At 43.1% G+C, this 60,948-nt stretch overlaps 1 protein-coding gene across 1 annotated transcript; it reads left to right on the top strand.

Moving 5' to 3' along the window:
• Positions 1 to 646: 646 nt before the first annotated feature.
• PLCXD2 (phosphatidylinositol specific phospholipase C X domain containing 2) lies at positions 647 to 43,190 on the top strand. The gene is made up of 4 exons (XM_065876918.1): positions 647 to 806; positions 29,846 to 30,306; positions 35,600 to 35,841; positions 43,031 to 43,190. Exons 1-4 carry the CDS (start codon positions 647 to 649, stop codon positions 43,188 to 43,190), a joined length of 1,023 nt encoding a protein of 340 aa, XP_065732990.1.
• The last annotated feature ends 17,758 nt before the right edge of the window (positions 43,191 to 60,948 follow it).

Below are 60,948 nucleotides of genomic sequence, written 5' to 3'. Positions count from 1 at the left end.
AGCGGCCAATCACGAGCCGCGTCTCCCGGCAAATCTGCCCGGCAGTGTGGGGCGGGGCCGCCGGGAGTCCGGGCGCCGCAGGTTACACTTCTGAGCGCCTTCTGCGTTACACTTCTGAGCGCCTTCTGGAAGCCACAGGGCAGCGGAACCTGTGCGAGGAGCCGGTGGAGGGAGAGCAGGCAGGCCCAGCTTATGTGCCAGCCCAGTGACAGACATAAAAGCGTAAATCAGGCTGAAGATGGTGCGTCCGGGCGCTCACGTGTATGTAGACCCACCGGCGTGTCTTTCTGCCGTGTGGGTACCTGTAGTGTGAGTGGCTCTGGGCGTGGCTGCTCGTAGGACGTTCAGTTTCTGTAAGATTTATCTCAAGGGGCCTACCTTTCCCTGGCTCCAGAGGGGGAACGTAAGAAGTTTAACGGAGCCGAGTCTAAGCAGATTAAGGGAACAGCGGCTGGGCCGGAGAGGGTGCGGACTGCAGGTGCTGGGGGCTAGGGAGCCACGTCTTTGCCCCGTCTACCCCGGCAGAAAGGCCTTTTGGCAAGACTGGTGTGACAAAGGTGGCCCTGAAGTGTTAGAGAGCCCGGGCAATTATGATCGCTGAGTGAGTGGCACTGGGCTGAGCCTGACAGTTGACTGATAGAAAGGGATGCTAGCAGTTAGGAAGGTAAGGAGGAAACTCAGGATGGGGACCATCTGCTCCCCCAGTCCCAGCGGGACAAAGACATTGGAGGTCTGCAATGCTGACTGGATGGCCTCGCTCCCTCCTCTCCTCCACAACGTCCCCCTTTCCAATCTGGCAATCCCAGGTATTCTTCTATTCTTACTTGTTCCCACTGTGTTTGCTTCTGCCATTTTAGTGTTTTTAATGGGTTGGGCTGCTTTTCTATTGTGCTGAGAAAATAATTGTCAGTGACCTTAACTAAACCTCTTTCTTATTTCTAACTAAAAACTTAACACTGAAGCAGCTGCTGTAAAGAGATTTAAGTGCGCTGCATCATTGGCAAAAGGGACTCGAGAATGGAAGTGCCATTTTTTGTTTGTTTGGGTCTTTTTGTTTTGTTTTTACTTAATAGACTGACTCTAAGAACATTACCTTCTTAATGTTGGGGCCAGGGTATGTGAGGGGTGCGTTTCTTGAATCACTCAAAATTAAAAGGAGAGATCAAGGGTAATGAGTAAAAAGTCATTAACAGTTGTAGATCTGGATCAACATTAACACTGTAAAGTATTTCCTTTCTCATTTATTTGACTTTTCATAGCAGAGAAACAAGAAACAGATTAGCATTTAAGAAGAGGTTCAGAACTAGGACTGAGTATAAAGACACATATTATTGTTGTTGGAAAAGACAGAAATTGAGAATGCAGGTGCTCATCACAAGCAGGCATTAGGTGTGATGGGGTGGCGGTGTTTGAAGCTTTGTCTATATATATATATACAGGTGTCTGCCTGGCTGATCTAGAACCAAAGCCTTGAAAAGCACTTCTGCACCAGCCACTCCCTCTCTCCTGGGGCTTTTGTACTGTGACATCACTCTCATTAGATTTGTTAAGTGTGTCCTCTTCCTTCCATTCAAAAGCTGGTTAAAGCTTGGTTTCTAGGGAAGGAGGTTTGGACTACAGTGAACTTGGTCTCATGTGCTGGGCAAAGTCCTAGATTCTGATGCTTGGCGAGCACTCCCAGGAGCAGGGGAATGGACCACTGCCAGTCCTTTCTCTCACCTGTAGCCATAACAATTGACTTCACCCCTAGACTACCAGAAAAACTCCCAGCCATCCCTGGGATCTGTCTGCTTTTTGGTGGCAGACAAGACGACCTCACGCAACCCCGGGTCTTTGCTTTCTATGCATGAGGAAGAGCCATGCTGGCTTCAGATGCAGCCTTTCCTTAGTCGCCTCTTCTTTTGGAGGTTCCAGGTTCATTGTCCTCATGGGCTCTTGTTGCTTTTGAGCAAGGAGAGGGTTGCTAAATCTCTTTATAGGCATGATCCCTTGTGTTTTATCAGCCATTGACTACAGCTCCTTGGGAAATGCCATATGGTCATGCTTCAGAACAGGTCTTTTCCATGTTTAATTGACGCCTGTGGAGTCATCGCTGAAATGTTGCACAGGCATCTTTTAACATGAGTCATATGTCTTTCTGATGGAATTGTTTCGTCAGGTGCTACAGCAAATAGTATGTGTTTGCAAACAGAATGGCATCTTAGGCAGGCACTAAATGGCTCTATCACTGGGGCACGTCTGGGTAGGCTGGGGCTTCCTCCTTCCTGTTGTACTTTGGACAGTTCAAACCACAGCAGCAGCTCTGCCCATGGTGTGGCTGTGCACTCTGACCCCATGACTCCAGAAAGGAGCTGGGCGTTTGTTCTGCAATATATAGGGTATCTCCCGGTTACTAGAATTGCCAGAGTTTGTCGATAGTGGGGCCTGCTGGAAATTCTGTGGTTAGCCACCGTGGGAACACAGGAATTTGTTCACCCTGCTTTGTGAAGTCCAGTCCTTCTCAGCAAAAAAAAAAAAGTCCTTGACTCCTCAAAAGATATGGCACTCATTGCTATGAATGCCTTATTCCCAGCAGTGGAAAGAACATGAGTGTATGTGTGTATATATATATAAAAATATATATATATAGCTCAAGACAGGAAAATCACATATTAAGTGCCAGCCATGCCCCCTCCTCCCCCACCCCTGCACCCCTGCCTCACCACTGGCTCTCCCTTCCCTACTTCAAGCTGAATATTCCCCGGCTAAGGACTGGCAGTCGAGTTCTGCCAAGACTTACTGAGAGGTTCTGAAATACAGACAGCATTCAGGAAGTGGAGGCCACCATGTTGCTCCCTCTTCCTCTCTTCCTCTTCCCCGTCATCATCACCTTCATCATAATAGCTATTATTTCCTGAGCAGTCCCATGCAGCACCCACTGGCATACATTACCTCAAATCCTTACACCTCCAAGATGGGTAGGAACACCCTCATTTTAGAAATAAGAAAATTATTGTCCAGAGAGGTTAAGTAATTTTCTCAAGATCACACAAGTAGTAAACAGCAGAACTAATATTTAAGCCCCTATGTAGCTGGCTCCAAAACCCACTCACTGTCCCTGTGCCCCTAAGGAGGCCTTGGGAAGTGCAGAGCAGCTGGGGGGAGGAGGGAGAATTCTCTAACTGAAAACCAGTTTTCACAGTCTATCCTCTGCAGCAAATGAAAGAATTTTTAAAACAAGGTGGTTTTTGCCTGAGCAATTATAAATCACTATCTAGCTAGATACACACACAGATGTGTGTACATATTATATATCTGTAATATAAATATATAATTTTCATATATGTATATATATATCCATATATATATATATATATACTGGAACCCAGTAAGTTATTCCTATTTGGAATTGGAATCCAGTTAAGTTTTCAATTCAAATTTAGAGCTTAGACCTATTCTGTATGTGCATGTGTGCTTGCGTGTGCCGCCCCAGGGCGTCTGTAATATTGGGTCAGCTCTGTCAGGGTGGGAGTAGGGTAGGAGTGATGCGGGAAAGAGCAGAAAAAAGGCAGGGGTTCTGACATTAATAGCAGAACCGGGATGGAGTAAACTATGTCAGATCTGAGTGCATCTGCTGCATTTGCCTAAGTCATGATGGGAGAGAGCAAGTGTGAACTTGCACCTCTCAACAAAGCCTTGATGTATTATTTCACTTCCACAACTGTTAAGAACACCTGTTAATGACCACTGTCACCCAAACATATTGGCATATCTTGGAGAAGAACCTCAGAACAATTCTCCCTGCCAACTGTGTAGAATAATTGGAGACCTTAAGGGTAAAAACATCTGGAAACTGCAAAAGTCAGATTTTTAAAGTAAAGCTTTGAACTCTACGAACAATTTTGCTGATGTTAGTGAAAGCATGGTTTTCTTTATGGACAAAGGGACTGATAGGAAAAATTTTTTCAATAATGTATACAGCTTTTCCATGAATTCCTCTCTGTATATTTTAGTGCTATTTCTCTCTCTTTTTTTAATCATGCTTTTCCCTTCCTTTTAACAAAGGTAAACAATTTGGTTTATTGGAAAGAACCTTGAACGTAAGGGTCTCGAAATTTGATATTGTTGATTCTGGCTGTGTGACACTGTAGAAGTATCCAAATTTCTCAGGACTTAGTTTCCTCATTTGTAATTAAGATGTTGGATTAAATGAAATGTAGAGTCCTTTCCAAATTAAAAATTCTTTGATTAGTTTGAAGGGTTTTTTTTTTGTTTTTTGCCTATTCACCTCTAAACATAGAAGAATGACTGGGTCATTTTTGTCTGAAGGTCATTTCTCCTGTACCTCTTCAGAACAAGAAATTATTTTTGGCATGTGCAATCAAAGAATCACAATTGCCAGAAGGAAGCGAGGTCTTCTCACTTTAGCATCCTAAAATCGACTGTAGAGTGGTTCAAATCGAACAGACTCTGAGTACGTTTTAAGAAACCTCCATGCTCGGGCCTGTGGCAGACCCAAAGGTGGATCAAGCTATCAAATGAGCTTACATCCTGGTGATAGAGAGGTTTACACACACACACACATATATGTGTATACATATCTTCACCATACATGATTTTAAAAAACTAATTGGGGTGAATATTATAACAGAGATGTAAATAAAGTGTTACAGAAACACAGAATGGAAAGATTAATTTCAGCTTTTAAGAATAGGAACGACTTTGTTGAAAAAATGGCATTTGACGTGGGATTTGAAAAATGGTCAAAAATTTCAAGGAATGTGGCCTGGGGGTCAGGATTGGGAAGGGGGCTTTCCACTTGAAATAAGCCAATTAAGCTAAGGGATGGAGATATATTGGGGAAATGGCTGGAGGACTCCCTCTGCTGCCTCTCAGCAACGCTTTGTTAATATCTTTATCATTGCACTTCTCCACACATTGTTATTTCTAGGTATCTGTCTTCTACATCATCTGTGAACAACTTGTACACAGAGAACATGGCTTATTTCCCCTTACAATCCTAAGTCCTAGTACAGGGTAGCAGCTCTGTCACTGGTAACTGCTGAGTGGATCTTTTAGTGCATGGAACAGGAAAGTAAGGATGCTGGAAAAGTGGCTTGCAGACACCATCATTTTCAATTGTGATCAGAGCTAAACTGAACAGATAGGTTAGGTTCTCCTTCTGGGAATGCCGTATGAGACACTCGGAATATTTTCCAATCCATTTCTTGTTATCTTTTGCATAGTTTTCCAGTAGCTCTAGATAAGACTCATCACTGAGCCCCATTAGAAATGGAAATTCTCAGGCAGAGTAAGATGGTCAGAAGGGTCAGAAGCAGACCTCTGTGTCACTTCTGCCCTAGGAACAGTTCTTTCACCCCGCATCCCTTCTGCCTTCCTTCTTCCCTTGTCAAATGTAAGCGTCTCATGTTTCCTGTCTGGCTGCAGCCTCAGCCTGCTCTCATTTCTTGTTCCCCTTCCTTCCACTGACCTGGCCTGTATCCCAACCTCTCCCGTTCCAGTGTCAGCCCTTGCTCAGACCTCCTCACTGCTCTCCAATTCCCGGAGCGTTCTCTGCTCTCATCTTGCTGATGACATTCCCTTCTCTCCTTTTTCACCTTTCTGGAATCCTATCCTTTTCCTATGCAGTCCTGCCTTTGACCACTTGGCAATTTCTATAGCTCTTCTCCTGTGGTCCCTCACTCACTCCCCACATGTGTGACAGGGAGACAAAATCATTATGGGGGCAGGACGTAGGGAATCATTACTCAAATCCTGCTTCTGGAAGTTGGATCAGGTGCATCTCACAGAGATGGGGACCCAAAAGGGTGCAAGATACATTCTGGAACAAGAAGTTTAGGTGGGCTCCCTTTGGGGATATCATGAGCCATGAGTTGGCCCTAGAAGAGACTCATTGTCCTACAGAATCTGAGGCTGTGGAAAACCAAGGACCAAGCTAAATCTACCAGGGCTGACCCAATCAAGAAAAAAATCACACGGAACCAAAATGGCCTCCTAAGTGGGAATAGGTTTTTGTTGTTGTTATTCTTTTTTTTTTTTTCCTCTGGGTGATCATGGTGAGGAATAAAAAGAGGCTATGATTTAGTGTTTGCATTAGTAGGTTTCTCTTCTAAGAAGGTTCATCACTTCCTGAGATCGTTTCCCTGCCCCAATCACACAAAAGCCACAAGGAACTCAGGAATCACCCATGTCTGTAAGAAGCAGAATCATGGATTGGTTTAGAGTATTAATGCTAAAGCCACACACACTGTCTGGTTTTGAATCCCAACTCTGCACCTCATGACTCTGTGACCTTGGGCAAATTACTTAACCTCTCTGTGCCTCAGTGTTCTCTGTAAAACAGAGATAGTAATGGCACTACCTCATTTGGTTAGTGTGAGAATTAAATTAATTCATGTTGCACGCTAAGAACAGTGTCTGTCACAAAATAATGTGTCTTTAAAAAAAATTAATCATGATAGTCATTTATTGAAAGCCTGTGTCTGAAATGGACAACAAAAACAGAGGTGTAAAATGCAGTCTATACCCTCAGGTAATTTGCAATCTAGTTAAGGAGCTGACCTTCCAATTAAGCCCTGTGGCTCAATGTTCTCTGTCTGATCAGATCAGGATAACTTGAATGGTCATCCCCTCAAGGGGACTTCGAGTTAAGGGAAGGCTACATGGAGGGTTGCCCAGGATGTGAGCACCAAATGAGTCTTAAATGCAATCTGAGGGCAGCTGATCAAGAGAGCCAGAAAATCCTCTTTAGCTGCTTTGTCCTCCCATCCCTAGTTCAGCTGTCAAACTTTGTCATCTCCAGCCATCCAAAACCTTTGGGAAAAATTTAAGTCTCTGTGACAGGACCATATTGCTAACTTTGCTTCTGCTCTCCTCCTGGCCCCATCACTTACCCTCTTAACCTAGTCATTTTGTTCCCAGATGAAGAGAAGGAATATTACAAAATACTTTCCTTTAAACAAATCTTTTTACATATATAACTCCTTCCCCAGCCGCAGAATAGCTTCATTGTCCCTCCAGATATATGCATCACCCACACATACACACAAACACACACATACTACCCATCACCCAACACACACACACACACACACACACACACAATGCGCACACACTGAGCCATGACCTTAGCCTCACCCTCAAGAGATCCCCAATTCTACTGCCTGCTATTGTTTCGCCTTTATAAAGATCCTGCAAGACATGCCCACTGACATTTCAGATCCTAGGAGCCTGTCGCTGTCACCTGCATTGCTGTTGTTTCAGACGAGCTTCTGAGGCTGAGGATTTGGTTTCTGACACGTGCTCTGACCTGACCTCTACCTTGTGTGACGGGCTGGCTCCACACCTCTTCCCAGCCTCTAAGAGCTTATAACTGCAGGCACACTAGAGGGAATGGTGGTGAAATGCTTCAGCTCCTGTAACTTTGCCTTTGGGAAAAGCACAAACCACTTTGTAAATGCTGACTAACCCTAATTAGAGTTTCAAACCAGGCCTGTAGAGAAGGGATTTTTTATGGACATTGTAATAGGTGGGCGTATTTGTGTGTGTGAAAAGAATTTGAACACATGTCAAGAACCAAACTTAGGTGGAGGAGAACTGTGACTAAATCTGTCTATTTACACGCACGTGGGTAAGTAGGAGTCCTTCCACTTTCTCACATCTATAGGAATGTGGGTTATATTGCTGAATGCCCATGAGGCTCAAACAATACCTGGGAGGATGGCATTACGAGATCTCTAGGTGGCTCCCAGATCACATGGGTTTGGCCACAGAGGCCTGCACTGCTCTCAGGGGGGTGTCTAGCTTGTATTATCTATGAAAGATCGGCATTCTTTTTTGGATTCATTGTCTACTAAGCAGTTGACATTTTCTAAGAGAAAAACAGGGTTTTAAAAATTAATTTCCAATTATTCTAGAACTGTTGGCTGGAAGGTATTATGTCTTCTCTGGGGATAGTCTGTCAGTATTTTTTTTCTCTGTACGGACCTAATGAAATCTAAATAAAGAAAAAAATAGGCAGCAGTTGTACCTCGTAATGCAAATGTCTTGGAGTGTGAAGGCATCTGCATTAATGATGGGACTGAGAAATCTTAGACTCTGGCAGACTGAGAGGAATATTTTATGAACATGTACGCTTTGAAAGCTTATATGCTGAAAACAATATTCTGAAAGTGCAGTTGAAGCCAGATGAAAAAAACATGCTGAACAGATAAAGGTGAAGACAGTGTCCCTCTCTCCCTCCCTCCCTGGGTTTGAGTTTAAGTGATCGTCCTGGCAGGAGGTGTCCATATAGATCCTCCTAAGAATTATATGTGCACGTCGTGTCAGATTGGCTAAAAAAAAATTACTGGTGCTTGTTTGCTCCTTTTGCTTCTTTTGGTTCTCATTGCCTGTACTTTAAAAATGTATTCATTTAAAGGGAAAGTATTTATTCAAAGGATATTTATCAAGTGCCCTTTTGTGTAAGGTGCTGTGTTAAATTAGGTGAATATGGAGATAAATAGGATTCTTCTCCCTGCTCTTCATGAAGTTCTGATCTTAGAGGAAAGCCAAAATTCAAACACCATGGAGAAAAATGCATAGGATACAATAACACTTAGAAAACCTGTACCTATTCCATTACTGTTAGGAGGAGGAAAGCTTGGTAGATTGGGCTTCCTAGAGGAGATGACCCTTGGGTTGAATCATAAAAGAGCCATTAGTAAGTATCCAGGTGCTACAGGTAGAGAGAAGAGTGACACAATGCAGAGGTACCAAGGACTGAGAGATAGGGTTTCCTTGAGGAAACCCAAGCATCGATTTCATTTAAAGAAAGTAATGGAGATAAAGCTGGGAAAGTAGGCTAATGAGCCTTACGTATCATGCCAAGATTAAACATTGAATGTTATCCCGAAGGCAAAAAGCAGCCACTGAAAGACTTGGTCAGGAATAGATTAAAAGCCCTAAAACAATGGCATAAGGGTGAGGAGAAACAAAATGACCCATCAGTTATTAGGGATGCTGAGGGGTAATATGAGAAATTCATTATTTCTTTCATTCTGTTGAATATATATATGTTGATTACCTTCCATATGCCAGGCTCTCTCCTGGGCACTGGTGATTCAGTGATGATCAATACAGACATGTTTCCTGTCTTCAGAAGCTTACAGTCTAGTTGGAAAAATGGACATTTAATCAAACAGTCATAATACAATATGCTATGTAAGATGAGAGGTAGAGATTACTGGTGGAAGAAGCCTATAGCAAGGATATCTTAAGAAGACTTGCGAGTCTAGGGAGGCCCCCAGGAGGAAGTGATGAATATACTGCAGTCTGAAGTAGACACAGGAACTAGCCCCCAGGATTAGAGCAGCAAGGCTAGGAGTGTCCTAGGAGAGGAAACAATCTGGGTGAAGACCTTGAAGAGAGAAAATGGCCCACTTAACAAACCCAAATGGTTCATTGTAGTTTATTTACTGTAAGCAAGGAAGAGGGGGCAAGGAGTAAAGTGGCAGATACTGAGAGGTCTCCTAAGCCATGTTAAAGTGATTTAGCTTTACCTTAACAGGTGAGGGAAGGGTGTTAGACAGATGAATGACAGAGCAGCTTTGTGTTTTGGAAATATCACTCTGGCTGCAGTCCACAAAAGGTATTCGAGTTGAGAAGTACTGTAACCAAGGAGACCACTTAGGCTGCTGCTGAGGTCATCCAGGTGGGAGATGATACTGACCTGAGGAAGACAGTGACAGTGTAGATGAAGGAAAAGGGACAGGCACAGGAGATATATAGGAGGAAGTATCAGCAGGACTTGGCGACTCATTGGAGGGTAAAAGAGAAAGTATAACTGTCTTGGGTAGCTGGGAGGAGGGGGATGGCATTCCCAGAAATAGGGATACAGGAGAGGGAGCAGTTTTAAGGGTGATGGAAGGAAACAGGCATGCTTAGGTTGGAGCATGCTGAGTTTGAGGTACCCGTGGGACATTACAGAATTGGGAGAAAGCGTAGTAGCATCCAGTGGGAATGATTTCAGAGCTAAATCTTACAATTTGCCCAACCCCCTACCCTCCCTCACAGCTACTGTCATATTCAATATAAGGTGATCTGAGTTTGAATTTAGTGTCTTCATTTTTTTATATATATATTTTTTGGATTTCAACTAAAATTTTACTTCTTTCAGGAAATCTGTCTTCAACTTCTGGTCCCAGATAAATGACCCTCCCAAGCTCATTTAGTGTTCTGCTTAATCGGCATGAATTCTGTCATTTGTTTCACTCTTTCCCCTACCGTATTGGCAGCTTGGGGTTGGGGCGGGGGAGGGGTTAGCTCTGTGCAGTACACCACAAACCAGCTGTGAAATGGAAGCTTTTAGTTACATTACCACATTATCAAATACGATTTATTTTACACATGGACATTCAGGGTTACACCAAGAGGCTTAGTAAAAGCAGGAGAATTTTGTAATAGAATGTTTAGTGTTAACTTTTTCTTCTACCCTAAACATTTTCCTGTTTTCCCTAAACCTTCGTATTGTTCTTTCTTTTGTGTTAAAAGGAAAGGTTGTTAAAATATGATTATCCCAGAACTGAGAAGGCTCATCAGAGGATGACCAAGTGCCCTTTGTGAGGTGTTATTTTACCAAAGATGATGCCATCTGTTCAGAGACAGAGCAGGGTGATAATTAGCAAACTAGAGGAGGAATTTCTTATTAATGAATTACCTATACAGTGTCTTATTTGGGTATTAGCATCTATTGGACATTTAAGGAAGAGAAAGTCTTTCAAAGAAAAATAGATCCCCAACTATATAAAATGCCTCCCATACATGGGATTGAAAACCCTTTGACTCACATAAATCATAGGCTGTTGGGGCTGGTTTGGAGACTGTCTAGAGCAATGAATTACCTTGATGCCCTGCAGAGTTCTTGGGAGGCTTGACTCCCCCTTGAGCCCCGCAAGGACACCTCTAGGCCAGAAGTGGGACTGTCTGGACAGGCCTTTAACCAGAGAAGCTCTACTTGCACTTGTTTTTATATATAAATACTTCATTTGACAACATTCCAGGTCTGAAAGCACCCTGAGAACCTCTGATTTACTTCAGTTTTCTCTAGCTCATCTAGCCAGTTGGGCCAGACCAGGACCAGCTCTCCGGATTCCCAGGCTGATGTCTGTCCTCAGACAGTGGGATGCCTCTTGGCTTCTCAGAACATGAAAAATATGTTGATCAACATCCTCTGCTTCCAAATGTTCTGCCTTGCTTCAAAACACAGTTGCTTTGCTGTACTGTGAATAATTATGAGTTAAATAGGCAACTGATTAAAAATTATATTGGCCACATGGCCCTCTCAGATTTTGCTGACAGTATAATGGCTATAATTCATACTGTCCCACATGCCCCATGGAAAATAATCAAGTATGATGGGTCAAGTTTATCCCGTTGGCTTGGCAAGCTTTAAAGATATTATTCTTTGGTTTGGAAAACTGCTAAGCTGTCCCCTGATCTTGAACCTTGGATCCATGTTGGCCATATTTTGTATATCCTAAAGATGCCTCAGCCTTTCCGCACTTGTCCATGTGGAGTCAAGTTCTCTACAAATGCTGATTTTTCCCAAGGACCTAATTTAGGTGCGTGAGATGGGAAGCCCCAAGGAGATGTTATTAAAAGATAATTTACATGGGCTTCAGTTGGAGGAAATCTACTCTCTAGGACTTTTCCTTTTAATTTGTTCAATGCAGTATTTTATTCTAGCTGCTCCTTTAGTCAGTCTTTCTGGTTTATATTTGTCCTCTGTGTTTTCCAACACATCCCTCTTCATCGACCCAGATAACTCAAGCTAGAAGGACAAATAGAGATGAATGAAACTGGGGATGTACAGGTGCTGGGGGAGAGAAGTTGCAGAGAGTGAACTCTGCCTATTTAAAGAAGATGAATGGACCAAAGAGAAGTTTGGGAAAGGATCAGGAGACCTAGGCTCATCTGCCCTAAGCAACTCTCTAAACAGCTGTACGTTTAAGTAAGCATGCTTGCACTTATTCTATATACATGTATTCAGTGCATACTGTATGCCAGAAACTTACTAAATATGGAGATATGGGCATGAATTAGATATGATCCCACCCTCAAAATCTCAGAGTCAGCTGTCAGGGACAGACATGGAGATAATTACCACCAGTGTTCCAAGCAGCACAGGGCAAAGAGCAGTTAAATCTGCTTGAGTCACGTGAGCTCACAGACAAATGATTATGACCTGAGTCACATACAAGTAATTAAAATGGAAAGGCAAGGGACAATGAGATTGTTCCCAAGGACTCTAAGGGTTTTTTGTGGGTTTTTTAAACAAATCTTTTGCTATATTCAATAACCATAAGGCCCAATTCTCATACATATTTTTACAAATAAGTGTCTTCTTAGCTCAGGCCATAGAGATATTTTAATATGCACAATTGCAATCTGTTGAGATCAAATTTATTGCAATATTCATAGAGATTAAATACCTGAGTCATAATATGATATGCTTTTCTACAAAAGCTGCCCTAAACATCTTCAGCCTTTAAGGACATGTTTGTTTTTATGCCTATTCTTAATATTTTTTTATCTTATATCTATCTTTAATTTTTATTCACATTGGAGGCAGTATAAAGAAGTAGTTCCGGGCTTCCCCGGTGGCGCAGTGGTTGAGAGTCCGCTTGCCAATGCAGGGGACACGGGTTCGTGCCCCGGTCTGGGAAGATCCCACATGCTGCGGAGCGGCTGGGCCCGTGAGCCATGGCCGCTGAGCCTGTGCGTCCGGAGCCTGTGGTCCGCAGCGGGAGAGGCTACAAACAGTGAGAGGCCCGCGTACCACACACACACACACACACACACACACACACACACACACACACAAAAAGAAGTAATTCCGAATATGGGCTCTGTTTTAGTGGCCCTAGGATCAAATCCTAGCTACTAGTTATGTAACCTCAAATAAAAAGTTTAACCCTCTGTCATACAGTTTTCTCATCTGTAAAATGGACATAATTATAGTACTTATTTCACAAGTGCAAAGTAAGAGGAAGCACAGTCCACGAGACCACCCTCACTCTGACACCAGTTGCAAGTTTGGGGGTCCTCAAGGTGACTCTTATGTTTGATAATTTGCTAGAAGGACCGACAGAACTCACTGAAAGCTGCTATACTCAATTGCTATTTATTACAGCTACAATCAGCCACATGAAGTGTCCAGGGAAATCCCAAATGTGGAGCTTCCAGTTGCCCTCTACCCTGGAGTTGTGGACAGTGCTGCTGTCCTGGTGTTGATGTGTGATGATATGCACAAAGTATTGCTAATCCGGGAAGCTAGCCCGACCCTTGGTGTCCAGAGTCTTTATTGACGGTCCAAATGGCTGATCTCAGCATCCAGCCCCCCAGAGGTCAAGCCTGTTCTCTCATGACTCGAAACCCTCACCATAAATCTCATCCTTAGACTTTTTGATGTGGTCCCAAAGCTCTCAGGTAAACGAAGATACTCTTATCAGGTAGGATATTCCAAGGGTTTAAGAGATTACCTCCCAGAGGCCAAGGACAAAGACCAGACCCCTCTTTGGGCAAGGTTAAATTTTTTACTACACAACCGATGTGTTGAATTAAGTAAGATGATGGTTACAATGGGCTTAGAATTTTGCCTAGTACAAAACAAGCATAAATTTTGGATATATATCTATTATTATTAACAATCCTTTTTGATCCTACAGCATCATACTAGATACTCTAGGAAATCTTAAAAAAAATTAACAAGGTGGAGTTTATAATCTTGGAGGAGAGATACTAAGTTTCAAGTAAAACCAACAAAAGCAGAATGAGGTTGAGTATCACAGTAAAGGAACAAGCAAACTGCTAGGGACCAGTAGAAGGGAGAGGTTACTTCCAGGCAGGGGTTAGGGGACAGCTGCTCTGGGAGGGCACCTGAGCGGCACTGAGGGATGGGGGTTCCGAAAAGGGGGGAGGGCATCCCAGACAGAGGGAGCCACATGAATAAAATCAGAGATGGGAAAGCAAGGGCACCTTCGGGGAACAGAGAAGGGCTGCCATGGCCTACTGTAGAAGCAACAGGAGGAAGAAATGGGAAAGCACTGGACAGACAGACTGAGAGAGCTTTTCAATGTGCTGTTGAGCACTTGATGCCTTATCTCATAGACTCTGGGGAACCAGTGGCAATCAATACAAGGCCTAAAGAACACCCTGAAAGAGAATATGCTGTCTCTTTCCATATCTCCAGTCTTTGAAACATGCTCCTTCCTCAGCCGTATCACTCTCCCTCCCAATACTGCCCACTTCACTTGGCCAATTACAATTCATCCTGCAAGAAACAGCTCAAGAACTACTTCTGTGCACACCTCCATAGCGAAACACGTTATATGCCATCAGGACCTGTTTTCCGCCATACACAACTGTATTTTGTCATCTCTGTATACTCAGTGTCTGTATACTTGTAGAGTGGTTCAAAGGAAAAAAGGGAGAGAGCGAGAGAGGAGAGAGACATGAAATCTTGAAATATCTACAAAGAATTTAAAGAGCAGATATTTCTAGTTAATTTAAAGAGAAACTAGGACATACAGAGAGAGTGAGTAATAGTGCCTAGAGTAAGACAGAATCTTATAACTGCATGGCAGAGTCTTCTCAAGGTATCCCAAGGCTTTAGCAGCAATAGTAATAATAATAATAATGATAATAGGCAGAAGACGAGCTTACTTATACAACACTTATAAAGCACTTGCTAGGCGCCGGATATGCTCTACTTGATTTATGTGAACCCAGTTAATCTCTGCAACTCAGTGATGTAAGTACTAACATTATCTCCATTTTACAAATGAAGAAATTGAGGGACACAGTAGATAAGCAAATTGCAACAGAAATCCTGATAACAATCCTAGGATTGTAAAAACTTCGTCTTGCCAAATTCATTTAATTGCATCTGAATAAAAGACATTCGTAGAGTTGGAGACTGACCTAGTGTTGAGCTGTAACTTCAGTTCCTTGTGTTGGTTGGAATAAAGAGCAGTGTTCTTTTCATCCGAGGCATATGTTTCCACGCCAGGCCCCTAATGCCTGAGCGCCCATGAGGATGGTTGTGTTCGAAGGACTGCCTGCTAACCTGTTCCAGCTGAACAAGCCACTTTTATTTTTCAAGACCAAACGTCTAGGAGGCTTTTTATTGACTGAGAACAAAAGCAGCCCAGTGGTTTAAGTGGACTGTGTAGTAATGGCCCAGCAAGGCTCCAGCAGGGAAGACGTCTTTCTGCCTCTCGGAGGTGGAAAGACCAGCAGAGGCTTTTAGCAGGCATGTGCTTGTCAGAACACTCCACTTCTGGGGTGGGTGTGTTTGCCTTCTCCTTCCCCTGCTGTGTGTAATGTACAAATTTCCTTTAAACCCATCATTTGGTGTAATTTACATTGCTCCTTGTTGGATTTTCCCTGTTCCTTTTCCCTTTCCCCTGTCAGAGCTCCTGGCCTAGTCCTCCATTACCAGGAAAGAGAAAAACCCTTCTTGTTTTGAGGGGAATCTAGCTGAGGAGCTTCCCTGGATCTCAGCCATTCAGCAGTTTGTCAAATGAATCTTAAAGTAACCCTTCTCTGTGAAAACTTTCAACCCAAGCTATGTGATTAGGAAGGTGTTTTTTTCCCAAAGTCCCCACAATAAATTCCATAGAAATGTCCCACAAAGCAATGAAATGCCAGTCATTCTGGAGTGAAGGGAACTGTCACCTAAATGCTAGACGAGAAATGAGCTACTGGCCGGTGTGTTCAGTCAGCGCAGTGCAGATTCATCACTGGCCAACCTGAGTCGGTGTGATGGGAGAGAAGTTCTCCAGCAATTTGACAAAATTCTCAGATGAGCCAAAAGTAAATAAATACCACTGTCAGGCTTGAGAATGATTTGCTTTTTGCAAATATGGTAAGTTAAATCTATAAGCACATATTCGTCTTAAGTGTAGCAAGTATGAAAGGAACGTATCTTACTTCTTTGCAGTGATTAATAATCCTTGTTAAAATAGGGTCATATATTCCTTTAATTCGCTGTTAATGAGTTAGAATCCTTGGATTCTTTAGATGGAAGAGACCCTAAAGCTCACTTCACCCCCCTTCCTAAATTTGCAAAGGGAGAAGTTGAGCTACAGTCTGAACCTAAAAGCTGAAGTTCATACAAGTGATCAGAGCAGAACCAGCCCTGGGATTCAAGGCTCAGAGCTGTGTCAACCACACACACACACAAAAAAACTGTGTCCTCAACTGAAAGAAGGTTAGAGTGCCCTCTTGTGTCCCTACATGGAAATTCTTTATGTCTTTACAAAATTTTAAATCACTTTAATCTCTCCGTCAATTTTACTGCATTGGGGTGAAAGGTCAGACATGCAGCTCTGAAGACAAATCCTGTGATCATTATGTTATCGGAAGTAGAGGCACAATGCATTTGACCTACTTCATCAGTAAAGACAATAACATCATCCCTAGAGTAGTTTTGTGTGGATTCGGGTCTGGCTGACCTAGGTTTCTGTCCCCGGGCAGCCACTGGCAATCTTAGTACCCCTTGGTAACAGTTGCAAAACCAGCCTGAACCTCTGTCCCCTCATCTGTAAAATACAGATAATCACTGCCCTGCAGGACTGGCAGAGATCAAATGCAATCATGTAAGTCAGCCCAGCCTGACATTTGGTAAACAATAAACAATAAATTGAAATTATTAGTTATTTTCGGACGTGAGGTCTCACCAGCAAGTTCACAATGAAGGAACTGAAGTGAGAATGCTGTGGAGTGAACAGAATGTCCTTGGGATGCTTTTAGCTCTTGGGTGAAGAGGTTTCCATGAGCTCTGGGGGCAGAGGAAGTACATTTTTAAAGGAATAACATGCTAAATATGTGATTCTTCCAAAATAAATTCTTCCTTTAGATGGGGAAGTTTAAACAGAGCTAGGCCTAATGGATTTCCCACAGATGGAATCTCTTTCAGAGGTAACACCTGGTCTTTGGCACTAAGGGCCCAGCAGTCAAAAAAAAAATCTCTGCTCTGAAAGATAAAGTTTGAAAACCGGATCTTGTTTAGGGCATTGGTCCAGTTCTTTAAGAAGTCTTTATTTATTGAGAGGGTAACCATATTAAAATAAGTAAAGAACAGAGGTGAAAAACAATAGCTGGATGAATTCACTCTTTGATTTTCATTTTCCTTAAACTTCTTATTTTATGAAACAAGCTACCTCAGCTTAAGTGTTCCGGCAAAATGGCACTAAATCGAGTCCTTTTGCCCCAGTGAACTTTCAAAGGTTCCCTCCTCCCTCCAGTAATTCTCACAGCCGTCCTTTTCACACATGTGGGAGGGAGATATCATTACGTACAATACAAGGAGACTTGACCTTTAAATGTTAGTGGAAGTGTGGAGTCTGGTGGTTGTATCTTTCTTCCACTAGCTCATTGGAGAGTTGAGGAAGACAGTTCAATAGTGTGTAAGCGGGAAGCGGGTAGGGGCGAAAGGAACCCCTCACCTGTGCCCCTCTCTTTGTTTTCACCCAACCAGGGAAAAGGAAAGGAAAGCTTGGATTGGACACTGTCATCCACATACTTACCACAATCGCTGGGAGGTTTATCGCACCGCAAGAGCAGATTAAAAAAAGGCTGGTCAGTTTGCTCGCCTCGCTCATCCTTTTGGGGAATCTGTTACTTCACATAAGACAAATATAGCACGTGAGGCCGGGGAATTTATTATTGATGGAAAGTTCATCCTCGGGCCCTCGCGTGGTTGCGGAGGAGCAGAGCTGGAACCTCTTGGCGCCGGCAGCGTGCCCCAAGTTCGGCGGCGCATGAGCACGCGGCAGTGCCATAGCCATAGACCGCCGCTGGCCGCGCTGTGCTCCCTTTGTGGACATCAATCATCGGTCAAAGAGTGAAAAGATATCCCCTGACTCATACTTGAAAGTCTCCTATTCATGTGGATTAACTGAACAATACATTTTGTAGCTGCTGTAGTTACCTCGATAGTATTTGTGAAACAGTTTCTGATGTTCAACTCGTTTTCTACTTTACGCTTTTGTCTTTTTACGCATGGTTTTTCTCCTTAGAATGCCCCTAAACATCTCTGTGTCTTGTTTATCGATGCTTATATACTAGCCCTTGTGTTCCAGTTTTGTTTTTTCTAACATCTTTATTGGAGTGTAATTGCTTTACAATGGTGCGTTAGTCACTGCTTTATAACAAAGTGAATCAGCTGTATATATACATATATCCCCATATCTCTTCCCTCTTGCCTCTCCCTCCCACCCTCCCTATCCCACCCCTCTAGGTGGTCACAAAGCACCGAGCTGACCTCCCTGTGCTATGCGGCTGCTTCTCACTAGCTATCTATTTTACATTTGGTAGTGTATATATGTCCATGCCACTCTCTCACTTCGTCCCAGCTTACCCTTCCTGTGTTCCAGTTTTAACGCCAGCATACTATGAAAAAGATTTTTCATGAAGGAAGTCCATCTCAACCAGAGGGAAGCCTCCGCTTGTACATTTCCACCTTCCCCTCATCTTTATGTGACACCACTCCACTCCCAATTGAGGTCTGCCCCTCTGGGCCAGGCACTGGGCAAGTTGAGGCAAGGAGGGACGGTCTGGCAGAGGAGAACCCCCTGGTGTGAGGGGGCCTGAAAACTGGGATGGGCAGGACGTGTGTTTGCTCTAGACAGGTTAATATCATGGCACCCCTCACACTGTCACTTAAAAAATATCTATTCGTGATTTATAGAGAAATGTTGAGGTGAAATTTTACATCTTTGAAAACTCCGCATTAGGTTATCTCCTCTCCCAGTTCTCTCTCCTCAGCTCTGCTGCCCTAGGATTCCCTCCTTCTCTCCCCTTCTCCTCCTGGCCTCTCAAGCTCCCTCCCCTTTCTCGGCAGATCAGTTTAGGTCCTTCCAAGCTTCTGTCTGCAGACTTGCACACCCGCACCCACTGCTTAATACTGCTGCAAGTATGTCAAAAGCCGTTAATGCCAGAGATGAATATTTCATTTGTGCCGAGCAAACAAAAGATACCACACTTACCAGGATTCTCTCTGCATGAACTGAAAATGACTTTTTTTATCCTTATCACATGTTCATATTTAAGATAAAGAGTTTACTATGTGCCTTAAAGAGAGATCTCTCTCTCTCTCTTTTTTTAAACATCCTGCCCATTTTGTAAGGAGTCACTGGTGAAAACCTACATCAGCTGGCACCAAGTTTGTAGATTATCCCAGTGATACTTTTACATCCCTTGTTGACGGGTCCCTTCAGCCACCACTCTGATACTGTGCCCCTCAACATAGCTCTCCCTGGAAGCCCACGGTGCTGCCAGAGCTGCTGTCACGAGGCAGGAAGATGCCAGGGAGGGACAGGAGCTGGTGACAGCCTCCTCGGGAAGTGAGAGCCAAGCAGCAGGGCGTTTGGAGTCCAGCTGGACCCATGATCTCTGAAGGGCCAGAGAGGTGTCCCTGTATATTCCCTGTCACCATTTGAGTCTGAGAGTAGTGGTCTCTCCAAACCTTAGAAGAATATCCTGACTTCTTGTTCAAATGATCTTGAGTGGGAATGTTTTGATTGCCTTAGTTTTAGAACTTTTGAAAAAAATTTTTTTAATTTCTTAAAAATCACAGGTTCATTAAAATGCAAACACTTTTAGTGAGACAGTGGGTTTGAGGGCCCAAACCTCATTTTTAAGCTCATTTTCTAAGAAATACTTTTGAAAGAGTTCTTAGAAATTATATGAAGATAGAATCTTCTGGGCTCTGTGTAAATCAAGGCATAAATTCCTCTTATTTTTTCAGAAAAATTCAACCCTTTAAAATGGATTAATACATCACCAGGCTATCTCGCAGAACTCTCCAAGGTGGGTGGACAGTATGAGGAAGAGCTGTTGTTCAGCTAGACCTCTCAGTTTCTGCTCCCAACTCCACCTGAGGGCTGTTCTCTCTTCTTTTCCTCCTTTGGAGATGGGAGAACATTACTGTCTTTTTTGGCTTGAACACTTATCTTTTCTCTCTCTTTATAAAGCCTGATACTGCTCTCTCTTCTGCTGTTTGCACTGACCATCATTTGATCTAGTTGACCCTTTATTCCAGCCCAGACACCTTCTGGTTATCTGAATGACCTAGCTTCATTAAGATAGAGTGTAAGCAAGATTTTTGGTCTTTTGTGCTTGGGCATCTTTAATATCCTCTCGCTGTAGTTTTTGCAGCTAAGATCTTATTCATTTTCCCAGAATAATTTTTTGCTATGTATATTTTACATGAATTTAGAAAAATAGATTGGACATTCAGTACCATTTTATGCAGCATCAGCTCCACTGGGTAACTGGCAAAACGGCTGCACCTGTTTTCTTGCAAGCTGCCTGCATTATTCTGGCCTCACCTGGTATGGTATAGGCTAATAATCAGAGAAAGAATATGAGATTACAAATCATATGACCTAAAGTTCAAACTGAGATAAAATAAACACGCCCTAACTGAACACTTTGACTATTCCTAACAGAAAATGCACGCACATTCAGTATATGTTTTAAGACCTAGCCTGCAATGAGCCATACTATCTTAATTTTGACAGCAGTAGTATGATGAAGTGCTGATAAAAATCTGGAGTTTAGATGGCTCTTTTAAAAATAAGCTCAAAATAATAATTGTCTTTAAAAGAAATTTTCCAGAATGATGATTATGTCTATTAGAACATCTTTATTTTTATTAGTAAAAATACTTCTGTGAAATAGTGAATTTTTTTCAATTCTTTTAAATATACTTTTCCAAGTAAATGAAGCATGTTTTTTTTCCTCCTGAATATAAGTTTTATCCGGATTTCATTTCAGACGGACCGCTCTAGTGTCAACATATACACGTCGACGTGTACATAAATGCTTTGGCAACTAAGAGACATTAGTTCCAAACACCTCTATAGGTATCCCTACTATGAAGTTTTGCTATTTAAACATTTGCTATAACAACTTATAATAAGATTTGTTTTACCTGGAATTCACTACCTGAATGAAAAAATCTCATAGCAAATTCACACGTGTGGGCTAGCAAAAACATTCAAGTTGCAGGTACATCCAGGCCAGGAGATGGAGAAATGTGTCACATCCATGGCCCAGCTGCTCTCTCAGTAGGCTCAATTGTACATTAGTGCTCTCAACTTGCCACATTACTGAGTAGAAATATCTTCTAAGAAAGTGAAAAGGCTTTGAATAAAATCGGTGTACCCAAGAGGCCTGAAAAGCCCATATTTGCAAAGAAAAAACAGTGATAAAGAATGTTGAGGGAGATGATCTGACATAAAGCGGTCATGCTCACGTCCTTAAGAACTGTGCACTAGTATTTTAAATGTGCAAGAAATACAGAAAAAAAACTTCTGAAAGTATGACTTCAGAATACTGAAGAAAGCTTCAAGAAAACTCTGGTGTTTGGTGTTTTAATGCTTTCTGTTATAGAAAGATTCGTTGTGGATGGTTATATAAGTGTTTGAGTGTTTTACTGGTATTTATTAAAACTGATAGGTTTTTTGAAGAGTTGGGGAAGTATTACTGTTTCTTTTTTTTTTAACATCTTTATTGGAGTATAATTGCTTTACAATGGTATGTTAGTTTCAGCTTCACAACAAAATGAATCAGTTATACATAGACATATGTTCCCATATCTCTTCCCGCTTGCGTCTCCCTCCCTCCCACCCTCCCTATCCCACCCCTCCAGGTGGTCACAAAGCACCGAGCTTCAAATAATGGATTATAGGTTTTCCTTCAACAAAAATCAGCTATCCAACATGCCTTTAGCGATAGGTTGGATTTGGTTTTTTTGTGTTTGTTTTTCTATAGAAATCACTTGTGGATGTCTAATTCTATGATGTTAAAAGTAAAAAGTTCAAGAATATCCTTGGAACTTTCTCTCCCATATTTTCAAATTGCGTTGTAGTCACTGAGTTTATTTATTCCTGTTATTGACACAGGAGCAGACTAGAGATTGTTTATAATTATACTTTTAGTGCCAATTTATACTTAGCCTACATAATCCTGTGATTTTAATTTATTCCTTTTGATGTTAATTCTGGATGAAACCTAAAATAAATCCCTTAAGCTGCAAACTTCCTTTTTCTCAGTTAACTGCCACAGCAGAACCCTGAATATGAATGTTTAATGAGGTTTCACAACATTATTTAAAAACTAGAATTATTTGTTTCTCAGGTTGTGTCATTCAAGTAGAAGATAACACAAATTCCTTAATAATGAAATAAGACTAATAATATGTTTGAGTTCATTCTGTTGGCCAAGGACTCTTCTGAATGCTTACCTAAGTGAATCACTTAACCTTCACCACAAACCATCGATGTTGGTACTATTGTTGTCCCCTGTTGACAGGTGAGAAACTGAGGCACAGCATTTCAGTCACTTAGCTAGTGAGCAGTGCAGCCAAGAGTATGTATCTAGGTAGCCTGGCACCAGACACCATGCTCTTAGCCATTGTGGGAACTCTCCATGTAGCTTATCCGGAGCTACAGTGTTTCATCAAGCCAGGGCTCAGGACTTACCATTGGTAAATCTCTTCTTGCTAAACTGGCATCTTGTACACTACAACTCTGGGTCCTTCAGGGCTATGTAGGTGGAGAAATGACTTGCTGGGCCTGGAGAAGCCTGGTAGGAATATTTAAAAATTAACTGGCTCTCAACCCATTAGTGTTCTGGGGGCAGGGGATGAGAACAGAACCCTCCAATATCGACTCACCTTATGGATGGTGTCCAGTGGGAAACAGTCACTGGTGGCATTGACAGACATGCCAGTTAAGGATAAAAGAGGTGCAGGGTCAGAGATCCAACCCAGACACGTCAGCTGTCCATTTGGCTACCAGGGAGCTCAGTCTGGAGTGATATTTCTCAGCCTTTTTTCCTCTGTGGCCAAACTAAGGAGTCTTTTTAGCTATTTCTATGCCACTCCTTCTCACTATCCCCACCCCCGCAGTGATGAAATTTTAATACCACAGATACACTGTATGGTATATCTGTTTAGGTACTCTCTTTATACCTTGAACATAAAAAGAGTAAGATTTTTTCATTCCCCCAAGAACCAATTTTTTGTTCCCTTGGGGCGGAGTCACCCAGTTGAGAATACGTGGCCTAGAGGCACCAATACATTGAATGGTGTGAGTAAACACAGGGTGGGAGGGTGGCCTTCAGTGAACAGACTTGGAGGGGTTAATGGGCTTCAAGGTTAAAGGGCCCACCAAGGGCAGGGTGGTACCTGAGGGAAGTGAGAAGAAGAGATTTTCTTAAATCTATGAGGTCAGGCGTTCTTTTTTTTTAAAAAAAATAATTTTATTTAATGTTGGAGCAGAGTTGATTTACAATGTTGTGTTAGTTTCAGGTGTACAGCAAAGTGATTCAGTTATACATATACATGTTTCTATTCTTTATCAAATCCTTTTCCCAGTTAGGTTATCACAGAATATTGAGCGACTTCGTTTCTTTATGTTCTCTCTTATCCCTGAAACAGAGATACAAATTGACCTTTAAATGAAAGTTTTGAAACCCCTGGATAGAATTAATTGCCCCTACTTTCTGGCATGTATTTCTGTTAAACCACTGGTTGCAGGATGGGGTTTGGGTCTCCTCTGCTAGGCAGCGAGTCCCGAGGAGGATTCCAGCCTCCTCCTGTCTGTAGCATCGGGCCTAGCAGTGTGCCTGTCACACCGTGCTCTTGGTGGACATTTACAGGGATACAGGGTTTTCCTTGGGAGCCTGTTTCCCTCGAGTCCTGCTTTGACAAGTGGAGGTCAGGCGTTCTTTGACCTGGGTCACCATCCCCACCTCCCCGGATGCCACCCAGAGGTGTGATAAAGAAGATTTTCTCTTTCTCTTATTCTTCACTTCACTCTTGTCTCATTCTTCCCTCCGTGGCTCTACGTATAGTCACCTCATAATCTGAAGTGCCATTGTGTTGTGATGACGTGTATCACTTCAGGGTGTGTGATTTGAATTCTCTTATTTAGAGACCAGCTTCCCAAGAAGCTTGCTTTAAACTCTTTTTAATTGAGTTCAGAAATATGGCTACTGTTCCAAATTGCAAGAAATGGGTAATGAAAGTGCCTTAACTAAAAACTGTCGTGTGCTCACTTGAGGTCTCCTAACTCCCAAATAGCAAACCTAAGAAAGAGTCAAGCAGCAATTGGTGTTCCAGATAAGGAGCCAACTGGCTGTCCCCAGTCCTCACAAAGCAGCTCATTTTCTCCTACTTGGTCCCTTAGATTATCTTGTAATCTAATGCTGCCTAGGAGGAAATACCCCTAACACTGGATAGACATCCTGCTAACCTTTTCTCATTCAAATATCTCTTTCCTTGTGATTTTGCTGCCTCAGTGACTTTATTCTGAACTCTGTGACCCAGTGCACGTCTGAAATGCTCTAATTAAACTTAAAGATCCTCATCTAATTACTTACTAGAAGGCATGATAAAGAAGCAAGGCGCCCCAATATTTTTCTTCTCTACAAAGAAGTGGTGATTATTCAGCTGGTCAAAGAGCAGGAGGCATTCCTAGAACACAAAGGATGGTAAAGAGAGCTTCTACCCAGATATGGGAAAGGCAGTGCACCAGATTATTATTTGAAGATTTGAAAGTAGTAGAAGACCAACCAGAGAAATTGATCCCCGGAAGTCAGAGAGCTTGTCAGCAAAGGATAATCTTACATTTATGGCAGTGAATGTCAAGCCTGGGTGTCTGATAGAATCACCAGGCGAGCTTTTCAAGTTTTTTATTCTCAACTCCCACTCCAGAGAGATTCTGACTCCATGGGTCTTGGGTGGGATCTTGGGCACTGGTGTTTTTTAAAAGCTCCCCCAGGGGATTCTGATGTGCATTCAAGGTTGAGAATTACTGCTTTAGATTACAAAATGCTTTCACATACATTATCCAGGGTTTTGTATACATAAAGAGGGGAAATAGAGACATTTTAATGCCTTTTGATTGTATAAAGAAACAGGAAGAGACAAGAGTGGTAATTGTGAAAATGAAAGGATTGCAGAAAAAACAGTTTTCAAAAATTGGAGGAGGGCTTCCCTGGTGGCGCAGTGGTTGAGAGTCCGCCTGCCGATGCAGGGGACACGGGTTCGTGCCCCGGTCCGGGAAGATCCCACATGCCGCGGAGCGGCTGGGCCCGTGAGCCATGGCCGCTGAGCCTGCGAGTCCGGAGCCTGTGCTCCGCAATGGGAGAGGCCACAACAGTGAGAGGCCTGCGTACCGCAAAAAAAAAAAAAAAGAGGAAAAAACCTTACCTTTGTAGGGCTAAAATTAGGGATGATATCAATCCATGGAGCGTAGAACATTAAGGAGAGGCCTGTATGTCCATATCTCCTGCCCTGTATGGAATATTCTTGAGATGACAACAAAAGTTCCCTACCCAGAAAAGTCTGAAAATACTCATCCAATATTTGATGACTATTATTTTCTAAAACCTTATTTAGTCCACTCTATAAAAGAGAAATATTAGAGAAGTAGAACATTTGTTATTAGGCAAAAAGTTTGTTAAAAAATATCACGTTAATATTTCCATGTGCATTCTGGGGTTTTGCACACAATCTGCATGTAGAGACAGACAGAGTGCCTCAACAGTGATCCTTACAGCTTTTGGATGGTTATAATGAATAGTTCTGCAGGTAAAAGTGGCAAGTAACAACCTTGGTTGTAGCTAAAGGATGAAGTAGAGCCAACTCTGGGCTCTCAGATTAGGGGGAATAGAAGTCAAGTCACAATGAGGCAGAAGAAAGTAAGTTGTGATCAGAAAGTAGGATATTGCGTTTTGTGATTTTAGAAGTGGGCGATGACAAAGCTTAGGCTGTGACCAAGAGAGTGAGTGACAGCTACTGTCAACAAAGTAGAGGCTAAGCTATCATCTCCATGTCAACCAATAAGATGGAGATGGAGAGGAACAGTGCTTCAGGTACAGGAAAGAAAATCTTCCAGACCTTAAGTATTTAAGATAAGGAATTTCAGTTAATCACCCCTTCTTCCCTCTAGTTTCCAGCTAACAGAGAATGACTTATAATAACAGTAACAATAGTTCAGCACTTAGTATGTATCAGCATTGTTCCAGGCACTTTGCATGCATTCCAACGTTCACAACAATTTTTGTGACAATCGATACTATCATGCCCATTTTACAGATTAAAAAACTGAGACATAGGGTAGGCAGCTTGCCCAATATGGTTTATAAATGCTGGTAGACAGAGTTGGGGTCAGAGAATATTTTATGGAAGCTGTCAGCAAAAGTAAGTGCATAGAGTCCAGGAAGGGGCCTGGTGAGAGATGAGACTGAAATAATACATTGGAGCGGTATTGAGGAGAGTCCTAAACCCCTGTGTCCAGAGTTTGAACCTGATCTGTATCTTGAGATGATTGACTTTCAAATATGAACAAATCGGAGAGAGGCTGGACTGAAAGGACAAGTTAGGGTTGTTTTGGTCCTGATTAAAGGACTGGTAATGAGGAGGGTGGCAGGTGAAGGTTAAAGGAAGAGACATGTTTGATGTCTGTTGTAAAAGTCAAATGCAAAGATTTAGTACCTGGTTGGATGAAGTGGCTGAGGGAGAGGGAAGAATTTAATTAGAATCCGAGGTTTCAAGTCTGAGTAACTGAGCAGAACTTCAAGAGAGGCACTTTGTAGGGGTGAGAGGGACAGCATGAGTAGCTGGACTTTGAAAATCTGTAATTTGTTGTGTCAGCAGGCAGGCGTGGATGGAAGACCACAGGAGAAGTCGGAAACATAAATTTGGAACTTAGAAGAGTCTGAGCTAGAAATGAAACTTTTGGTGTCGTCTGCATAATGGTGCTGTGGTGAAAACTTGGGAAGTGGATGAAATCTCTGAGTGTGGGAGAAGGAAGGAATAAAGACCCTTGGAAAATGTTTAAACTGGGGAAAAAGAAGGAGGGAGAGGAGCCAGCAAAGGAGGCCAAAGGAGAGAGGTAACAGGATAGGAACACCCAAAAGTGTGCATCGTGGATCACAAGGGAATGGAAGGTTCCAGAAAAGGGCTGACTTAGCAGACCCTCAGAGAAGCTAAGAAGAATAAAGCCACTTGGAGTTGTTGATTCCAAGGTTATAAGGATCAAAAGTAGCATAGAAGGATAGGAGGTGGCCTCCAACTGGAAGGAGGGAGTAGATCAGGGGAGACAAAGGCCGCACGACTGGCCTCTTTTTCAAGAATTCAACAACTGGGAAGAAAGAGAAGATAGTCACTTGAAGGGGTAAGGCGTGTAATGGAAAGTGCTTTGTTTTGTTCTTAAGATAAAGAGGACCACTTAAATCTATTTTAGACAGTGATAAAAGAGCCATGGAGAGGATGAGTGAAGATGCACAGGCGCTACCAGGTAGTAGCAGCAAAAACACTTCCCGTGGCAGAAATCACAGCAGGGTGAGGTTCTAAACTATTTTCTAACCTTATCATAAAACAAGCCAGAACTCATGGAGCAGAGATCCCTACCAACTCCACACAGCAGTTCTCTTCGAGAACAAGGCAAGGACCAATGGAGCAGGGGTTTTTCCACCTCTTCTGGGGGAAATGTGTGAATTTAACCCATACATCCCAGGGCAGAGGGGGAGAAGTAGCCCTAAAGACAATCTTTAAAGAGTGAAATAACTTCTTTCAGGTGTAGGGAGAAGAGGAAACTGATAATAAATCTGGAGTGCAAAATATTAGGATTTTCTTTTTATAAGTATTATTTGCACATTGTATAACTTGTAAATATTCTGGTGAGGGTTGGGGCATTTTTATCCAGTTTTTTGAAAAAGAAATAGTTAAATGCACTTAAGTAGCTGAATGTTATTCTCTCACTCTATGTGAGTGAGGCCAAACACTTCTTGGAAAAAAGTAAGTTGAAAGGCAAAAATATTGATAGTGGTTAATGAGCGAGTGCTGGCTTTGACTGCTGGAGGCCTCGGTAGGACAACTGCTGTAAACCAGTCAGCAAATGGCCTGTTCCCTTGTCCTGTCTCTTCCCATCAAGGGGACGGAAGTGGGCAGTGCTGGGTACCCAGAATGGAAAAGGGAGGAAAGAGAGAAAGAGGGACTCCCGGTTCCCAGGGAACGTGCACACCCTCCCTCTTCTGTGGGATGGGCTGGGTACCCTGTGTATTCAGAAATGGTCCCTGGGGCCCCATCGCTGTCACAGTGCCGCAGAATCCTCAGACACAGAGAAAAGCCTCAGAGGTCGTTCGCATATCTCCCTCTGGACATGAAACTGGACTCAGCACCAACGAGAGAATACCAGAGAGGATCTGCTCTCCTCCATGCTTGGATAATGCCTATTCCCTGATACCCAAAGAAGAATTAAGTATTATGCGGAACTCACACTATATTACACACTCAATCCCGAACAGCTGGGCTGCTGATAAAATCTAAAAAGAAGAGAGAACTGGCTGTTCTCCATCTATACATAATGTATTCGTAATAAATCTCTTGATGAGGAGGTATGAAGATCTCCTATTTCTGTGCAGCCCATGGAAGCAGAACATTCGGCAAGTATCCAGTGAGTCCCATTAGCAGAGACAACCAGTATGGAAGCTCCAGGTGGACTTGCCCCACATTTCTATTAGTAACGGCAATTTTCTTTTTTACCTTAAATATGCTAGTAATTCTCTTGCTTGCAGAATTCATTTTGCCTAAGGATTGATAACTATGCTTTTTCTTAATAGTTACTGAATACCCTCCATGTTCTAGAGACTACATAAAAATAAAGCATCGCTTGCCACCTTTTTTTTTTTGCTTTATTTCTGAGAGGATAGAACAGTAAAGCCATTCCCAGAATGATTTATTTTCAAGAAAATGGAAATAATAAAACATGAAACAGTAGAGTTGTGTAAAATCCTATATTATGTATGAAATGCCTACTCTACAATTTAGTAAAAAGGATAACTGGCGACAGTCGAGAGTATTCTATATGAATATAAGGATTTTGACTCTGGTGTGGGTGGTAGTGATTAAGAACAAGGTTGGTAGTGTCAGAACATGACACTTTCCGCCTAGGTTTTGCTTGCAAAGTGCAGCCGCCTGTGTGGAGCCCCCCAGGGTCAGGGCCAGTCACCAAGCCAACCAAATAATAATGGTTGACACCAGATAGAAACCAATGACAAAACAAAAGATATTTGTTAAAGATAATTTTTTCTTAAGTTACTGCTGAAATATTTTCTCACTATAGTTAGAAATGTGTCTCTCGTGGTCACTCAGACTTTATAACAATAAGATCATCTCAGTGTCTAGGAGGATCCCTACCCTCTTTAAGGAAGAGAAATACAACATGCATTTGATCATTTAATAGCAGATTTGGCTTATTTGATCATTTAATAGCAGATTTGGCTTATTCAAAAAGAGGGACGTGGGCTTCCCTGGTGGCGCAGTGGTTGAGAGTCCGCCTGCCGATGCAGGGGACATGGGTTCATGCCCCGGTCCGGGAAGATCCCACATGCCGCGGAGCAGCTGGGCCCGTAAGCCATGGCCGCTGAGCCTGCGCGTCCGGAGCCTGTGCTCCGCATCGGGAGAGGCCACAACAGTGAGAGGCCCGCGTACCGCAAAAAAAAAAAAAAAAAAAAAAGGTATTTATTAATTAATCAATACCTTATACCAGCAATGTATGAAATTATAGTTTTACCGCAGGCTTGACAGCTGCTAGTAAGACTATGTTACTCTTATTTGTGTTTATTTCATCCCTAGCAAGCTTGAAAATTTTTGCAAGTATTTGTTCACAATATTCTGCATGTGTGCTTGGTTCTAAATTTTTGTTGTTGTTTTCTTATCAATTGGATTATCTGTCCCAGCTCCAGTCTCAACCCCTCTCCTCACATTTATTGCTTCATATAGGCTCCCATGATTCATTCAGTTACTGGGTAGACGAAAAGTCCCCAGTGGGGCCTGACCAAACCCCAGCTATCAAACGCCTCGCCAGGATCTCCTTGGTAAAGAAGCTCATGAAGAAATGGTCTGTGACTCAGAACCTGACATTCCGAGAACAGCTGGATGCTGGGATCCGCTACTTCGACCTGCGCGTGTCTTCCAAGCCAGGGGATGCCGACCAGGAAATCTACTTCATTCACGGGCTTTTTGGCATCAGGGTCTGGGATGGGCTGATGGAGATTGACTCATTCCTCACACAGCACCCCCAAGAGATTGTCTTCCTGGATTTCAACCACTTCTATGCCATGGACGAGGCCCATCACAAACGCCTGATTCTCCGGATCCAGGAGGCCTTTGGGAACAAGCTGTGCTCAGCCTGCAGTGTGGAGAGTATGACGCTCCAGACGCTGTGGGAGAAGAAGTGCCAGGTAGGAGGGAACAGAGATTAGCTTCCAAGGGCAACAACGGAACTCTTTCTGCTTTTTCTGTGTCACCAGCTCTAAGGCAGCTCACTCCAGGGCTCTTGGGTCAGAAGGCATAGATTGTTTGGGATGATAAAGATCTGCACACCAGTTCATGGGCTCTAAGATGGCTCCAAGGGCTCCCCTGGGCACAGCTGAACTGGGATTAACTTGTTTGGCAATGGCCTGGCCAGAACCAGCCCAAGGCAGAGTTGTGAAATAGGACCAGTTGACCATTACCATTTTTCTGTCTCCCATTGTATCTGTTTCACACTCCTAGTTCTCCTTAGATTTCATCTGTCCCATCCTGTCTTCAACTCAATATCAGATAATCCCTGCCAAATATTGTTTGATTGCATTAGCTGACAAAGGCACGTGAGGTGATTCGTCTCAGAGGTGTTAGTTAACATTTTGAAAGGCCGTCTCCACAGAGTTTGGGTCAGCGGGGAAGACAGTTAAGGAAGGAAGAACCCGCAAAGGGATCAAGGCCAGAGGAACATCCCTAAGTTGAGAAGAGCCCCAAACCCAGACCCAGGAAGGACAGACTCAGGAAAAGGAGCGCGGGCCTCAGATATATTCTGTTCTGGTCCCAGAGGATGGTGGATAGTGAGAGAGGAGAGCTTCAGGAATGGTCAGGCTCCAATTTAGACTCTCTTTAAAAAAGAAAAAGCAAAAAAGTACCTTACATTCACAGTTGCTCCCTTACTCATAGATGCATTAACCAAAGCATCTGAAAGAGGCAGTGATTTTTGAACTGAGGGAAGAGCTTTTAATTAGAAAGCAATTAAAGATTATTCCTTTGCAAATGTATGGTGAACACTAAGTATGTGCCGAGCTCCATTCTAAGCACTTGGGATAAATCAGTAAATAAAACAAAGATCCTTGCCCTAATGGAGATTTCATGCAGGTGGACGGAGATAGATCATAGATAATAAACATGATAAATACATTATAGAGAATGTTAGAAAGTAATAAGCAACGGAAAAAGAAAGCCAGGCACAGTAAGGGGGAACCAGGGATCTATGGGTTGGAGGGTTGGTCACAGTTTTAAATGTGTTGATCAGGGTAGCCCTCATTGAAAAGATGACATTTGAGGGAGTGAATCTATTGGAGGAAGAGCTTCCCCAGCAGAGGAACCAGTCAGAGCAGAGCCCCAAAGCAGGAGGGTCCCTGACATGGTTGAGGAAAAGCAGGGGCCACGGGACTGGAGAGCAGAGCAGTGGACGCAGTCAGAGAGATAATGGTTGATCAGGGAGCCCTTGAAGGCACTGAAAGGACTTGGCTTTTACTCTGAGTGAGGAAGGTTCTGGGAGGGTTCTGAGCACAGGGTGTTGTGGCCTGACTTAAGTTTTGATGGTATCCCTCTGGTTACTAGGAAGAGCCCTGGAAAGACAGAAGGGAAGTACAGAAACCAGTGAGGAGAGTAGTGGGAAGTGGTCAGATTTGGAATCCACCAGAAGTTAGACCTAATAGCGTTTCCTAACTGTTGGGATGTGAGGATTCCCGGATGACTCCCAGGCTCAGCCTGAGTAAACACCAGGAAACAACCAGGGAAACACCAGGTGGTTTTTGAATCTACGAAGACTAATGAGTTAACTCTTAGTATCTGTTAAGTTTTATCTAAGCTATTTTTCTTCACTAAAACTTTTTTAAGTGATATTTTGCCAAATATTTATCACACCTCTCCCCTAAACCTAAGTTTATATCTATTCAGACTCGCAAGTCAAATTTGGAGAGATTTGGGCTTCCCTGGTGGCGCAGTGGTTGGGAGTCCGCCTGCCGATGCAGGGAACACGGGTTCGTGCCCCGGTCCAGGAGGATCCCACATGCCGCGGAGCGGCTGGGCCCGTGAGCCATGACCGCTGAGCCTGCGCGTCCGGAGCCTGTGCTCCACAATGGGAGAGGCCACGACAGTGAGAGGCCCGCGTACCGCAAAAAAAAAAAAAAAATTTGGACAGATTTTTCCCCAGTGGAATCTCTCTCTTACAATGCTAAATAATACTCGTAACAAGAGCAATAACACATTTATTGAGCCTTTACAATGTACTAAGTACAGGGATTAACTCATTTAATCCTCTCAACAACACTATGACATAGGCTGTCATTATTATCCTCATTTTACAGATGAGAAAACTGAGGCAGGGAGTAATTAAGCACCTTGCCCAAGAGAACATTGTCAGTGAGCCACAAGGGCCAGGACTCAGTCACAGGCTGTTGGGCTCTATGAGTTCCCACATCCTTCAATGCTCTCCCAAGGCTGTTCACACATCTTGGTGATTTTCACAACTAGTGTCATAGACGATGCTAATAAAAACACTTTCTCCTTATTCAAGAGCACTATTATCAGAAGGTCTCAGAGGGTTAGCAGAATGGGAGACAGGGAAGATCCGTGAGAGGGCTTTTGAATACGAGGATTCGGGTAAGGTTAAATTTGAGTCCAGCTAAATTTATAAACAGGTATCTGTTATAGTTTTGTAATTTTACGCACAGATAGTATTCTGGATGGGCTGCCACATTGCATACTAAATCATTTAGAAATTTGCAAGAGAAACAGGTAATTTCAGGAATAATGAATCATGTGGACAGTGAATTTCTAGCAGAACAGTAAAGATCTGTTATAGTTTTTAAGTATGGGCTAATCTGTGTCATTCAACAACCAATACCCCTAAAATTATGAAGGAAAGAGACTGTGATGATGTGTCAGAAAAAGGGAGCATGTCATCAATTTGAATTCCAGGATTTCCCTGATCCCCTTCCTTTCCCAGAGGTTTCCCTGCTAAACCTCTTCTTAAAAGCTAAAGAGATCTCCAACAGAGCCCTCAATCATCTGCCCCCTGCTGGGGCAGTGCCATATTGGTGGTTAAACTTTAAATATTCATTATGTAATGAGCTGCCTTGCATGTAACCCCCAGAGTATTTTATTACTACAGTTTGATAGAAAAAAGTGTACTACCATTCAGTCACATTTCATTTACTCAATATGCAGTTATATCACAGCTCACAGGTATGTATTGGTATATTAGTGGTTATGAGTTTTGAGGGTACAGTGAATTGGAAGATTTCATCTACAACTTGGCAGTATTTAGAATCTTAATGAGAAGGTAAGAATATGTGCCACTAGTAAAATTTAAGACAACTGATACATACAATTACCAGGCAAAACTGCCTCAAATGTGCTGTATGAAAAAAAGGGTTTTGTAATCCATCAATTGAAAAATAGTACATAGTATAAATCTGCATCCCAGGGGCCCCTGTAAAAGAATGATCAAAATAAGAAGAGGTCAGTTAAAGAATAATTCTTAAAGGAAATGAGATTTTAAATCTGAGTCTCAAGAGAAAACCTGCATATGAATTGCTGAGCTGGAGGGAAGAATATCTCAGACAGAAAATACAGCAGAGCGAGGTCGGGAGTCAGATGCAAAACACAGGCCCTGGGCAAGACTTCCTGCCCCCCAGAATTCTGTAGAATGAGGACTGGTTTGCTAAGCCAAGCTCCTACCGTAAACAGAAATTGCCCCTATAACCTTTAGGATCAGATTACTTGAGAAGGCTCTTGAGGAAAGCCATAAAGCCCCTTTTGTAGAATGTGTCCTTTTTGCTCGTTCTCCAAGACTGAGTGAAGAACAGCGCTTTCCTTTCATCCCCTGACCCTCTGCTCAGGGGCCAGGCAGCGTGGGAAATGGTCTGACAGGCCCTGTCGAAGGATCACACAGCCTCCCGCCTCTCCCACAGTCCATCTCACAGCCCAGCTTTTCACACTTAAAGATGCTGGAGACCCCAGCCTTCCAAACTAGCCAGTTACAACACCAGCGGGAAATCTTCCCCAATCTCCCAGGCAACCTGCTTACGACGAGCCTGCGATTAACCTCATTAACCCGTGTGTTTACCACCAACATCATTAGCAGGCAGTCAGACATTACTCAAAGCCGTGAAAAGCAGCAAGAACCAGCCTGTGCAGTGCTTTGAGCCTGATGCTCCCTAGCTCTAGGCCTTCAGGAGCAGTTAGGCTAAACGCTCCCCGGAAACAAGACACACATTCAGAGCTCTTGCCCTTGGGTGCCAGGAGAATTATGCTGTCAGGCCAGCTATTCGAGGATTGCGGTCCAGGGAGTGTAAATACACACAATGGACATTCCTCCAGGGAAGAATCGCTGGTACCCGGGAGGAGAAAAAGCGTAGTACTTCTGGAAACCTAAGCATCAGAGCTCTGAATTGGGACAATCGAAATAGCAATTCCCTGTCTCTCTGCTGCCTTCAGAAACTAATTAATACCGTGGATGTGGCTTGCTAATTATTTGCAAAATCACCACCATCCTGAGAGGTCCCACTGGAGACCCATCCGGTACTCGAAGTCTTCCCTGCCTCACGTAGCTCACTCCCTCCCTCTCCCAGGAAGGGCAGTTTCATTCAGAGTCAGCACGCGCAACTGAAAACCTACATCCTCCCAAATTCAGTTCAGTGTATTGATCTCAACCCAAGAGCTAAGGGTCAATTTCGTGAGCATAGGAGTCATAACTTATAGACAGGACTAACCGCTGAGGTTCTCCACCTGGGGTCCAGAGGTTCCCAAGGGGAGTGGGTTAGGGTAGAATTTAAGAAGTCTGTGAATTTGGATGGGAAAAGCACTACATACTGGCTTTTAACCTCTAACTGAATATCAGTATAACCACTGATTATGTGTGAGCAGTCACCCATGGCAGTGTCGGCAGTGTTGGCAGTGTTGGCAGTGTTGGCAACTCGTATGACTTTGTCCCCACAGAAACCACAGATATTCATTTAGTGCAGATATCTTGAAATATTGTGTATACTCATCATTTACTCAAAATTATGGAACTTATTAGACTTAAAACAAAATATTTTTATTTAATGAGTTTATTATGAAGTGCATACATTAATTTATTTATCACAGATTTAATTATTATATTGATAGCTGTATTTCCATCTCATTGATTTTCTTTGTAAAATAGTTATTTTAGACATTCATTTAAAACAATCTGAGAAGGGGTTCAGGAGTTTACCATACTTCCAAAGGTGTTCATGACCCCCAAAACGTTAAAAACTTCAAGTCAGGCATATAGCAAGTGCTTAAATCTTTGCTTATTAATTTTTCTAAAAAAATATGTATATAAAAAATTTTGAATTTCCACGTATGTTTGTGTTTGTGCGCCTTTCCTCCTAGCAATCCATCAGTGTAAAGCCGAGGAGTTAACACTCAGCTTGTTCATGAACTGCCCTCCTTTATTCGTTCTGAACGTTTCAGGTTCTCATCTTCTATCACTGTCCCTTCTACAAGCAATACCCCTTCCTATGGCCTGGAAAGAAGATCCCAGCGCCCTGGGCAAATACCACAAGTGTGCGCAAGCTCATCCTCTTCTTGGAGACCACGCTGAGTGAGCGCTCTCCCCACGGATCTTTCCATGTGTCTCAAGCGATCCTCACGCCCAGAGTGAAGACCATCGCCCGGGGCTTGGTTGGCGGCCTCAAGAACACGCTGGTCCATAGGTAAGAATTTGCTTCCTTTTCACAAGTGAGGGTTAAAAAAAATGTTTTTATCTTGATTCTCTTCTGAATAAACAGCAAACAGCAGTAAAACCATATACTTTGAAGATTTAAAATAACAAAACAAAACCCAAAAAACCTTATATTTGAAAAAGTTGTGTACTTGAGGTGTCTTGCATTAACCGTGGCCAAAGGATCTCTAAACACTCTGTTAAAATGTACATATTATAACATAAATACCCTCTAAATTTCAATATGGAGACAAAGCACTTTCGGCCACCAGCAGTCCGTTCACGTCTGGCTGGAGGTGCCATCGTGTTCCTGCCCCTGCCCTCGAAGCTGGCCCAAGCTCTCACTCTCTTAAGAAGCATTAAATGAGACTGCTGTGCCAGGCAGTAGGGATTCAGAGATGACCCTCCCAGGATTTAGGGTGTCCTTTCTCCCTTCCTTAGTGACAGTGAGTCCTAAGAAGCAGCTCAGGATGCCACCTACCATGCCACAGCTTCAGATACTTCCTCGGAGCAGAACTGATCCTGACTGTACAATTAGGCAGGAGAAGCTCCAGAAACGTTGCGTTAGATGATGTTCGTTATCCTGGGCACCAGTCAATGATAGGGGTCGTCAAGAAAAAGGATGGCTTGTGTATATGTACATGTATGTGTGTATGCCTATGCCTGTGTATAAAGGGAATGTTATAAATACATTTGGCTAATAGGGCATCCCTCACAATCCAAGCTGAGGAAACCAGTATGTTTGGATAACAAGGGATATTTACGAGAATCACTTTGGTTCCCGAGTTCCAGGTGCTGAGCACCAGAGTTCAGATAATGAAAGGTTCATCAAAAAACGTGTCCCTGTCTATTTGGGTAGTTTGGATATGACTTCTGATAACAGGTGTTCACCTGGCAGGAGTTTGGATGACGAACTGAGAGCTTCTGATTGTGCTGGCCATGAACAGAACCAGAAACCTCTTTCTGCGTGGCTCTACTAAGTCTTCACTGAATTACCTGTGCTTAACTTGGGAAAGAGAGTTTCATAAACCAAGACCAGAATCATGAACTTTCCTTTTTATAGTACATGCTCATATATCCATACCATTTCCTCATGCCTTTGGTAAATTTGTAGATTAACATTATTTATTTATGCAGCGATGAACAGGAGCTAGGTCCAAAGACACAAGATGAATAATCTAGTCATTGCCCCCACAGACATACATTCTATCGGGGAAAATAAACATGTAAATTTCTATGTAACACTGTGAAAATCACTATAATAAAGTCTGTGCAGAGAGCTGTACTTGTAAGGAAGAGGAAGTCTTTAAAAATAAGGATGTGTTATATCTGTATAGTGTATTCTGAATATAGAGCACCCTCTTGCAGATGATTTCATTAGGTTCTTAAAGTAAGCCAGCCTCCAGGAGGGCACGTTGTCTAAAGCATGTTATTGTCCCCACTTCAGATGGGCCCAATGAGGTTAAGTGACCCAGACCCCCAAAGCTGGTAAGAGTCAGTATTACATCCCATCCGTGGACTTCTGATTGTTGGACCATTGCCCCTTTCAGCATCCAAGCACTGGCTTGTATGTCGTACATTTCAGTGCCCTGTTCCTTTCTGCTCCACTGGTCTGTGATTGTCTCACTAGCACCTGAATCCGGTCAGCTCTTACTGGCTACAATTCTGAACCCACAAAGTCACAATGCTTTTCATACTCGTGAGCTCCTGCATCTTTAATCTGGCTGCAGATGAAGCACAAGGGTCTTCCACTGAGAGGTGACGATGGCGCACGCGCCCAAAGTCCCAGCGTCCTAGCACGCCAGAGCCTTAACCTGCTGGCTGCAAGCACACGTCTGGGAGATTGGAAGGATACGGGGGCATCTCACCGCCTGCTGGTCACAAGAATATTACCGAGATGCATTAGGATTCCTAGGCCACCACATCAGCTGCTTTGGTCAAGTTTGTTCCCAAACACCAGCACGACATGTGGCTGTCATTTCCCCTGGGCTATGGAACGAGCGTGTTGACTTAAAAAAATATGTATGCACAGCGTGAGAGCTGCGAGTTAAGTTTTATTGGGGGCAGAATGAGGACTGAAGCCCAGGAGACAGCGTTTCAGATAACTCTGAGAAGCTGCTCCAACGAGGCGAGGGGGGAAGCCAGGATACATAGGAGTTTTGCAACAAAGGGCAGGTAGTCGGGAACATCAGAAGATTATTGCTAATTAAAGAAAACCAGACATCTCAAGTTAAGGAATTTAGCGCTCTTCTATGTACGGAAGATGCAAGAGTCTTGGCTCACTGAAATCATTCCTTTGCTATGCACCTCAGCCATCTGGGGCCAGTATCCTGACACATCCTGAGTTTCCTCAGGGCTCACCGCAGGGAGTGGCTGCAGTCCGACGGCTGCTAGATGGCAGGTATTCTTTTGAGCCCTGAGTTTCCTCGGCTCACATTTGAGGGGTATAGTCATTGATGACTGTGACATCCTTTGTTTATTGACATGGCAGGAAATATTTCATTTCTCAAGCATATGGGAGAAGCAGTTGTCACGGGCCTTCCCTGAGAGCCAACACCCAGAAGGTCTGTCGTAAGGCACACGGGGTGCTGTCAAACTGGGCTTGGGCACCAGTTATCAGCTTAACCGAGAGGAAAAGACAAGGTATATTTTCCTGTAAATGTAGTGGTGGTTTTCTCAGCAGGCAGTTAACCCCCCCCTTCCCGCTAACTCTTAGGTCAACTTTGGACTTGAGATTTTGTTTGCTTGAAGTCATGAAAAATATATCCATTCTTATCTCCATTTCATTAAGATCTTCTTGTGAGGTTCTGTCTTGGTCTTTCGTTTGGAACATATTTCTCTGTCTCCTCTTTTGCATGACTCTCTGTGCCAACTACCTCCCCAGTCTTGAAGGAGTGACCTTGTGCAGGTGATGTCCCGAGGGCCCAGAGCTCGGGGCACAGGGGGTGTCCCCTGTGTGGTGCCTACCTGCTGTGGTGCGCCTACCTGCTGTGGTGCAGGGGTAAAACATAGCCATTCTGACTGAATTTCTAAGGTAGTTTTCCCTAGATTCTTAGAAACCTTGCACTCCCACTGAAATCAAATGAAAGCAAATTTTGCCTAAGCCTGAGGGCACAGCGGCATGGGGCCGCAGAAGGGGACACAGACTGAAACCAGAGGCCCAAGGTTGAAGCCTGACTTGGTTCCTGTTTCAGACTGAATTGTGTTCCCTGGAATTTCACATGTTGAAGTCCTAATCTCCAGTACCTCAGAACATGGCTATATCTGGAGATAGGGCCTTTAAAGAGCTGGTAAAGTTGGGCTTCCCTGTTGGCGCAGTGGTTGGGAGTCCGCCTGCCAATGCAGGGGACACAGGTTCGAGCCCTGGTCTGGGAGGATCCCACATGCCGCGGAGCAGCTAGGCCCCTGAGCCACAACTACTGAGCCTGGGCGTCTGGAGCCTGTGCTCTGCAACAAGAGAGGCCGCGATAGTGAGAGGCCCGCACACCGCGATGAAGAGTGGCCCCCGTTTGACGCAACTAGAGAAAGCCCTCGCACAGAAACGAAGACCCAACACAGCCAAAAATTAATTAATTAATAAACTCCTACCCCCAACATCTTCTTTAAAAAAACACACACAAAAAAACCAGACTACCTTTGACAAATTTCCTGAGGTCTCTGAGCTGTGGTTTTTCTTACCAGATAAGTGGGGTTAATAAAACCGCACAAGATTGTGGAGTCTTAACAAGAAAGCGTCTCCCACAGTGCCTGGCACAGGACAGGCATGCCATGCCCGTCCCTGCACTGGACCAGCCCTGCTCTCAGTGGGCCTCTAAGCCAGGGAGAAGTTTCTGAGCTGCTACTCTGCAGCCCTTGGGATTCAGTGCCTCACAGCCCCACGGCAGTATCTGACTTAGCCGTCTGCACTGATCTCTTGGTAAAGAAATCTTGGTAAAGGTGTCTTGGTGAAGGCCAAGAGTTAAGAGAATAGAGCGGCCCCTGCTCAGTGGGTTCTGCATTTCCTGGTTATTCGATCCTTGTGCGCAATCCTGGTTATTTGATCCTTGCCCTGGGGAAGGCTGACACGAGAACCCGAAGCTGACACAGAGCTCTTTGTCACGGAGAGGAGACCGCAGGTGCTGGCCTTTCCCTCTGCTCGGCCTCCAGGCCTCCAGGGATCCTCCACGGGCTGGCTTGACCAAACCTTTCATTCTCATTTCCCCCTGATGACCAGAAGGTGGTGCCAGAATTTCATACTTAAACATGGACAAGCGGATTTTTTAAAAGAAGGCTGAAATGCATCAGGCTCAGGGCTGCCGTGGCCTTCGTGTGGGCCACTCTGTGTTCCAGGTCTCTGTCTCCAAGGGATGACTGCCTTTGTGACCCTTCCCTCTCAGGACACATTTTGTCACCTAAGACCACTTTAGGAAGTTTCCTTACCCCCACCCCCAAATCTCTACCTTTTATGATTCCTTCTCTGGTCCCCAACACTTACAGAGTACTTATTATATCCCAGGCCCTCTTCTAAGTACTTTACACATATTACTTTATTTAATTCCCCCAAATCTATATGAAGTTTTATTATTATCCCCATTTTACAGGGGGAGAGACTGAGGCACAGAGAAACTGAATAGGTTATGGTCAAATCAAGGGTACCACTAAATTGTCAGGAGTCCCAGTTAAGAATGGAAGTACCCCTGTGATGTTGGCTTATTAAGTCATAATCAGCTATGAATATAAAAATGCAAATCAATTTGTGAGATGTGTTTTAGCCCATGGCTGATCACAGAGTCTGCTGAGCGAGGGAAGAGACCCGGGACTGATTACAGCTGTCACGGTAAAAGGAAAAGAAAGTGGAGAAGGACAAAATGCTTCAAGACCTTGACAGGGTTGCCTAGAGAGAGACTGAGAAGTTGAATGTACACTCAGAGGAGGGAAGACAGCTTCAGAGGCACAAGACGGGGAGAAGATGACAACCAAGGACAGTGTTACCAAAAGAAGAGAAAGGGGCCATTAAGAAATAAACTTAGCTTATTTTCAGTTTTTACCCAGAGAAAATCCTTCCTAAAAGAAACCTCCAGTCTCTTAACTAAAACATAAGCCCTGGTTTGTGTCTTCCTTATAGCATCCTCAATGTCACAAGTATTTAGTGAGCTATTGTTACCATGATGCAAAACTGAGTACTTCATTACTCCCTCCTCTATACCACCCATGGTATTTTACACTTACTACTAATATAGGAACTATCTCATTAAACTGTCATCCTTTGTTTACATCTCTGAATTGTGAGCTTCTTTGGATAACATTCTGGCTTTCACATAGAACTTATAACATGAGACTGACAGACTGCATTTGTAAGACAACTGAGCAAGCATTGGTCCAATAAGAAGTCACACGTGCTGCTGGAATCACTGTATTGCAAAAGTGTTGTATGGCAAAAGTGAACCTTGGCCCCTGCTTCACACCATATGTAAAAATTAACTTGAGATGGATCTTAGATCTAAACATAAAGGCTAAAATTATAAAACAGGAAAGTATCTTGTGACTTGGGAGTAGGCAAAATTTCTTAGACAGGTCACAGAAACCATAAAAGAAAAGAAAAGATAAATTAGACTCCATCAAAATTAAGGAATTCAGCTCACCAAAGTATGCCATTGAGAAAATTAATAGGCAAGCTACAGGTGGGGATAAAATATTCAAAAAGCATATCTGACAAAAGGCTAGTATCCAGAATATATAAATAACATCTACAACTCAACAATTAAAAGAAAAAGAGCAAAAGAGAGAATGGGTAAAAGAACTGAGCAGATGCTTCCCAAAGAAGATACACAAATGACCAATAAGTACATGACAAACTGCCCAACATCATTAGTGATCAGAAAAATGCAAACTAAAACACTGTGAGATAACTTTACACATCCACTAGAACAGCTAAAGTTAAAAAGATTTATAGCACCAAATTTAAGAGAGGATGTGAAGCAAACAGAACTCGCATACTTTGTTCATGGAATGTACAATGGAACGACCTCTTTGGGTAAAGGTCTGGAAATTTCTTATAAAACCAAATGTAAACCTAGCATATAATAAAACAACTTCACTCTTTGGTACTTACCCAAAAGAAATGAAAATAAATGTCCACAAAAAAGACTTGTATAAGGATGACCGTAACAGCTCTATTCATAATATCCAAAAACTGGAAACAGTCCATTTATCCATCAATAGGAAAATGGATAAATTACAGTATATTCATACAATGGAATACTATCCAATGACTAAAAAAGAGAACAAATTGCTGATGCATGCAACAACATGGATGAATTTCAAAACCATAATGCTGAGTGAAAGAACCTCACACACAAGAATGCATATTGCATGGCTTATGTGTAATTCTAGACCAGGCAAATTTAATCTGTGTTTTTTTAGAAACAACAACAACAGCAACAACAACAGTATAATTATTGCCTCTGGAAGAATGGGGGCAGGGATCGATGGGAAAGGTGAATGCAGAACCTTCTGGGGTGCTGGTAATGTTCTATACCTTGAGATGGGTATGGGTTACATATATACATTTGTCAAAACTCAACCAGTGTTCACTTAAGATTTGTGCATTTTACTGGGTATACACATCACGTCAAAAGGGAAACAGGTTGAAAACAAATACTGAACCCTAGATCTGCATGCTGAGATACTGAGGGGAATGTGTATAGATGTTTGCAGTTGGAATTTGTCAAAAATGTAAGCTGGATTGATGCACAGATATATGGTAAGCAAGTATAGTAAAATGTTAGTGGTAGAATCTAGATGGTGGATATGCTTACTGTAAATTTCTTTCAGTGTTGTGATATGTTTGAAAAGTTTCATGATAAAATTTCATGCTACAAAAAAATTAAAGAACTTGCCAATGATTAGCCTCTTGATCTTAGTTTTTCAAGGTCCCGTTGACATGGTATGTCTTTGGCGATTGAGGCGAAGAATTTCTTCTTCCAGCACAGAAACCCTAAAAGTACAGTTCTCTAATGGACTAGACATCACTCTGTCCCTGAAAAAGATTTAAGCTTAAAGGGACAAATTTGGTGTCCCTTTATGACACCATGAGCTTATGCCTCTGTTGACACGCTTTTGTTACATTAACAGAAATGTTTTCTTTCCCGTTTCTAAACGCTACTCTCTGTTCTCTCTTGCCCCAACACTCTCCTGTGTAGGAATCTTCCTGCCATCCTGGACTGGGTGAAGACTCAGAAGCCTGGAGCCCTGGGTGTCAACATCATCACGTCTGACTTCGTGGACCTGGTGGACTTTGCCACAGCTGTCATTGAATTGAATGACCTCCTACAGGAGGATAGAGCTTTGGCTAAATGCTGATTTAACTTGTTATTTAACTTAATATTGAAGTTGTTGATCCAGGCTAGAGTTCTGAAGGGTTTCTTGTTAAGTTGGCCCCTGGGCAGTGATGGTGAAGGGAGTCAGACGAGGGGATATTTTTTTTTTCCCCTCCTCACAGGGCCATTTGGATTAAACTACAGGGCTTTTAATTGCATTTTTCCCAAATGAGACTTTGTAAAAACTTAAGTCCGAGGGAAGAAAGCTTGTTTCATGTGATCAAGGTCAGCATCTCCCCAATGGCATATGATGTTGAATGTAATATGGAAGTGGGGTTTCCAGGTTCCACTGGGGTATTGAGTGTCCCCTAATTGGCCCAGTTCCCTGTTGTCTTCTGGGATGTTGTGTTTGAGGCAGAGATAAGGCTGAAGCAGAAGGGCATTCCTGATCCAAAGGATGGCTCATGGCAGGTGTGGACTGCCCTGTGCGGTGGCTCTATCACCAGCCTGGGGCTCTGAGGGGAGAAAGGCCATGCACCAGTTTTCTCTAAGCGTGTTAAACGTCACCACTTCTTCCCCAAGAGTAAGACGTATTTATCACCAAGGTATTTCAGCCACAAGCCATCTTGCAGTGCTTGTGCTGGTAATTGGTCATCTTCATTCTTTAGATAAACCGTGCGTATTGTCCTCAGTATCAGAAACAAGTGGGTTTGGAGCTGTTCTGTAACTCCTTGAAAACAAGACTACCTCGGGGACATTTAGGATGATGGTGTGTCACCCCATGAGAAATACACAGTGTTGGAACACTTCCAGTTTGTGTCTTGATTGTTCTACTTTCTGCAGGTTGTTTTGAGCCTACTAATCACCAGTGAAGGAGGGCTTTGAAACTCAAGAGGGGACTTTTTTATTATTATCGATAAGAGGTGCTTATCTATAAAGAGCCCTCTTGTGTTTTATTTATTTATTTATTCTTTTATTTATTTATAGGTTAAATATCTTCAGTGCTTCTTACCTCAAGAGCACTCACAAAGGAGCTTCCTGAACTTTTCTCACCCAGGCCAGATGCTGCCACGGTCCTCCTCCCCTCCACAGGACCACACATCTCAGGACCATGAGTGACCTCTGACTCTACTATAGATGCTGTAGATGTCCTGCCCCCCACCCCAGCCCATCACGCTGGGGACGGTGTTCGTGTGTGGGTGTGGTCCAGACCTGAGAAGCCACTACCAAGCCGTGCACTGGAACAGAAGATGAAATGGGTCATGAAGAGCTCTCGGTTTTTAAGGAAAACCCTCTAGAAGAGGAATGAAAAGGAAGGTGCTAGAAAGAACACTGGCCATGGGAGTGTGTGTACTTCAGTGCTCCTCAGAACTCTCTGAGAATCCCTAAGGAAGTGTCGTCTTCTGGATCCTTAAGGCTGAAAGATAACACGGAATCCCAGACGGCTGTGTGCCTTTATACAGATGGTTGGACCACCTCCCAGCAGCTTCCCACACCTATGCTCCGATGTTCGTGGCTGGATTTTGCATGTTGCCTGCCATGGGGGTGTCCTAGCTGAGCTGCTAAGAGCACATGCACACCCCCGACACTTGGTCTTCCAGCCTTTACATTGCTTAAAGTAATTTAAGCCCCAGCCGAGGACGTCACAACACAAAGGCCTCTGGTTTAACCGTTCCTTCTCTTGCATTTGAATCCCTCTCCAGAGATTGTTCTGGGATTTTATTGTCAGTTTTTTTAGGGCCTTCTCTGGAAAGGAGTGAGAAAGTGAGTACCCTCACTTCCTTAATTTTCCTTCGATTCTGATATTAAACTGCAGTGACAAGCTCTGAAATTCCCTAGCCTACCCTCAGGGTTTTATTTGTGTTGTCATTATATCATTTTGGTCTTGATTTTAATACTTGGTCAATTGCTAGGGACTAGATCATTTCCCTTCTTTAAGCCCTTTGTTACTTGGCAAAGAGATATGGAGGCAAGAGGAGAATTATTCTGCTCTGTTTTATTTGAGCCTTAGCTTTGCCCAGGCGCTTGGTGCTATGAGGCCAGGTGTGTTGACAGGTATCTACACAGGATGCCAGTGACACCCAAGGGCTGCTGACTGTTCAGTGAAATGTTTACTTGATTTTCTCCTTTAGTGTTAAAATATATAGTTGCACTTCAGTTGGGTTGTAACATTTAAGTGCACCTCGGTGTTCATGACGAAAAAGCACAGAAAACCATACCAAGGTCGCACGCATGGAGTCTTGCTTTTTGTGGAAGGGCCAGGCGCTCACTCCTTCCTGCTGCTTTGGGTTGCCAGCCTGGGCTGCATTCTGAATTTCTGCACAGGAGTTCTGGAAGATAGGAGGAGGATTATTTACAGTTCACCCTTGGTAAACACCCCTGAATTGGCAGAATTTCTGCCCCAAGACCAAGTTGCTTAATATGTTGTAAAGGATGTGTGTGTTCTGCTCCTTGACCTCAGGCCAAGCAGGAGACTCAGTGATGGGACTGAGGGAAGAGACACTTTAGGTCTATGACTCATTCTGCAACTGCCAACAATAAAAAATTGTGACCTGATCACATCGCTTATTCTCACAAGGTCTTGGGATTTTTCGGATCAAACAAGGCTATCATATTTGCTCAGAATGAACTTCAAGATCAGCGAAAAAGCTACTTGATTGAGCAAAAGAGGACTTTAGTTTCACAGGATTTGGGGCCACGTTCATTCTGAAATGTAGACTGAGTTTTTCTTGGGCTCCCAGGACCACTTCCCACATGGCCACACCTCCATGGCTTCGTGGCAAAGGGGACAGTCACAGGTTGCAGTTAGAGTAGAGCAGTGTTTAAAGGCTTGAACTTCGAGCCTTTTAGAGGTACCACCGTGGTTTCGTGGGTACAGAAGATATTCTTAGGATTGGAGAAAGAGGTCAAGATGGAATTGATGGAAGGGAATGATAAATTATTGAAGATTAAACTTTAAATTAATGGCAGATCTAAAAGGGTTAGGCCAAAAATATTACATATTTGCTGTATGAGACTCTATAGTAGTTAAGTGTAATTATTTTCCTTAGTACTGAGTCCGGATCCCTGCATTCTTGAGAACAGTTAAGCCACAGCCCAAACCCAGGATTTTATATAAACGCAAACAAAAACACAAGATCTGAGCCCAGGTACTGATCACCCTTAAGAATCCTACTTCTTCTAACATGACCTTATATTCACATCAAAAAGTTTATCTTTCTAGGGGCTTCCCTGGTGGCGCAGTGGTTGAGAGTCCGCCTGCCGATGCAGGGGACACGGGTTCGTGCCCCGGTCCGGGAAGATCCCACATGCCACGGAGCGGCTGGGCCCGTGAGCCATGGCCGCTGAGCCTGCGCGTCCGGAGCCTGTGCTCTGCAACGGGAGAGGCCACGACAGTGAGAGGCCCACGTACTGCAAAAAAAAAAAAGTTTATCTTTCTGTTCAATAAGACAATGTAGTGGAGCATTCCGGAATTAAACGCATTTCTTGGTGGGTCAGGATTTTCTACTTTCATTTATTCTGAAGTGCTGCCCACAGAGACATTATTATTACATACAATCCAGCTAGGGGGCTTAGTGCTAAACTAAAGGTGGAGAAACAGAAGAGATTAAGCCTGAGACGAAACTTTTGCTTCCTAGGAAGCAAAAGCACGATGCAAATTTAGGCCATCTTACAGAATTAGTTCATGCCACAGATGAAGTTTTTGTAATGGCCTTCATTGGCTAATTGCAGACTTTTGCTGATAGGTTCTGGGAGATGGAACGGGCTAATGATGGGGGCACAGCCATGAGACCCCCCCCTCCCCTTGCAGAGCAGAGAAGCGATCCTGGGCTAAATCTGCCTTGGGTCTTTCATCTGGAATAAAAATGCTGTCTGCTGTTTTGCAAACCACACTCAACTAGCTCCCGCAAAACATCAGGTCCCTAATAATTAGGTTAAATGCCTGTGCGCAGAGCGTGTACAGGGGCAGTAGTCTTCCTTGTGTGAGATGTGTAGAGAAATGCTACTTGGCTCATTTATCAAGAGAGTGGCTTAGGACGACAGACTTGTCCACCAGTGGCACCTTTAGTGACCCGTCAAATGAGATGAGTAGGGCTGGAAGCAATATCTGAGCTAGGGAGGTGAGCTTTCCCAAATACATGCTAAATAGTCACGTTATGCCAAAAGGAAATAAATAGAAACTGAAAACATAAAACGTCCAAACCGACAGGAAGTTTATTTTGTATGGCATAGAACGTGGCTGTCCCCCTAAATTCCGCCAACTTCCCTGTACATCTATCTCGCCCCTCTGCCTCAGACTGCTTCCTAGTATCTGCTACCAGAGCTGTGTCAGCTCAGATGTTGCCTTGGAACACACAGGAGTGAACTGATTGGGTGATAAGTGAATTAGCTGGAAACTTTACCCTTAATTCCAAATGATAGTGAACAGTTCTTTACTGCTCCGAGAGCTCCACTGTCCCCTTATCCTCTGGCTTCCCCAGAGTCCTACTAGAAATAATGACACTAATGGCACTGGCATCACTGAATTGGCCCTAAACCAGGGGAATGGTGTACAAAATGCTATTGATGTTGTTGGCACAGTCTTAGACACTAAAAGTATCCTAAGATAACTCTCTCTATCCTGCCGTGGATATAGTGTTCTAGTCTTTTCTCCAACAAAACTTGTTCTTAGGACTTTTCAAACTTGTTTCTAAGCCTCATATTTTGGATAAAATATTTTCCTCCCCTTCACTGGGAATCCAATCCCACAGTCTACTGAGTACCCCCCATCAATAGTCTAGAGGCATTTTCCATATCTTTCGCTCTCATCTCCGTCATGGAATATACCACTGCCTCCTCTTGTCTCCTGGTCACCCTTGACCAGCTGCTCATTACTGTTAATCCCAGGATGCTGGCAAAACTTACAATAAAAAGCACATACATTCAATGATGTGCAAATGCACTCTTACCACAGTGGTTTTTGCACCTTACTCTCCTCAAAGGCATTATTCTGCGCCCCTACTCGTACCCCATCAATAGAACTTTACCTGATTGGACCCCAGACCTGGGGCCAGTACTTCATTCAAATAGTTGGGGCTTGCTTACAAACTCTGAGCCCAGCGAGAAGCACAGCATTTTGAAAAGTCAAATAAGCCTTCCGTAGCTTTGTACATTTGCAGTTTTACATTTGTTATTAGGTTAGAGCACTAATAACACTTCAGTCATAAATCTATCGTATCAATATGATAAATCTTAGAACATATTCTAGAAACAGTGGTACCTTACTGCTATTACACTTACTAATTTCCACCCTGATGGTAATAAGTATTACATGCAGATCATGTATGCATTATTTGTATTGTGTATATGCCAACTGTAATTATTAACCTCACTGATTAGAAGGTACAGAGATTGTCAAAGTGAAAGTGAATCTTGGTCAATTCAGATGATAATGTGAATCTGATAAATGCTCTGTTAGATATTATATTTTGTTCTTTATGCTTGTTTTATATGACAATGCATGCTGTTTGCTAAGTACAAAAATAATACATTATACCAATTTTTAAGGTTAGAATGAAAATGTTACATATATGCCGCTCGATACTCTGAAATGTATTTTGTGGCATAATTATCTTCTTCATATGCATTTCACATGGCTTTTTTCCCCCTAGGAAATAATTGTTCAAATATATCTCTCTCCATCTTTCTGGTAACCTGGATTAAACTGCTTAATTCAACCTAAAACATTGTAAAGCCAGATTACCTCATTTTAACTGTGAAAAAAGTTTAGTAGATATGATGACATGATATCTTTTCTTGTATTTGATTTGAACTACCTAAATAGGCTTAAACCTAATAATAAATATAAAACTTTGGCAGGCACTTTTCCTTTGTTGGTATGCAAATTTTATTATTGGCCCATTTCTAATTTTGTTTTAAAAAGTTACAGACTCAACGTCAATAAAATACCTGATTGGGCTTCCCTGGTGGCGCAGTGGTTGAGAGTCTGCCTGCCGATGCAGGGGACACGGGTTCATGCCCCGGTCCGGGAAGATCCCACATGCGGCGGAGTGGCTAGGCCCATAAGCCACGGCTGGGCCACTGAGCCTGCGCGTCTGGAGCCTGTGCTCTGCAACTGGAGAGGCCACAATAGTGAGAGGCCCGCGTACTGCAAAAAAAAAAAAAAAAAAAAGCCTGATTATAGTATATTGGATGAAGACCCTCTTAGCTTTGTCTCACACATACTGGAATTAGTTGCACAGGCCTGTGATTCCCAAAATGAGCTGTGCATGAGATGTTCACAGTCTTGTCACCCATGCTTTTCCAAGCTTCACCCTCAGCACTTCAGCTATTTGTACTAGGCTTAGGCTCGATCCTACTTACATTCATGTTCTCATTTGACCAACACCTCTGGCCCATGTTACTCTGAGTGGTCACCAAATGCCCAGAAATAGAACAACGTGGAGATTATGTGTTGAGCATACAAGGAACAAATAAAAGTGGGCTTACAGTTTCTGTTGGCAATGAAGATTTCAATATTCTCCTCATTCCTAATTCTTTTTAATAGAGTATCTGAGGCCACTTAGTTTTGGTGAATTTCTCTTTTTGCCCTATCCCCTACAAAAATAATGAGTTGAGGTGAAAGCCCTGTTTATGAACTTAGCAGAAATCAAATTAATTCTAAGTAATTATTCATTTCATATAGTTGAATGTTAGAACAGGTAATTAGGGATAATTATATTTCTATCCAAGTTATCATAGCAAGTGAAGAACATAGTCATAGTCAGAATTTTCTGCCTGTGTTTTTAGTTATTGTGTAGTAAGTCTACCATACTGTACTTTGGTTGGCTTTGATAAGTACCATTTCCAGTCATTTCCATTTGGTTTTAATAAAAAACAACCTAATGTAGATAGGGCTGTGTCCAAACATAAGCGAAGCAGGTGTAACCTGCGTGGTGAAAGTGCAATGATTCTACCAGTCTGACTCAATTTCTGAACATACACTTGGGCTGAAACATTGCCCCATGACAATGGAACTGTTGCGTTATATATGAACCCTTTAATATCTAATCACAATTTGTCATATTATAGCTGGGTTATAAACATTCTATTTAGCACAGAAACTAAGAACAGGCATTTCAGAGATGCATAGACCTGGATTTCTGTCCCAACTAGAGCATGCCCTGGCCATGTGATCTTAGGCAAACTAATATCTCTAAGTATATAGGATATAGGACTAATAATACCTACTATGAAGGGTTATTGAGAAGTCCAAACAAGAAAATATATGGAAAGCATCTAGCACAGAGCCTGGCACATAGTAAATACTCGAGTAACTATTAGTCTTAATACTAGGGTGGGGACTTTGCACCCGCCCCCTCCAAAGAGCACCCAGCACAGCCTCTTCTACACGGTTGACTGCTAACCATTGTGTCTACTGGTAAATGATTTAACAGAAACCAATTAATGAGAGAGAAAGCAGATACATTCAGACAGTGAAAGAGAAAGTTGCACAATCCCTGGACCAAATATATCGATACATTGCTCAGAGAGTGGGATTCATACCACTAGTGGTCTGCAAAATGATGTAAGGTGGAAAGCGGCCACATCCTAATAGCATTAATACCGTCGATCACTTAACCATTCTGAGTAGCTGAGGCGAAAGTCTTAGCTTAGTGACAAAAATCTCTTTGACCCTTGTTTGTTCAGCAAAAACAAAGAAGATAATAGTATCTAGCAAACATTAAATATCATTTTGTATTGTATTTATCTTTTGGTTACCTTCTCTCTGTAGCAAAGTGATCCAGGGTTTTTCAAGAGTGATATAAAATTTCCTTCCAAAATAAATTTAAGTTTAAAAAAAAATACTAGAAATACCCTTAAGGAGCTTACAGAAGAGCAGGGATAGGAAAAATAAGTAAGCATGCAATTACAATACAGTGTGATAAGTGATACGAAAAGGTAGAAGAGATGACATACTGGCTTAAAAAAAGTTTTCCAGTGTAAGTAACCTTGACTAATAAGTAGCAGTTAACCTCGTGGGGTGGAGGTGTGGGTGCAAAGGTGGGCATCTCTGTGATAAGGCACAGACACAAAAAAGAGCAAACATGTAGATACGCAGATAGTTCAGTATGGCTGGAGCACAGACATACAGGGAATAAAGAATTAGCTAGCAGACTGGAGAGGTAGGCAGGGCCTGATCTCAAGAGGTCTTATAACCCATTCTAGGAGATTTGGACTTGATCCTGAGGACAGTGGTGAGCCAATGAACATTTTCAGCACATTTACATTTTAGAAAGATAATACTGGCTGTAATGTTGACATTGGCTTTGAGAGAAGATGAATTAAGCAGAGCTAACCTGATTCCTTTATAGCAGACTCCTCAGAGCCTCTGTTAATATATACTGTGAATTTGTGAGAGAATTATATAGCATAAAGCCCTTTCCAAACCTAAAAAAAGTTAAAAATAATAATAAATTTAAGTTTTTTTAGAGTCCGCTGTGAAGAAGCTATGGGAATGACCTATGTTTACGATGCTTTCCGGGCCGAAAATGATTGCAATTGATTCTACCACACTTTTGCCGAGAACTGGGTTTGGTTGGGCTCTTTTTGAACATCTTTACTAAATACATAAATAAACTACTATTTGAGATAGGGAATCACCTCTTTTTCTCATAAGGGAACTTTCTTTGTGTTTCCTGCAGAAGGTCCGCACTTAGACCATCTCCTCTCCACGTTGTCTGGGCAGCAGTTTAAACTTGGGGGAAAGAGGTCCTGGAGCCACTCAGTCCCACAGATGGCTGGACCCGGTTAGCACACAATGCAGAGAGCAAACCCCATTCCTCCAGCTTCGAAAGTGACTCCTCTTCTGTGACTCCCTGAAGCTGGGATGCTTGGATGTCCTGGATTTTTCTTGTGTTTTTTTTTTTCCCCAAAGGAATTCTTCTTGATCAGCAGCACGTTCTTTGTTTACCCCTCTGCTAATCTGATCAGTATGACTAAAGGAGTGTTATTATCTTTAAGACATGAAGCCTTTCGTTCTCAGAGAGAGGGAGGGACAGTGGCCAAAGCCCGTGCGCCTCAAACCTCACCCGGGATGGCCTGGACAAGTGCCAATAAAACAAAGTGCTGGTCAGCCCAGGGTGTTTGCACAGCTGGGCAGTGTTTGGGGACAGCACGGGTGGGGAAGGGGGACACAGAAGTGTCAGCCTCTGTCTAGTAACATCATGCCAAAGAAGCCTTAGGCAAGCAGATGGATTTAATCTAAGGGGACTGCTGTCTAGAGACTTTCCTACCTCGATCCCCAGTGGGTATGTTCTCAGTCAGGGTGCAGAGAGTTTCATTTCCAGATCTCTGTGAAATATAGGACATGAGATTGCCTTTTACAAAAGCGTCCCCCACCAGCAACCTTGTGAGTGTAGAACTAACTTCACAGACATGGTGGGGAAGCTGCGGCGGGAGTGGTGGTATGCTTTAGTAGAGCCAGAATGCCCATGCGCTGAAACAACACAAAATTTTCGATGTATATGCACTTTTTCCTGGTAGAGGATCCATAGCTTTCATCAAGGAATCTGTGATGCTAAAAAATTATATACCATTGCCTTTCAAATGCCCATGAGAACGAATTATCATTTAAATGTTACGCAAGCAAAGATGGCTAATTTAGGCTAGCACTAGGAAGCCTTGGTCCTTCCTATGACAACAAAACTAACTAAATTAAGACTCACGCATTTGTTCACTAAAAGTGCTCTCAAGATGTAAGATTTCATAGAACAAGATAAAAAGGAACAGACTAAGCCAAGTCCAAAGGATCCTAAGAGACAGTTAGATGAGCTCTAGCAAGAGAGGAGGGTGGGAAAGCCAGAGCAGCCAGGCCCACTGGCAGACACGGAGAGATGACTGGGCACGAGGCACAGATCTGAGCACAAGTTCAGAGGCAGATGGGTACATCGGAGCCTCCCCAGAGAAGGGCAACCAGGAGAGTGAAGAAGCCGGAAGTCACGTCTCATGAGAAAGCAGGAAGGTTGGGTTTAGAAAAGATTGAGAGAAAGGTGACAGGGATATTTATGACTGAGATTTTAGAATCTTATGACTTTAGATGTGGAAGGGACCAAAGAACATTTGTGCCATTGCTCATGTTACAGGAGGGGAAACAAAACCAGAGAGGACTGCCTGGCCTAAGGCAGAGCTGACACTAGAATTTGGTCTCTGAGTCCCTTCCCATCATTTCCAGCTGCCTCCCTGAGTGCCTGATGTGCAGGAAAGAACTAGAACTCATGAGCTGCCATTTCAGGAAGGTAGATCACGGCTTCATAAAAAGCATCTGTATGTGGAATGGGACGCTGAGTGAGCTAGTGAGCTCACCATCATAACGACTATTTCTGAGAGAGTGTATATTAGTTTCCTATTGCTGTTACGACAAAGTAACCACAAACAATGGTTTGCAACAGCACAAATTTCTTATCTTTCCAGTCTGGAGCCAGACGTCTAAAATGGGCCAGCAGGGCTGTGTTCCTTCTAGAGCCCCTAGAGGAGAATCCATCTCCTTACCTTCAATTTCTAGAAGCCAACTCCCTGCATCTTCAAAGCCAGCAGTGTAGCATCTTCAATCTCCCTCTGACTCTGGTTCTGTCATCTCATCTTCTTTGATTCTAACCTCTTATGAGGACACTTGTGATCCATTAGTCCCGCCTGGATGATCCAGGATAATTTTCCGTCTTAAAATCCTTAATTGATCACATATGCAAAGTCTTATTTACCATATAAGGTGGCTTATTCACAGGCTCTGGGGATGAAGACATGGACATCTCTGGGGGCTCTTATTCAGCCTGCCATAGAGTGGATCCTGAAAGGTGCCTTCACACTGATACTGAGTTTAAAGCAGGCCTGGCTTCAAATCCTGGCTCCAGCACCTATTCGTTGCTCAACAATTACCCCTTTGAGTCTCTGTCCCCTCATCCACAAAAAAGAATAAAATCTCAAGGTTATGATTATTAGGATTTGAGGCAATATATATATATAATGTTTAACACAGAGTGCGCCCTCAGTAAGTGGCAGCCATATTTGTTCAAGGAACTTCCGGGTGATTCCCACCAGACAGGAATTCCATAGAAGACATTCCATTATTAAGTTCTATAAGATTTGGTAAAGTGACCTCCAAATTCTCTTCTGAGATTGCTAAAATAAAAGGGAATGAAGTAAAGGGGATTTTTCTCCCAGATATAATTGTGTTGTCTACTTCACAGATCCAGATCTGTCCCACACTAGGTCTTACCTATCCCTTCTGTGCATCACCTGGCCAAAACTCTGGTGGTCCCTTGAACATATACCCAGCTTTTCTTCCCTCTTCACGCATATTGGATGTTAGGTGGAGGGAGATTATTCTTGAGAGTGACTAGACTAGATAGACAGTATTATTCCTTTTACGTGTCAGGAAGTTAGAACTCAGAAGGCAACTAATTTGCCCAAGTTAGCTCAGTCAGAGGCTGAGCCAGGACTCTACTCATTTCTGCCTCATTCCCAACCCATTGGGAATGAGGTAATTGATTTTCTGGGTTGTCAATAGCTAACAGACCCTGCTTTTTGCCCCCTGTGGTACTGCTGTCTGATTGTGCCACCTAGATCTCTGGTTGGGTTTGAGCAGGATTGAGAGCCTGACCTGGTGTGTAATGATTGGCCAGACCAGGCAGCTGAGACCAGCACGAGCTCCCGCCTTCACATCTGTCAACATACCTGGCTGCAAGCAAATTGCTGCACGTGACCACTGTGTCCAGGAGCCAGAGAGACCGGGAAAGGAAACAGAGGGGAACATCTCAATTTCGTGCTTGGGGGAGAGGTAGAAGCCTGTGTCGATGCTTCTTCCAAACATCCCAAAATCTTCAGCAAGGATTGGAACAGTCTCAGACCGCCCCTGCTGAACCAGGAAGGAAGCTGAGGGAAGAATCCAGATCGAGAAGCAGAATCAAGGTAGGTGATCTGTCTGGTCACAGGCCCTTCTCTGGAGATCGCAAAGCAAGCACTTGACCCAACCTTGCAGCCAGCACGTCTCGGGTGATGTTCTGCTGAAGGAGGTGTGGTCGATGTGGGCGTATGTCGGGCAAATCAAATCGTTTGTCCTCCGACGTGTTCTGAAAGTGGGTTGTATTTTTCTTCCAGCTTCTCTCTCCTTTGAAAATTGCTGCTGTTCTTCTACATATTTCAAAAGTTTAAAAAAAACTTTCATTATAAAAAATCCTATCTGTGATTTGTTGAAATTCTTCCATCGGTCACGGCTCTGAAAACATGGCTTCGTTCCAGAATTTCGTTTGCATGAATTCTTTTCACTTTCAAAATACACCAAAGAGGACAGTTTGCAATTATTCTGAGGAACGCACAGTTCATGCAGAGGCTGTAAACCTCAAAAGACAGGATATCCCAGGAAGCCATGTGCATTTTTCTGCTTTGGAACCTAGGGAGTTAAAAGTCTTGAAATTGCTGGAGCAGAACCAAGCCTATCTACCTAAGCTTATCACCCCAGGCAGCAGGTCAATCATTTACTGATGCCAGGCTCTTTCCTACCTTTGGTGGAGGACCGCTAAAGCCCTTGCCTGATTCTCTCTAAAGAATGGACACAAGGCAACTTAGAAGATACATTTCTCTGAAGCTATAGCCTCCAGACCAGAGTACATTTTTACCCTGCCCAGAGCAGTAAATGCCACAGGGTCCTTCCCAGCTCAATAATAAACGTGAGCAAGCACACAAGCCGGATATCTGACACCACCTCGGGCATAAGAGCTCATGACTTTGGAGAAACTTCTCCTGCTGCTGGAAGTCTATAGAGAAGAAATAGACTAGCTCTAGAATAAGTTATTATTCTAGGGGGGGATTGAGGTTGTTACATAATCCTCAAAAACATGGAATTTTCCCCTCCAAGTCTACACATTCCAGAAATATGTTATTCTTAGTGAACACGATCCACTCTTATTTAGGCCTGAATGTAACTCCTCTAGAAACATTGTCATATCGTCACAGCATGTCTGTCAGGTCTGTGCAGTAGTTCCTGTTTTTTATAATTATTAGAAGCCTAGTGGTAGGGAGGCCCTATTTTTCTGAACTCCCTTTAGGGAAGGGGCTGGGCCATGTATTTGACCTGGTAATGTTTGACACTATTGTTTTGGGCTGTGTTGGGTCTTCATTTCTGTGCGCGGGCTTTCTCTAGTTGCAAAGAGAGAGGGCTACTCTTCGTTGCGGTGCATGGGCTTCTCATTGCGGTGGTTTCTCTTGTTGCAGAGCACAGGCTCTAGGCGCGTGGGCTTCAGTAGTTGTGGCACGTGGGCTCAGTAGTTGTGGCTTGTGGGCTGTAGAGCACAGGCTCGGTAGTGGCACACGGGCTTAGTTGCTCCGCGGCATGTGCGATCTTCCCGGACCAGGGCTCGAACCCATGTCCCCTGCATTGGCAGGCAGATTCTTAACCACTGTGCCACCAGGGAAGTCCCAATGTTTGACACTATTTTTGTCAATCATTATGGAACTGAAGTGACTCCCCTCTGGTGAGGTTTGCGGCTGGAGGTTTTAAGTGGCTCCGGCAGTTAACTAGAGGCAGGAGTTGAGGCCACTGAGAGTACAGCCCAGACACAAACCCCATGTGTGATTTTCCATGAATCTGGGGCTAATTCCCAGGAATGTGGTGAAGAATTCTGAGAAACTGATAGATTTCTGTGACAATATTAAGCTCAGTAAAATGGTAAGTGTGTATCTGGCCGGTTTCCAGAGAATTCTTGGAGATAACGATGGAGGTGGTTTTGAAGAGGGGGAAGGGTGTCAGGCATTCAAATGTATTGGCCAGATTTACCCACAGTCCTGTAGGCTGTCTGTCCCACACTAGGTCTTACCTATCCTTTCTGTGCATCACCTGGCCAAAACTCTGGTGGCCCCTTGAACATATACCCAGCTTTTCTTCCCTCTTCACGCATGTTGGATGTTAGGTGGAGGGAGATTATTCTTGAGATTGACTAGACTAGATAGACAGTATTATTCCTTTTACATGTCAGGAAGTTAGAACTCAGAAGGTAACTAATTTGCCCAGGTTCGCTCAGTCAGAGGCTGAGCCAGGACTCTACTCATTTCTGCCTCATTCCCAACCCATTGGTTTTCCCAAGTGGCCATGGAATTAAGCACACGCAGGGGCTTAAATTGGGTGGTGGGTGGGAATGTCACTGAGGAAAGCAAGGCTGACTAACAAAGTCAGTTGTTCTCCACTGGCCCTTGGATGTGTCATGCCCTGAGCCAGTTGGGTACCACTGTAACCAAAAGGTCAGCATTGACTAGATTGGACCTTCTTTGAGGGGAGGTAAAGGGAGGAGTGGGTGAGCAGCAAAGAGAAGTGTTCCCGGTTCTAGTGGTGGCAGTCACTGGGGTCTTCCCAGTCCCGAATATTTCCTAAGGAAACCCAGGCAATTCTCAGGCTAGATCTCTACCCCATTCCCTTCCAGAGATTCATGAGCCCCAACTAAAATACAACATCTGCACTATTTCCAGGGAAAACTGACACCATCTTAATCTTTCTCTGAAAACTGAAGAATTTAATTACTGTTTCACTTCACCTCAGCTAATATCCACTCATCTAAATCCAATGGATTTGGATAGAAAGACGCTTGCACTATTTTTCAGATTCATCCTAAAAATTCCATTAGCTGTCTGGCAGACATTCCAAAGCAGCCACAATTCCTGAGCATTTACAAGATCAAGATAAAGGAATGCCATCATGAAATGTGGTTGGCTAAACAACTTTGAACAAAGAGTTTCTTCTTTTTTACTGACCCACCTCATACATACCTAAGAGTGTGATAGCAAAGGCATTACAAACAAGGATTGCATCACCAAGTCCACTGAGTGCCCTTTTTTTATACAGCTGGCCCCGCATGAACTCTACTCAAATGCTTTCATTTTTGTTAACTTAGGATAAACAGGATAAAAAAATGTTTTGTTAACATTAGGATAAAGAGAAAAGTTGAAGCTGAAATATAAGGATGAATAACAACATTTCACTTTTATCCAGCGCTTCTTAGGACCAGGAATTGAACTAATGCTTTTTTGTCCTCATTTCTTTTTCATTTAATCCCTATAAGAAATTTACAATACTTGCTCAAGTCACAGAGCTAGTGAGATGAGGTGAAATTTGAGTTGGAGCCTATCTGACTCCAAAGCCCATGTTCTCTACATTCCAGGAAAAATACTCACCAAACAGTATCTATACTATTTGTATTTTAAGTGTAAAAGACTAAGGAGTCCTTTCTAAATTATTTGCTTGGATCCTCAGAGTATATATTTATGACACACACACACCCCCATAGTATCCTTGATCCTATACAGGTATAAAAATCAATATCACAGTGGTTTTCCTCTCCTCCAGGAAAGTAACCACAAAACACACACACACACACACACACACACACACGCACGCATGCACAAACAATTGCCCACAAGTTAGCACATTTATCCCTTTCTGAAACTGCAAGAGAAAATTGTTTTTCTCTCCTGGTTCACAAACATTGTTTAGTTTGTTTGATTTTAACATGACATAGAAACAAATTTTTTATGCATTATACCAGGATTTTTTTGATGTTTATTTCTACAAATTTCTGTCTTTGAGAAAGCTAAGTATGTCAAAACTTTCCAGTATGGTTTTATTTAATCTTCATAAGAGCCCTGTAAGAGAAGTGTCATTTTCTGATGATAGCCTTTGAAATAAGGAACCTGAGACTCATTCAAGGTGAGTGTCCTTCTCAATATCACTCAGCTGGCACGTCCCAGAGGGTTCGGGACTCCAAATTCTTTGCTCTTTTTTTCTAATACACAAACAGTTCTCTGGATTCCTAAGGCTTACAAATGATAAGAATGGGACACACAGCTATTTTCAGAAATTAAAAGTACCGAATGACTACACAGTCTGTTCTCAGGCTACAGAGACCCACTCAGATAGTGACTGTTTTGGGCTGGGATTCTATAAGGTCAGTATGGTAATGTTGTTACTCTAATTAGATTTTCATTGAGTACTGGAAATGAAGACACTAATTGTTACTTAATAAAATCTGCCTCAAAGGCAAAAACTTTTAAACCCACGTGCCCACGAGCAAAATAAGATCTCAAAGAAATTCTTGCTTGGAGAAATCAGTGGTAACAAATCACTGTCCCCTAATCTATTCCATGCCTGGGGGACCAGTGTATGTGAGTAGGGCTTACAGAGCCCCCGTGGTGTCTCTTGATATACACAAGTCCTCTCTTGGTTAACTCTGTAACCAGATGAATATCTCATGAGTCAAGCAGTTGCTAAATAGTAGGAAACCTAAGGAGGTTGAGAATCCATCCTAGATACAGTCCCAATACCTATAGAAGCCAACTAAAGTTACAGGAGGAATTCTTGTGCCCTATGAATTCCATTTGTCTTAAAATGCTATGAGGAGTCAGAAAGCCCTGCATCAGCTGTGAATCTGGGTGAGGACTAATCATCTTTTTTTTTTTTTAAATAAATTTATTTATTTTTATTTTAGGCTGTGTTGGGTCTTTGCTGTGGTGCGCGGGCTTCTCTTGTTGCCGAGCACGGGCTCTAGGCACGTGGACCTCAGTAGCTGTGGCACTCGGGCTCAGTAGTTGTGGCTCGTGGGCTCTAGAGCGCAGGCTCAGTAGTTGCGGCACACGGGCTCAGTTGCTCCGCGGCATGTGGGATCCTCCCGGACCAGGGCTCGAACCCGCGTCCCCTGCATTGGCAGGCGGACTCTCAACCACTGCACCACCAGGGAAGCCCAGGACTAATCACTTTTTTACTCCTAATGCTTTACTGGGAACTGCACCTGGTTGGCCACCTGAGTCTCCATCCCATGTGGCAGTCTTGTTGTCCGTGTCCTTGCCTTGGGGTTCATACACATCTTCATCACAACTTTTGTCCTCATTTCTGTGACCTCAGAGACTCTAAGGATATTGGTGCCGGAGAACCTATAAGCTTTGGGCAATGAGAAAACAGAACGAAACTTCTGCCTCTGCCCTGCACCAGCTTGAAAATTATTTCCCTCCTTTCTACAGTTCCAAGGTCAAGTTTCCCTTGGGAGCAGCTAAGAAACTAAAGGTCACAAAAGCTGGCAATTCGCCATGCCTTGGAGGGCTTCCCAGAAAGCAAAAGGAAAATGAGATTGTTTTCACATAAGACCTCTGTAGTTGGAGGACAGGATTCAAACAGTTTGAATTTGCAGTTTCACTGTGCACTTAGGTAACCCCCATAAAGTCCAGCGTTGTTTTTTGTTTTTTTTTCCTAAAGCCAAAGCAATATCAAAAACCCTTCCTGCAGAGAACTCTAACTAGGCAGAATTCTTTTTTATCATTGCTGGGCTGATGTTTTCAAGGATTCATTTCTTAAAATAAGCCTCATATGGTGCATTTAGCTGGAACTCTTGTTTATTTCTGGATAATGATGGCTGTCATTCATGGGACCTGCTTCATGGTGCTCTCATTAGATTTCACAAGGTAAGCAGCTGGAAATTTGTGGTTAGTATGTGAGCAGGTAGCAAGAAGAGAGAAAACCCAAAGGCTGACCAGAGATGTTGCAGAAAGCAGACTTCTCTCTGGCCAAAGGAAAACTCGTATCTCAATTCAAAGGAGATGCAACCTCAAGTTCAAACATAGGTATTCCACGAAATTGAGCTCTGCTTCCTAGACAGGAATCCCGAATATAGGCAAGAACCAATGGTTAGACTTCCCCAAACCTGACTGTTCTCTACCAAAATTCAACTCTTTTTGTTTCTCTTTGGAGAATGGAAGTGCCCCTGAGAAGATGTATTGTTATAGAATGT

This window comes from Phocoena phocoena, chromosome 4 (genome assembly GCF_963924675.1).
Source record: "Phocoena phocoena chromosome 4, mPhoPho1.1, whole genome shotgun sequence".
Lineage (NCBI taxonomy): Eukaryota > Metazoa > Chordata > Mammalia > Artiodactyla > Phocoenidae > Phocoena > Phocoena phocoena.
Note: the sequence above shows the minus strand (reverse complement) of the source record. Positions and strands in the feature narration are given on the sequence as shown.

Bases quoted from the DNA above. Each gene is read 5' to 3' on its own strand.
- PLCXD2 (XM_065876918.1), top strand. From the start codon at position 647: ATGCTAGCAGTTAGGAAGGTAAGGAGGAAACTCAGGATGGGGACCATC. The intron at 30,307-35,599 runs GTAGGAGGGAAC...TGAACGTTTCAG, and splicing joins TGTGGGAGAAGAAGTGCCAG to GTTCTCATCTTCTATCACTG. The intron at 35,842-43,030 runs GTAAGAATTTGC...TCTCCTGTGTAG, and splicing joins AAGAACACGCTGGTCCATAG to GAATCTTCCTGCCATCCTGG.